We start from the raw sequence: 72,089 nt of genomic DNA on the forward strand, positions 1-72,089 counted from the left end.
TGTCAGCAAGCAGCCATCAGCCTTTGAAATGTCAAGTGGCACACAGAGAACTACAGGCAGCCGAAGAATGCAGAGGGCAGAAATAATCTTCCTTGGGGAAGAGCACATGCACTGTTTATCCAATACCAAATAGTCAGCCCTGAAAACATACATACAAATAACATCATATGGACTGAGTAGGTTCTATTTATGTATTTAAGATTAAACACACACACACACACACACACACACACACACACACACACACGTGCACTTGCACAAAAAATTAATGAAAAAAGAGGCCATAAATTTGAAAGAGAAAGGAGGGGTAGGTGGGAGGTTGTGAAGGTGTGGAAGGGAAGGAGAAAATGATCTAATTATACTATAATCTGAAAAAATAGAAGACAAAATTAAAAAGTTATGGGTGTAGTATTTTCCATTAAGTATTCTGATGGCAAATACTGTTCCTTAAAATGATTTGGTTCAGTCTTCCTTCCTGAAATTTTGTAATTTTGTTTTGAAATTGATTTGTAGTATGCCACTCTTGTGGTGTCACCTGCACCAGTTGCTACATATGTGCTAGAACCTTCTCCCATTATTTCATGTGCATCAAGCAGTTCATTTCCACAGCCTCACGAATGTTTGTTACTGGTGTTTCTAGTTCTGTGCGTGAGGAAACAAAGCTGCAGGCAGATGAGGAAACTTACAGGATCTTACAACAATGAGGCTGGAAATCAATCTTAGGGGCAATCTGGCTCTGGGAATATATTCTCAGCTATCATATGCTACTTTCTTATATGAAGGGACAGGATTATATTTTCCAAAAATAGTTTAATGGACTATGGGGGTTGGAGGTATTTACAGTGGGGGTTGTAAACTATTTTAGTTTATCTATGATTTTGATTTGCTTCGTTACTATGAAAAGTAAGAACTAATTAAACCCACATAGAGGTGTCCTATGTAATTACAAGATTACTCAGATAATGTGTAATGTTTAGAGAGATGAGTGCAAGAAAAAAATGCATTTAAAATTTAGCCTTTGTTTGTAAATAGATGCAATACTGTTATTCGTGTGTGTTTTTAAAGTACTGAAAGTGGCAAAATTTTCTTGCTCTACAATTGGCTTTGTAAAAAGCTGTATGTGTGGGTTCAATCTTGTTAAAAACAAATATAAACAGCACAATGTAAACAGTTCTAAACACTTTACATTTCAAAAGCTTCAGGTTCCTTTCCTGGTTGATAAGGCATCTGTTGAAAGAAGAAGAAAGTTTATCTTCATGGTCAGATGGATGACTAATCTCAGACTTATTTTCAGTCAGTATTCTCTATTTTTGGTACATGCTTTTAAAAATATTTAAAGAATATTTCCAATAGGAGAGATTCAAATTAGTTTATCCCTACTTGCACCTTTAAAACACTGTTTTGAATAGCAAATGGTTAGATTCAGACAACATAGGGCTTAATTCATTCTTTTGTCATTATTGATAGCTTAAGATTTAGAAATCCTCACTGTAGCAAGCTTTGCTGTTGGCCATCAGCTCACAAATAATGACATGGAGACTTCTTATTAATTATGAAAGGTCAGCCTTAGCTTAGGCTTGTCCCACTAGCTCTTATAACTTAAATTAACCTATTTATATTAATCTATATTTTGCCTCATGGCTTTTCACCTTTCTTTGATTCAATATGTCTGACTTTTTCCATGTCTCACTGGCATCTCCCACATGCTTAGACTCATCTCCCACTTCCTTTCTCTTTGCCCGGAAGTCCCGCCTATAGTTCCTACCTACCTATTAGTCATTCTGCTCTTAAACCAATCATAGTAATATATCTTCATACAGTGTACAAATATCACACAACCCCTCACCTCAGGAAAGGAAGGAAGATCACTAGTTTATAACACACTGTATTTCATAGTTGCCTCTGTGAGTAGGAGTAGTGATGTCTTTAGCCTGAAATGTATATTTCATCCATCCAAGAAAATTCTGGCTCTTGGCCTCCACCCTTTCATACTGCTCTCACTTCAAAGAAACTCATTAAGCTCTAATTTTTTAAAATGGAAATGAGATAATGCTTTAATATATTTACAAATTCTTCTGCCTCTCAGGCAATTATTTTTTCTAAAACCACATTGTACAATATTCTTGGTGTCCCAAGAATGTTGAAGAGTGAAAATTATACAGTGTTATTTTCATTAATACTATGATGCACCATCCTGAAATGGGGTCTTATTTGCAGGAGCTATTTCTGGAGTGGATTGAAAAGACAGAGTGAATGTCAATTTTTAATGACACGGGTAAAACATCAGTTCTCTGAATCCTTTCTCCAGCTAAACAGAAATGACATGTTCATTCTAGACCTACTACTTTTCACATGTGGAAACAAAATAAAACAAAGTGTAGGAGTCCAAGTCTTTGTAAGATTTTATTTCAGGTTTTGATTTTGGTAGGTACATACTGATACTTACTTTGTCTTTAAAAATATTACAAGTGTCTACAATGAGCAGCCACACAGCTTCCCCCAATTCCTAGTATGATATATATTTTTAATCTATCATAAATGCCATTTTAAAGTGTTAAATTGAGTGATAAATTTTAAAGTGATAAATTTAAGACAATATTTACTTTAAATAACCCAGGAATTTAAATTTTTCACATAGTCATCACCAGTAGTAAACATTATTTGTGAAGGTCTTTCTTTTTTCTTCTCAAAAAAGTTTTGAATCTACATTAAAAATAAACAACCAGAAAACAGACTAATGATAAGAACTGAAATAGACACCATGCAATAGTGAATAGCAGCTGTCATGCAATCAAACTTCCAGTAGGTCATGAGTACCGGGGACTTCATGCATGATGTAAAGCAGGCAGATTTGAATTGATGGGTGATTATTAGGGAAACCCACAATAATGCTATATGGAATATTTTTCTATGTTAGTCTGAGAGAATTCCAAGCATCAATAAATTCCATAGAGTCAATAGAATAAAGACAAAAGAAAAATTGGGCCTCAAATGACTAGAGTAATTAAGAACTGCTAGTCTTTCTTGTGTTTTCTCTCCTTTCTTCCTTCATTCCACATATCATGCATGGAGCTTTAAGACTTAGTTATGTAATATGTTAACTCTGAAGTGTTTTCAGGACATTAAGTAGAATTCTCTAGATATTCTTTGTCAAATACCATTTTGTCTAGGTTTTCCTATCTTATCATCCACCAGATCTAGAAATTATCCATGACTCATTTTATTACAGTCTATATATGATGTTTTTATAGTTCAAACTTCAAAATTTATCTGTGAGTCTCAACCACATGAGGGTAAACCAGTGTACTAGCCTCCTTACTAGGAGTCCAGTTTTAACATGAATTTTCTAGAAAATAGGACTACATTTTAAAAATGGAAATTAGGGTGCTAGAGGGGTGGCTTAGTGGTTAAGACCCATTACTTTTCTTGTAGAGGATCCAGGTTTGATTTTTAGCACATGCATGGTATCTCACAACCTGTAAATCCAGTTTTAGGGGGTCTAATGGCCTCTTCTGGCTTTTGAGGGCTCCTGAACACACACAGTGCACAAAACCACACATAGGTACACACACATACTCATAATAAGAAAACAAAGTGTGCATCAGATCCCTCTACTCCATAACTCAGGTAATGATCTATTACTCCTAGAATAACAGGAAAGGTAGGATGGGATAAATAGTAAAGGTAGAAAGTATATTCATCAAAGGTAAAGTACAAAATTAAAAGAAAGTCAAAAAGAATATGTGAAGGCCTTTCTTTTAGAATGAGGGATTTGTAATTATTCCATTTGGGCTGCAGTCACATGAAGTCAATCCATAACAACTCATGGTGCTGATGACTCAAAAATTTGAGGTGCCAACATATTACTTAAACACACGAAGAAAAGGACATAGGAGAAGTGACAGCTAACAAAATGAGCAAGTGACTGGGGTGTTAGCATACGATGTACAGATGAATTTATAGAATAAGAACCATAAATGATAGAATCTACGTGGAATAGTCTGTTTTCAAAGTTCATTTGTGTTATTTGGGATTGTAATTTCAGTCTGTAAAGATTAAGAACTACACATTTTAAAGAAGTTATCGTTGGAAACTAAAACTTAAGGGAAGTTTAAGGGAGCTATTATTTATATTCCCCTACATGTTTTTTCCCTATCACATCATAGTCTATAAGACTGACACTTAACTGTAAGGAAAGAGGTTTCTCCCCAAAATTAACCCCCAACTAATTTTTGAGACCTTTAAAGTTTTCTCTTATTACAGGTTTTTCTCAATTATCTTTCTCAGACCAAGAATATTCTTTGAAGGAGATTTCAATCAATATATTGTGTTTTATGTCAGGATCATCTGAGTTTGTGATTACATATATGCTAACGAAGATTAAGTAGATTTGGATATTTATTCCTGTACAAATATTTTCACTAATAGAAGTCTTTGAAAGGATTTATAAATTAAAAGTCATTGTAAAAAGCATTTTCAAAAGAGGTTATCATGAAAAGTAAAAGTAAATAACTGCTATAGTCATATTCAAACTCAAGTAAGCATCAAAGAGTTGGAGGGCTTGTTAAAGTATGCATTACCTTCCAAGTCTCTGCTCATCATCACACAAGGTATGGCATCTTGCATTTTTACAAGTTTTTACATGATGCTGACGATGCTGGCCCAGAAATCTAGAGAATGAATGTAAATTATCATCATCATAAAAATCATTGTTCCAGAATTCTGTGAGTCCTTTTTGTTTTACAGACATACTGACCCATTTAATGACCATATATGAAGATATAGAATAATCATTACAACTCAAAATTTCTAAGCTTTGTTTTCATTCATTTCCACTGTGATACACTGACAGAAAAAACATGTATTTGGGCCGGGTGGTGGTGGCGCACGCCTTTAATCCCAGCACTCGGGAGGCAGAACCAGGCGGATCTCTGTGAGTTCAAGGCCAGCCTGGACTACCAAGTGAGTTCCAGGAAAGGCGCAAAGCTACACAGAGAAACCCTGTCTCGAAAAACCAAAAAAAAAAAAAAAAAAAAAACAAACAAACATGTATTTGTTGTTTGAATGTTTAATGTTCTTATAATAAAAAACTCAGAGCCAGATATTGGGGTAAAAGCTGAAAGATCAGAGAAGCATAGCAAGCCACAGCCAACCTCTCTTGGCCAACTCCTCAGCCGATCCTGTTTCCACGAATCTCAGACTGAAAGCCTCTGAGTCCTCACATGAATGGGTCTCAGCTGAACTGCTTTAGTTCCTGTTTCCTCATGCTTTATATACCTGTCTCTTCCCTGCCATCACTTCTGGGATTAAAGGTGTATGCCACAACTGCCTGCCTCTGTTTCCAGGGTGGCCTTGAACTCACAGAGATCCAGATGGATCTCTGCTCCCCGAGTGATAAGATTAAGGCTGTGTTCTACAACTATCTGGCCTCTATGTCTAATCTAGTGGCAGGCTCCATCCTCTGATCCTCAAGGCAAGCTTTATGGGGGTACACAATATATCACCACATTCATTTGCTGTCATCATACACTAGTTTTCTTTCTGAAATTTCTTCCAGCATCTTGTGCCTATGATTCTTTCATTGTTTTCATCTGTATAGAAGTTTTAGGTCTTATTGCTGAGTCATTTTATGATATATAGATGCAACTGGCTCTAGTCCTTTCATGGTCCCTCCACTTCCAAGAGAGCAACCCTGCCTGCAGTCAACATAGTCCTTTCCAAATCAATGACCACAATAAAGTTAATCCTTCACAGGCTTGCCTGGTGTCCTATCACCAAAATGAGTCTAGATTCTTTCAAGTTGACAGTTAACAATAACCATCACACTGACTATGTGGGGGAGTTATATACATAAACACAAGGCAATAATTTTATGCTACTCATATAATAATGAATTCATACATAGACATATATTGCAAAGTGATGATTGGTTCTCCAATGTAGTACATGCATAAGAGTGGCCCCCAAATTTAAAAGAGACCTGAGTGAAAACTGTGTATTGACTAGTGACACTGTAGCTGTCAAATGATCACAGTGCAAAGCATTATTGTGTGTGGTAATTCTGGAATAAACAAACTGCACCATTAGTTATTTAAAAGTACAAACATATACTTCATGGCACATAATACGTGAGGATGATAAGAAATGATAACTTACGGTGCTGTTTTATGTGTGTGTTATACTATGTTATCTATCATTGCTATTTTAGAATACACTGCTCCTAGTTATAAAGGAGGTCTTGATGTAATACAACACATTGAATTTTGATGGTAACAGCTCCAGACACTCTATGTTAACCTCATTTTTTGATCACATCAAGATGTTAGACAGAAGGACTGATTTTTACTATTTTGGTGCTTACAGCTTCAATTTATGAAATATGTACAATAGTGAAATCATTTGGCATGTATTGTGCAAAAGGCAGCCTAATTTTTGAGTGATGTACAGCTATATCTTAGTGAGTGACTATACAGGAGAATGCCAGGATCAAACATTGGTAAAATTCTGTCAAAATATATACAGATTTTAAGATTGAGGAGAAATATGTATGTGTAGGTGGGTGGGGGGGTGTTTGTTCTCATGTGATTTTATGCTTTCTAAACTTTTTGAATAAATAGTTTGTGATAAATTGTATTTCTTTCTTAAGGTAAAGAAAACAATTTTTGAAGTGGAAATCTTGATTTATTTTCAAAACTAAATAGAATCAATGTCTAAAACTAAAAGCAAGGAAAGTTATAAGTTCTTTTCAGCAATGAGATATAGAAGGACACTGGGAAATGCTGTAGGGAGGCTGTGGTGAAGAACTTACTCCAAGATGGGAAACAATATCCTAGCACGTTTGGAAAGCACATCCCAGCAGTCTCTGCAGATCATGTGTCATACCTGAGTGAAAAGTCTCCAAAAAATTCACTGCTGAGGAGAGGAGATGTGGAAACTTATTTCCAGAGTGGTTTAAACTGCACAAATTTTGAAAATAGGCACATCTTAGGGATTTGAAATAAAGGCAAGAAAACTCTTTTTAGGAAAGTAAATTTACAGTCAATTGAGATGGTTTAGCAAGTAAAGGTGCTTGCTGCCTTTCAGCAGAGCCCAATCCCAGGACCTACATGGTGAAAAAAAAAAAAAAAAGAACCAGCTCTGAAGTTGTCCTCTGACCCCACTCAATTAATTTAAGAAAATGCATACATTTACTTTTAAAGTGGCATATTAAAACAAAATGTATATGTATTAATAGGGTTTTAATTTCTAATCTTGAAAACTCCATAAAAGAGAAGTTATTTGCAGATCTTTATTCAAAATTGAAAGGGTACATGATACAATAAAAGATAGGCAAGAAATTGAATAATAATGAAGTATTTGCAGTGTCCCCCACCCCCACCCATCATAGGCCCACTAGCCGGCCCGCAGGAAAGATTCCTGCAGGCTGTTCCAGTCCCCCCCCCCATCAGATCTTGTTACCTGCAAGTCCTACTTTGCTCCCCAAACCCACCCAACACTGCAACCTCAGTGGCTCCCTGAAACACAGGTATCTCCTACACCAATTGCAGAAGGAGTGCCCCACCCTGCCCCAGTAGCACTGACACTACCTGCACCAATTGGACAAAGAGAAGCCCCAGGAGGCACAGGTACTTCCTGCACCAATAAGAGGAAGTGATGGGTAGACACCAGTGCAAGTATACATTCAACACCGTAAAGAGCAATATCAATTCTTCAACAGCAAGACCTGAACACGCCAAGATAGAAGCAGAGAAAAATGAACTTAAAAATAACTTTATGAAGATGTTAGAGGTCTTTAAAGAGGAACTAAAAAATTCCCCTAAAGAAAGTGAGTAAAAGACCAACAAAAAATTGGAATCAATAAAACCCTTAAAAAAGGCCCAGAAACCCCAGAAAAAGCAAGCAAACAGGTGAAGGAAACAGTTCAAGACTTGAAAATTGAAATAGAAGCAATAAAGAAAACACAAATTGAGGGAATGCTGGAAATGCAAAATCTGGGTAAATGAACAAGAACTACAGATGAAAGCATAACAGAATGCAAGAGGTGGGAGAGAAATCTCTGGTGATGATGATATGATAGAGGAAATAGATTCATCGGTCAAAGAAAATATTAAAGCCAACAAAGTCATAACACAAAACATCCAGGAAATCTAGGACACCATAAAAAGGCCAAACCTACAAATAATAGTGTAGCTAGAGTTTTTTTGGTCCTGTCTGGGCCACAGTCAGGACAAATCTCTCTCACCTGCCAGTCCCGCAGCTGTTCAAACCCAACCAAGTAAACACACAGAGACTTATATTATTTATAAACTGTATGGCTGTGGCAGGCTTCTTGATAACTGTTTTTATATCTTAAATTAACCCATTTTTATTAATCTATAAGTTGCCACCTGGCTCGTGACTTACCAGTATCTTAACATCTTTTCATGGTGGCAGCTGGCAGCGTCTCTCTGTCTCAGCCTTTTACTTTTTAGAATTTTCCTTTCTCTTGGTCCCGCCTATACTTCCTACCTGGCGACTGGCCAATTAGTGTTTTATTTATTAACCAATCAGAGCAACACATTTAACATACAGAACATCCCACAGCACTTCTCCTTTTCTTACTTTTTTTAAAAGGAAAGTTTTAACTTCTACAAAAAAAAAAAAAAAAAAAAAAAAAAGGCCACTTATGTCTCCTTGGACCCCAGTCTTTTATGGAAATTATCTAACTTCTGCCAGCAAATGGGCAAATGGAAAAAGTTGCCTTATATCCAAGCTTTTTTTTTTTTCAACCTCAGCTCCAAACCCTCCCTTCTTGATTCTTTCTCTCCTGCCCACATGCTCCTAGCTATGCTGAACCTGAGGAATCTCTGACTATGCTCTGGAACCTGTCAATGAACCTCAGTTGTCTGCTCCTTTGGCTCCTCCTCTAGTCCCCTCCTCTTCTCCAATATTGGGATGCTCCAACAGGCTGACTCTGGCTCCAAACTTTACCCCTCTTATCACTCATTCTTGGACTGCTAAGGGATCTGACTCCAGCCATGCTGACCCATCAACCACTCTCCCTTTTCAAAAGGTGGCCAGGGTGGATGGACTGGCTAAGGTTCATGTCCCTTTCTCCCTCACAGAACTTTTTCAGGTAGAAAAAAAAAATGGGTTCCTGTACTTCTAATTCTGCTTCCTTTATTAAACCATTCCATTATATATATATATATGATACTTGCTAATAACCTACTTCTTGGGGAGGACAGATAAGTTTGGGAACATGCAGATGAGGTTCATCAAACTAATGCTGCCCATCCACCCGGGGCCAAGGCGGTTCCCAATGAGGACCCACATTGGGATTACAGTACCCCGGGTGGCTTGCTAGCTAGAGATTTGTTTATAACCTGCCTCCTAGCAGGTCTTCAAAAGGCTTCCTTCAAACCAGTAAACTATGAAAAGCTAAAAAAAAAAAAAAAAAAAAAAAAAACCATAATTCAAGATAAGGAAGAAAATCGGTCTTATTTTTTAGAATGGCTTACAAAGGCTCTCTTACAATATACTAGCCTAGATCCAGAGAGTCCAGAGGGCACACAGCTCCTTATGACCAACTTTGTCTCACAAGGCTTCCCTGACATCAGGGGTAAACTTAAGCATCTGAAGAGAGGGCCTCTAACCACACAGGCAGAAGTCTTAGTGGTAGCATTTATGGTATACCATGGGAGAGATGAGAAAGCCCATAAACAGAACTGCCAAATGCTGACACATGCTATCCAACCAGCTGCCTGAAGGCCTCTAGATCCCTGTTTTAAGTGTAGTAGACAAGACCACTGGGCTCATGCTTGCCCTGCTTCACATGGGCCTCCACCTGATCTCTTAGGCTTGGCAATGGATGACTGAAGGTACCCTGTTCCTGGCCCGACCACAGCCATCTCTCACAGGGAACCTAGGGGAGTCATTACAGTATCAGGGCAATTAATTTTCTTCCTTTTGGACACTGGAGCCACTTACTCAATCCTGAAGGAGCTTTGGGGTCCCACCTCTCCTTCTCATTTCCCTATTGTCAAGGTAGGGGGATAGCCTTACCTACCTCACCAGACTCCAGCACTTAATTGTATTTTCAGGGGTATCCCTCTCATCCATACATTTTCAGTTGTGCCAGCTTGCCCTGTGCCCCTAATGGAAAGAGATTTTCTAGCTGAGGTAGGAGTTTTTCATTTGCTCCCCCATTTGCCTTACTCCAGAGTCATCAACAGCTCCTCTCCTCCTCCTCCTCCTAGCTACCCCCAGACTCAAAAGGGTCTGGACTCTGCAGAAAAGACTTTAATATAACAATCTATTACTGCTAAATGACTTCAGCACCAATCACCTGTGTCTCCTGGATGCTCAACTAATAGAGAAAACAGGCGCCTGGAGGTTTATCTCAGGTGAAAATTAAAACCATGTTCCAGGTTTCTCATTCTCTCTTGCTAACACTAACCAGTAAAATTCTGACAGCAGAGTGCTAAATATTATAATATCATGGCTACCAGCTCAAGATTTTAAATTCCCTGTGGTTGCTTCTTAATATGTTTAAAAATTCTTTTGAGCTCCAGAGCCAGTTTGAATTCACCTGGACAGGTCATATCCACTTCAGATAAGTAGAATTCAAACTTTCCTGGTCCTGGAACCCACCTCCCTCACCCTGGGACCCCTTGCGGGGACCCCCCCCCCTTTAGGTAAACTTTTTTTCTAAAGTCCCTCTTCTGCCTCATTGGCATCTTGTCAGACCCAAACAGTCACAGAGCACAAAGCAGCAGAAGGTGATGGATGCTTCCCAAAGCAGTGGAGGACAATCCAGGACCTCAGGATGTCCAGCTACCCCAAAAGCCCCCTTCCTTACCCCCAAAAGTTAACTGACATCCACTGAGTCAGCTGGAAGCAGTTTCGGGAGACACGACACCCCCATTCCCATTCACCCACCATTTTTTTTTTTTTAAATAAAAAACAGAGTCTGGAATGTTAGAATTCCTAGCCACTCCCCCAGCTACATGACCTCACATGCACTGGCATGCTTAGTCATCTCAGGGCCTTATATCCTGTGTAATCTGTGAGCTGTGTGATCACATAATTTGTGTACAGCATGATCACACAATCTGTGTGCATGCATGGCATAGCTATGCAAGCCCGTATGTGCATGTGTGGGGGGAAACCTATAAAAGCAGGTCCCACTTATCCCTCCTCTCTCTTCCTGTATGGTCGTTCCCCATAGGCACATCCCTTCTGTTCCCTTCCCTTAATAAACTCTTATAGTGGGTTTTGTTGTACCTCTTGGCTTTTCTCTAGCAGTAAACAGTGCTGCTTAATGAATAACATTGTGCCACTTAATAAATAACATTAACACCATTTATCCCTTCCAGAGGAAGCAACAATGGACCATTGTAACAGCAAAGAACAGCCTTCCATTTCCATGCAATCAGCAGTAGCTTCAGAACTCTTAAAAGTAATTTTCTCTTCTATTATAAATTATCCAGTTTAAATTACTATATTATAAAAGTACAAGAGGACTGAAGTACTGTCTACAATATCAGCTGTATATTGAATGTTATGAAAGATATTTAAATTTCAGATCTCGCCTCTTTAACATACTTTTGGCTTTCATTATTCCATGATTTTAATTGCTGTGGGTTAATAGAATTTATAATACAGATCATTGCCTACACTTTAACACTGTATCTGGATTTGAGTCATTAAAAAACAACCTTAGCACTCACAGGGAAACTTCTGGAACATGCTGTGTATGTGTACTATCGGGTCTATCATTTTCCCTCATCTACACTTGTCATCCATCTTTTGAAAGCAGGAAGTGAAAATGGAAGCCGTCATCCAGACCGCAGGGTTTTCTGAGGAGCCTTTAGGCAGCACATTTCTGTTCAGTTGTCTTACACATCCAGCTTCATCCCATCTTTTCTTGATAACCAGAACTTGACTTTATCTGCACCTGTCACTCTAGCTAGAGATTTGTTCATTATTATTGTCTTCCAAATCATTTTAAAGTCTTAGATATGATTATGACTTCTTTCAAGTGGTTCCTTCAGGTCATAGCTCTACGTCTTTCCATGCATAAAATATCTAGGTTATGTAGACCTTATGGAGAAAAAGGAGGGAGCCCATAACACACAGAGATGTGGGCTGGTGTTAATGTACAAATATAAAGTGTTGAAGCAGAGGTAGAGTTTCAGAATGCCATTATTCTGTTTCACATAGAAACTGAGAGCAAGCATCCTGTTAAGTAATGCAAGTGAAGCACTCATTTGTAGAGAGATAATTAAAATGTGCCCTGCATGTTTTTTCTTCTAATGATAAATGTGATCCAATCAAATCATTAAAATGACTTAAATGTAGCTGAATGTCATTTGTTTCTTGCCATAGTGTTCCAAGGAAAAAATAATCATTATGATCTCTTGAAAAGGTCTTAATTGTTCTATAACCTATGACAGCTGGGGGTGACTGGTAACAGCCATTTACCATTTGTGGAAATTATGAACTATCAGGGTTGAAAGGTCATGCCTGCCTAACAGTGGAGAAAAGTGCTTCTTCCATTTTCTTGTTATATTGTTATGATTACATAGAAAAATTAAAAGAAGTCAGAATTTTAAACAGCCTTGTAAGCTTGCTTCAATCAATTTGGTGTCTTGTAAGATTTAATTTAGGACATCTTAGCCTAGTTATTATTGACCACAAAAAGGAAATGTGAATTCTGGGTCAAACAGTTTTTAATAAAAAGTACTCAGTGTACAAATTTGCTATGTGTATTAAAAAAACTATTTAAATTCAAATTGTAGAATATCATAGGTTAGGGAGTAGCAATATCACAATGGAGGTAAAATATTGTATAGAATATATAGATTATAACAGTATCATTAAATATATATAATATAATAAGAATATACAATTAGTGATGATTTTATATAATATAATAAATAATACAATAAAGATATACAATTAGTGACTGATTTTCTTTGTCATTTATTGGTTTATGTATTCAAAACATATTTACTAAGCTGTTCCAGAAAGTATAATAGGTGTTTGTGGTAATAATAATCTACTTTAATAAAAACTAGGTTGGCACTTGTAAAATTATACATGCCGCTTGGTGTTTTCCTGAGAAGTTTCCCTAGGTGGGGAAGAGGGGGTTAAGGCGTGTTCTGAAGCAGGCTGGCCTAGTGAGCAGCGAGCACCGGGCGCCTGACAGAAGGAGGACATCTTTCTGCAGAGGTGCTCAGCAAGGGCAGGTACAGAGGACAAATGTGATTTTTCAACTCTGATAAGAACGGAAGACCCACAGCAGGTTTTCAAATCGGGCTGGGTGAAAAGACAGTAACAGACACGGCAATGCGCATAGGGGCCGGAAGCCTGAAATGTTGTATGCCCTGCAGTCAGCTCCCTTCTTAGGTGAACACAATACCAGTCCTTTTGCCAAGGAAACAGAATATTGGTCACCACGAAGGTGCAAAGGAGACTACTTGGGGATAGAAGGGTCTGAGGGAGAGGACGACAGACAGGGAAGAAGATATACGGATCTCTGTTTTTAAAAATTCATAATGAAACTTAATTGTAAGCCAATAAAAAATAGTTAAGAAAATACAGGGGCAACTATTGTGCCTGGGATTCTGCTGATACAAACTTGGTACACTCAAAAGTAATTCCAAAACAAGGGTACCTGGAGTGGGATAGAACTCGTAACTGACTCTTTACGAGATGTGACACACACTATAATGTACAACTTGGTAGAGAATCTATTTTTCCACCAACACAGAGAGTGAGTTGTCCAAACTCATTCAGCTGATGAATTTTCATCCCCACAGCTGAAACACTGACAGACGCCCTCTGTTTGAGGTTGTTATCCCCAAGACTCCAGAGTGCAGGCGGTCTTAGGACCCAGGGCAGAACAAAGGCTAGGGTATCTGAAGGCTATGAGTAGGTAGGAGCAAAAAACTAGAAGTCTGCATCTGGGGAACCTTGTTTATTGGGGTAATAGGCTAGTTTATATATAGCTCGAAGACAAAGGAACAAGCAAAGTACAGCTAATTTGCATACACTGGTCAGACTGAGGACAGGCAGGCCTTATCAGTTCAAATACCAAAGAGTGCGGGGAAGTGCTGGGAGGGAGCGGGAAGGTCGCAGCAGCAGAGGTGGCGCATCCCTTACTTTATCCGCTGACAGGTTGTCAGCAAAATAATGTATGTTGGCGCCAGCTTTCTGGCGGGGAGGAAAGGATTTGCTGGCGTTTAAAATGATGTGACCTTTGGTCCCTATGAAGTGGATCCCGGTTTTTCAACCCAAGCAAGGAATGAACGCTGACTCCTACTGTAAATCTCTGGGAGATGGCGCACTCCACCGACTTGTTTGATTCTGGAATTCTAAAACTCATAACAATCTCCATCTCTTCCTTTCCTCTTATACCTGTTTCCCTGTGAAGGTATATTTCAATTATTTGGAATGGACACCATAATGATACTGGAAGTGTTGTCAGACATTTTAGAAACACTCATATATTTCTAATTCAAGGAAAAGGGAGTGTCTTCTTGAAGACTCCCAAGGGCTTTCCTAAAACCTCAGGCCTTTGTTCTTCATCTGTCTCAGAAATATTTATTCTTTTCTGACTTTGGAATTCCTTAAAGAAGTGAGAGGTGACATGCTATCAATATCCCAAGGATATGCTGAGTTAATTTAGGTCCCAGGATAAGTACAAATGAATATGCATATATATGTATACATATACATATGCACACACACACATATATATATAGTTTATTTATGTTGTTTATATGTATTATCTTATATGATAATAAATTATCTCATGTTTAGGAAAGCTAGCATTTTGTTTTTGTTATTGAAGCATAAGTGAATGAAAATAGCTGAATTTGGTTTGGTATCATGAATGAAAAACAAAATTTTTTAATTCAACCATGAGTTACAGATATTTTCTTTTCTCATGAATACTAAATTAATATTAGCACAAAACATTAAAGTAATATATATTTAGTTATGCTATTCAGCTATGTATGATTGTTAATCTTGCTTGTCATTTGACTGGCTAACTCAAGTGGGAGGACCCGATCTAAATATGGCCGCCCATTGTGGGGGGGCAGCACACATGATATGCATCAGGGGAAAGCTTCCTGACTCTTGCCTCTTTGTCCACCTGCCTTGGTTCTTGCTAGAAGTTTGTCTACTTTGTTTGGCACTGCAGCTGCTGTTATTCCTTGGCAGATATCCGTGGCCAGTTTCATTGAGCTTTCAATGTAGACAGAAGGCCCGAAGCCTGTGTGTGTATGTGTGGTTATATGTCAGTGCCCATGATGGCTAGAGGCATTAAATTACCCTGAAGTTGGAGTTATAATTGTTAGCCTCCCACCATGGGTGCTGGGAACTGAACGCAGGTCCTCTGCAAGAGCAGCAAGCACTCTTAGCCCTGAGCCATGTTTTTACCCATCTGTCTTTGTCACTCTAGGATTCCTTCCCAGGCTGGAAGTACAGCCATGTGCACCCAGCCTTTATGGGAGTTCTTTACTTTGGTCTCTGCACTTGCAGTGTGAGTGCTTTGGCCGCTGAGCCCCTACCTGGGACCATTTCCTGAATCGATTGATGGCAGCATGCTTGTGTCTTCTCTTGTGGTTTATTTGGGAGGAATGGCTGCAAGCTATAGAGAGCTGTGCACAGGGCTGGAGCAGGGGCATCCCAGAAGCCTCACCAGGCTGGGGTGTCACCTGACCTCCTCTCCACTTAACTCCCAACCCCCTATCTCAAACACTGTGCACCCTGGCTCTGGCCTCACCCATGTCCCCAACTGCCTGCAGAGAGGTCCAGCTGATGGATGAGGTACTGTGTGCACCAGGCAGGGCTTACGATGAGGCTCACTGCACTGCCTCAAAGCTGCGCTGCCAGACTGGACCTGCTACAGCAGGCATTCTGGTTTATAGACTGAGCAGCTTCTAGGTTTTCAGCCTGTGTAAAGATACCCATGGTTGGACTACTGAGATGGTATTTTTAAAAATCAATCTAATAAATCCCTTTTAAAAATACATTTTTTTCTATTGGTTCCATTCTTCTAGACAGCAATGCTCAATGTGTGGGTCGTGACCACTTTGGGGTTTGAAATGACCCTTTCACAGGGGTCACCTAAAATCATCAGAAAACACAGGTATTTATATTACTTTTCAAAACAGTAGCAAAATTATAATTATAAAGTAGCAACAAAAATAATTTTATGGTTGGGAGTCACCACATGAGGAACTATATTAAAGGGTCATAGCATCAGGAAGGTTGAGAACCACTGCTCTAGAGAACCCCGAATAATCACGAGGTACATATTATCAGAAGTAGTATTGGTAAAGCAAGTCTTTACTCATGCACATACATGCTACTATAATAATAAGGTTATTTGTTTATATCTGTTCTGCCAAAGAAGTAAAAAAAATATGCAAAACAAACAAAAATCCAAACAAATAAACAAAAAAAAGTTAATAAGAAAATTTCCCTACAGTCAGGATTTTAAGCAGACTATCACAATAATTACCATAACTTTCTGGATTTTGCAAAATGTGAATGGTAAAAGATAATAGAATCTCAAAAAGCATTTTGCAAGCTTCTTTAGGCAAAGCATGGTATTGTATATTTTATTAAGTAATGCAAAGAGTATGTAACAATTCAGTTAAAAATATGAAACATGATAGGATCTGTTTACCACTCTAGTTGTGGGTGTGAACCTCAGAGAGCAGGACCTAAAATGAGGTGGACTAAAGTCTCATGCAATAGCTAACTTTATTGAGAGCATCAGACAATTTATACTCTCAGGGTTAAGAAGAATCACTTGAATAACTTTGCAATCACAAGGACAAACAACATGTGGTGAAAAGGTGCTTTTTCCATAGAGGCATATAAGTAACAACAGCTGAAGTAAACTCACTCCTATCCACTACACCTTGGATAAGCATGAAAATATATTTCAATAACAATTCTTAAAGAAACTGAGGTTACAAGACTCTTGTTTCCTTGGAGTTTTCTTACAAGTGCTCAGAATTCTCACACAATTCCATTCTTAGACTGTGTTCTAACATCTCCCTCAACCCTTTTATTAATGGTAGGATATCCAGAGTGGTTTTGATTTGAGATGTGATAGGTAGTCTGGATTCAAATAGCTCTAGTTCTTTTCTTGCATCAATAAAATATGTGAGGACTGTCTGTATTTGGAGTTTTCCTGTGTCCCAGCCTGCTAGCAGTCAGGGCAAATCTTTCCCATTAGCATCCCTCAAGTAAACACAGAGACTTATATTACTTATAAACTGTACGGCTGTGGCAGGCTTCTTGCTATCTGTTCTTATATCTTAAATTAACCCATTTCCATAAATCTATACCTTGCCACATGGCTCATGGCTTACGGGTGTCTTACATCATGCTTCTTCTCATGGTGGCTGGCCTTGTCTCTCTGACTCAGCCTTCTTCTCCCCAGCATTCTCATCTCTCTTGTCCCACCTACACTATACTTCCTGCCTGGCTACTGGCCAATCAGCATTTTATTTATCGATCAATCATAGCAACATATATTCACAGCATACAGGACATCCCATAGCACTTCCCCTTTTCTGTTTTTTCAAAAAGGAAGATTTTAACTTTAGCATAGTAAAATTACAATTATCAAGCAAGAATTACACTTACAACTGTCCAATGCTGTCTCTCCTTCTAGAATTTTAAATAGATTGAATAGTGAATAATTAGGTAAACATTTTGATTCTGCTGAAATTGGACTGAAAATATCAAGTGCAATTCCCGAGGCTAAAGAAGAATTGGTAAACACATTCTTTTTCCCTTTTCTAAGGTGTGTCTTAGCTTGTCTATGTTGTAAAGTTAGAATTTTCATAGGCTCTCCTAAATCCTCATCAAAAATCAGAGAAAATTCAAGATTAGATTATCAGATTCCTCACCCAATGTTTCAGGGTCATTTTTAGGCAATAGAGGATCCATATCTGAAAGAGGCTTCAGTAAGGGAGCTGAGAGATCTCAACAGCAGCATAGGCTGCAATGTTTTTACTTTTGATTCTACCTGCACAGCACAAACCTCCTTCTTTGGCTCTTTTGTCAAGGAATTAGCCATCTCTTTGTCATGATTGATATCCTTATCTTCCTTAAGTATTTAAATAACAGTTTGAATCAACGTTCAAGTGACACAAAATTGAATAGGGATCTAACTCTTGTTTGTATGCTTTTTCAATGTTCTTTCAAACTTTGTCCTATATGTCTTCATCTTAAGTTCTTTCTGGAAACCAGGAATTACAATCATAAACATTTTGCAAACAATGTAAACAAAATACAAATACAAAAAAAATACAAATGTTTCCTGGCATTTTGGAGCCAAGGAACACCACAAAATCACTGCAAGCATAGCAGCTTACAGCTAACCAGCTCTGCTCCAGGGAAAAGTTTCCCCAATGCAAGTGTGAAAACTGCTCCAGCAGGGGAGGGCTTCCCTACCAAAGCTGTTACAGCTCTGCTCCACAGGGGGAAATTCCCCAGTGAAGTGTTAGGTCCCCAGGAGTGTAACAAGTCTGTTCCTCTAGGGGAAAACTTCCCCAGCAAAAGTGTTACAGTTCTACTTGGCTCTGGCTCCTCCAGTAGAAGTTGTTACAGCTGGACTCTGCTCTGGTGAAAGCGGCACACCACACAACAAACCTCATTCAAGAAATTTATTGGGAAGGAAAAGTCTAGGAGGGTGGCTGCCTCTGGGGTGAAAAGCAGCAGCAGCAGCAGCCCAGCTGCAGCAAACTGAACAGTGTACAGAGTAAATACAGAGCATATATAGAGTTTCTTGGGGGGAAGGGGTGGTGCGGAGCTTTCCAAGGTGGTTTGGGATTGGTGTTCTTTTTTTTGTGGTCTGATTCTAGGGCAAGCTCAGGGATTAGTGGGATTTCGTGCTCAGAAATTGGTGGAGTTTTGTGCTCAGACACTTCAGGGATTTATGAGAGTCTATGCTCAGGGACTGGTGGGATTCAGCAGCCTGACTCTGGGAAAAGCTCAGGGATTGGTGGGATTTCAAGCTGGTCCTGGGGTCAAGTCAAGGTCAGGGTGTTTTTCCTTGGCCCTGGTCCAGAGTCTAGCCAGGGCAGGGTGTTTTTTCCCTTTCCCCTACAAGCAATCTAATGGTTGTGATTTTGATACTTGTACTCCTCCTTTCTTTCAGAAATGATGTACATGCTCAACGTACAGCACAGCCTTCCCTGATATCTGGCCCATTATGCTTACTCATCTCCTATGAGGGTCTCTAACTCTCTTATCTCATTGCCACCTTCAGGTCTCTGATTAGTGGTGCCATTTGTTTACCAATCTAGTTGGCAGAGTAAAACTGGGAGAGCAGGGCCTAAAAATGAGGTGTACTAAAGTATCATGCAATGGACAACTTTATTCTGAGCATCAGATAATTTATACTCTGAATTTTTTTTTGTTTTGTTTTTTCGTTTTTGTTTTTTTCGAGACAGAGTTTCTCTGTGTAGCTTTGGAGCCTATCCTGGAACTCAATCTGTAGACCAGGCTGGCCTTGAACTCAAAGAGAGTTCAAACCTGCCTCTGCCTCCCAAGTGCTGGGATTAAAGGTGTGCACCACTACTGCCCGGCTTATACTCTGAGTTTTAAGAAGAGAGACGTGAGTAAAGTGTACAATCAAAAGGACAAGCTGAATGTGGCAAAACATGTTTTTTCAGAGTCATATGAATAAAAACAGTGGAAGTAAATGCACTCCTGTCTGCTACACCTGGGAGGAGCACAAACACATCCCAAGACAATTCTCTGTTCTGAATAAAGAGAAGTCACAAGACTCATGTCTTGTTTTCTCACAAACATTCAGAATTCTCACAAAACTCCATTCTTGGACTGTGGTCCAACAAGGATCCAAGGATTCTTCATGGGGAATATGTAATAATGTGGCCCATATAGTAGAAAATATTGTATATGAAGAAAATAGTGACTATGTGTGATGGGAAGGGACTCATAGATTCCTGTCTCTTCTGTTTTCCACATTAGCATCTGCCATTGGTAAGAGAAAGGCAACTGTTCCAGAGTATGAACTGCACAGCTGTCCACATCTCCATCAATTAGAGATTCATTTGTTTAATGAGTATAATACCTTTAGGAATTACATGGGAGATTTACTCTTTCCAGTTTATAAAGCAAAAGCACCTGTTTCAAACATGCAGAATCCAGACATAATATAACTAAAGTTTTAAGATAAAGGAAGGAAGCCACGGAGGAGGAGATCCTGAGGACCTTGGCCCTAAAAAGTGAAATCAAAAAACAAAAACAAAAATAAGAAACCAAAACCAAACAAACAAAACAAAACAAAATGTCTCTTTATTTTGGCCATTAACCAAACATTCACAATTAAATATTCAAATAAATAGGTAGAATATAATTATGTGGATTCTCAAATTATAATATATTTCCTTTTAATGGAACAGTTGGGCTGTTTTAAAATAACCATTTTATTAATTCTTTGAGTATTTCATACAATTTGTTTGAGTATATACTTTTCCCGCCTCCAACTCCTTCCAGATAATCCCCCAAGATAAGCATTTTTAATCCTCTTAAATTATTTTTTGGTTCTTTTGTTTGTTTTTTGTTTTTTCTTTTGTTTTTTTAGACAAAGTTTCCTTGTGTAACAGCTCTGGCTGTCTTTGAACTCATTTTGTACACCAGGTTGGCCTGGAACTCACAGAGATTTGCCTGCCTCTGCCTCCTGAGTGCTAGGATTAAAGGCGTGCGCCACTGCTCCTGGTTTATTGTATCTATTAATAATTGGACATTATGCTACTCTTGTGTTTAATCTAAGCCTGAATTTATAGGCCAATGTTCCATTTAAGACTTGGATGCTTGTGGCAGGTCTGTATGCCTCTGTACTATGATGGGTGAGGCAGCCGTGATTCCTGCTCTCAGAACTTACATTCTAATATGGACATTACACAGTGAATGTAGCATTATGTAAGTAAACACTATGGTGAAATAACAGCTATGCCACACAGTTACAGTATGTAACTGAGTAGTTATTTAATCAACATGGTTTACAGTTACTTTTCTTATTTACAGAAGAGTGAAGAAGTACTTTTATCAAAGTTCACATATACTTGTTAGGAGTTTCAATGTCCTCGCCTTTAAAAATATTTCTGTACTCTTGGGACAGTCAGGAAAGTGTTGTCAATATCCACCAAACTCTTGTGAAAGAAAATGAAGAAAAAATGACTGAAAATATGGCTTTTGTTCTTCTTCAAATAGTCTCAGGATGAAACCAGTGCTTCTCATGCAGACTGAAACCTATTGTCCCTTTCTCTTTGGATTTTGTACTAGCTGCACTTTGACATAGCCATATTATGGCATGCCGAAGGGCCTTGCATGGAGCACTCCAATTATATATATATATATATATATATATATATATATATATGTAGCTGTGCACACTATAAGGCTGTTGTCTACAGTTGAAATTTGTTCTCTAAGAGAACTTATGGAGGAACCCCGAAGGGAGTCACAAACAAGTATTTATTTGCATTTCTTCCTAGAAACAAGTTTTATACTACAGGCTATGCTAGTTAAGTAACTAATGCTTCTGTCTGTACTTGGCTGGATCCTAAAAAGTTGAAATTTATGGCCCTTGTCCAGCGAGTAGATTGCATTTTAAAACATGTATTAAAAAAAATTAACCTCCCCTGTTTTAGTATTCATTTTTCCTCTTACTTTTCTATTTAAAATATTATGTACTTTGCTGTTTTATACATACTGCCACCCTAAAACATTTCTAAAGTAAGGAGAGGTATAAGAAATGAATCTGATGAAGAGCTAAACAATTGGCTCTGAAGAACTATCCAAAAAAAATATTCTGTACTAGTCCTAAGCTCTTTTTCTGGGGAAGTTTATTTTTATGTATTTTCAATACTACATTGACTAAAAGCCTCTATGGATTTTCTCCTCTGCCAGCTCACATTTCCACCTGGCATTAGGGCTCTTTAGGGTATAGGGAGTCCTGTATTTTCTGTTTTCTTAAGCTGAATTCCTCAATACTGATTGTCTGTACTCCAAATTTTCCCAGTCTTAGAGTGTTCACTCTTGGTCTTGGGTCCCATAGAAAGTCTCATGTAAGTTAGCCCTGGGGATTTTCTAAGTTGCCACATATTGACACCAGCATCAGCTCAAAGAACTGTGGAAGCCAGAGGAGCTCAGACCCGTGATTGACTTGGACCTGTCAGCAGAGTAGAATTTTGTCTCTTGCCTTTACTTGCTTACATCTATTTATATGTCACTGTTATTGCATTTTGCATACTTGTTCTTCACATGGAAGATTTTTTTTTAAGAGTTGAGAGGTATAGTGGCTCTGATTCAAGCAGACACACTAGTGCCATTTGCCCAATAGCATGACCTCACTTTTCGTGTTTATGTCACAGTTTTGAATTTCTCTCAATATTTCAAACTTCATTATTTTGCATGATGATCTGTGACCCATAATCTTTCATATTACTATTGTAATCATTGTAAGGTGCCATTTAATGGTGCCATTATAAAATGGTGAGCCTAATTGATTAATGTTGTATGTGTTTTGACTACTTCACTGACCAGCCACCTGCTCATCTGTCTCCCCTTTTCAACCTCCCTATTCCCTGAGATACAACACTTTTGAAAGTATGTTAATTTTTTGTAGCTAGAGTTTTCCTGCCTGGCCCACAGTCAGGACTGACACCCGCCAGTCCCACAGCCACTCAGACCCAACCAAGTAAACACAGAGAGTTATATTGGTTAAAAACTATGTGGCCGTGGCAGGCTTCTTGCTAACTGTTCTTACAGCTTAAGAACATTTCCATAAATCTATACCTTGCCACATGGCTTGTGGCTTACCGGGATCTTCACATGCAGCTTGTCATGGTGGCGGCTGGCAGTGTCTCTCTGACTCAGCCTTCCACTTCCCAGCTTTATTCTCCTCCTTGTCCCGCCTACACTTCCTGCCTAGCCAATGGCCAATCAGTGTTTTATTTATTGACTAATTAGCAACACATTTGCCATACAGAACATCCCACAGCACTTCCCCCTTTTTTTTTTCCCAAAAAGGAAGGTTTTAACCTTAACAAAGTAAAATTACATATAATTTGGGAATTTGAGCGTAGCTTCTCTTACTACTTCCTGCTGGAGGGGGGCGCTGTATCTTATGGGGACACAAAGAAAATTTTAGGATTATGGAGTAGTCCATGAGGCTGTATTGTCTGAGCCAGTTGCCTTCAAAGCATTCTGGATGTTGGATCATCTGGGCCATGGTGTCATCGGAGACCTTTCAGGGGGTCTTGGCTGGTCAAACCTGATGTATCTTAATCTTGAACAAATCCATAGCCTCTGGCTTTCTGTGGGAACAAAAGCAGAGTCTCCTTTCCAAAGTAACATATCCTTATATCCAAATTTTGAAATCAAGATATCTTTAAAATATGCATATTGGTTTAACTCAGCTTCCTTTACAAACAAATATCTCTCTGCAGTTAAGAATCCCAAAGATGCCGGGCGGTGGTGGCGCACGCCTTTAATCCCAGCACTCGGGAGGCAGAGCCAGGCGGATCTCTGTGAGTTCGAGGCCAGCCTGGACTACCAAGTGAGTCCCAGGAAAGGCGCAAAGCTACACAGAGAAACCCTGTCTTGAAAAACCAAAAAACCAAAAAAAAAAAAAAAAAAAAAAGAATCCCAAAGACAACACAATCCAGATTCTCTGTGTAATATTCATCTTTACGTGGCTTATTTTTTATATTAATTTTACTGTCTCTTTAAAGACTTTATTTTTAAAACTATGTATTTGTTTATATAACTGTATATATCACCTTTTTTGTCTCTTTCAAGCCTACGTATATTTTACACACATTTTAAACTATTACATCTGAATCTGTCTTATTGTGAATCTATTGCTTTAAACTGAAGCAGCTGTAGCTGCTGGCTCCGCCCACCTCAGCTTCCCAACATGGCTACGTTTACCACCAGCTCTGGGAGCTATCGTGGGTCTATGCTTTTATCCAAGCAGCGTGTAGCCCAGAAACCTCTTTGCTTTGTACCAGCAAAGGCTAAATCCACCATGCAGCTTAATGTGCCACTTGCAGAGGCCTCATTCCTGCCATACTGCAGGTCGAGCGCGCATGCTAGGAACCCGCCAGCAGCTCAAACCGGCAGCTGCCGCTCATTTGAGAGAGACAATTAGGAAGCTGTTTTTAGCTCCATTTTAGAATCTTTTTTTCTCAGTTTTTAGGTGGAAACTCTTGCCACCACGTTGGATGCCATTGGCTGCTAGAGTTTTCCTGCCTGGCCCACAGTCAGGACAAATCTCTAACACCCACCTGTCCCACAGCCACTCAGACCCAACCAAGTAAACACAGAGAGTTATATTGGTTAAAAACTGTGTGGCCGTGGCAGGCTTCTTGCTAACTGTTCTTACAGCTTAAGAACATTTCCATAAATCTATACCTTGCCACATGGCTCGTGGCTTACCGGGATCTTCACATGCGGCTTGTCATGGTGGCGGCTGGCAGTGTCTCTCTGACTCAGCCTTCCACTTCCCAGCTTTATTCTCCTCCTTGTCCCGCCTACACTTCCTGCCTAGCCAATGGCCAATCAGTGTTTTATTTATTGACTAATTAGCAACACATTTGCCATACAGAACATCCCACAGCAATTAGTAACCCTGCAGTGGCCCTGAACTATTCAAGTGAAAGAGTCACATGCCCTTCACTTTAAATAAAAACTAAATAATTAAGCGTAGTGAGGAAGACATGTTGAAAGCTGAGATAGGCAGTTACTTTGCAATAAACTGCTCCATATTTGTGAATTCAAAGGACATGTTTTAACGGAAATTAAAAGTGCTACTGCATTGAGCACATATATAAGAAAGTGAAGCAGCCTGCTGCTGATGTGGGAAGGGTCTTAGTAGTCTGGACAGAAACAGCTACACCCTTTAAACCAAAGTCAAATTTGAAGCAAAGCCTTGACTCTATTCAATTTTATGAAGGTGAAAGAGACAAGGACAGTACAGCTGAAAAGCTTGAAGCTAATCCAGGTTAATTTGTGAGGTTAAATGACAAGTCACCTGCCCAAATCCAAGGTGAAACATGTGTTCTGTGGTAGAACCTGCAGCAAGTCATGCAGGCAATCTAGATAAGACAGTTGGTGATGGTGCTGCCTATGTAGATTTTAAATGTAGAAATAGAATCCAAAGCTGTATCGAGATTGATATAATCTCATGGAAATGCTGTAACAAATGAGGAGTTATTTCTAATGAGCAAAGCACAGCTATTCCACAGTAAAGATTACAGTCAAAATTGTTGAAACCGCTAATAGGGGTGTGATAATTTCACATAAACTTAGTTGACAAAGCAGTGGCAAGGTTGGGGAGGATTGACTCTGCTTCTGAAAGAAGTGATAGTATGCATAAAATGCATCTTGTAAAGAAATTGTTCACCTCAGAAGGGTCCATTGGCATGACATCTTCCATTGTTGTTTTGTGAAATTATCGACTTTTAGCCTTTAGCAATCACCCCTTTATTAATTATACCAAGGAAGGACCATTTCTGTGGGTGGCTGGAGCACAGATGTTTACTAGCGTTTTAGGGATGAAGTCTTTTTGAATAAGGGTACATAGCTGCTTTCAGCATTTCTATGGCAAAAAATACCCCACAGGAAAAATTACAGGGGAAAAGGGCTTCCTTGGGCTCAGAGTTGCAGAAGTTTTGGTCTGATTATAGTGGAGAAGACAGCACAGAACTCATGGCAGCAGAATCCTGTGATGGAGACACTTGTTACAACACTTAGGCCAGCACTTGGAAGCAGAGAAAGCGGGTAAGAAATACAGGCTCACCTGAGTGATTTCTCTCTGCCAAACATCTCCTGCTTCCTAAGGTCTCATGGCCCATGAGAAAAGGACCACCTTCTGGGAATAGACATTTGATACATGGCCTTGTAGGTCACATTACATATTGAAACCACAACAGGGACTGTACATAACACACCCAACCGACTATAGTATACTAGAAACATGAAATTTATATACATTAAACAAAAATGAGCACATGACCTATTTTAGTACAATACTTCGGTATATTCCTGTGGTCTGGAATGAAAGTTGCAAGTATGCAACAATGCTTAAGTCATGAGAAAAACTGAATTAGAAGGGGATAAAATCTCTAGAAAAAGTCAAAGAACCAAAATAATTCTATAATTATATTAGGCCAGGAAATAATCATTAGAATAAAAGTGCACCTAAATATGACCTACTAGCCTCTCCCTGGGAAGGCTAAGTATTTAAAGATAATTTATCAGCATGGCTATGATTTTTTCACGTATGTGAAAGTCCTCTTTTATGAGAAGCAAGCTATCTACCACTAAATATGGCCCCAGCCCTCTTTTATACTTTCTGAGACAGGGTCTCAAAAGGTTTCCTATGCTGTCCTTGAACTTGGCATCATTCTGTCTCAGCCTCAGAGGCTTGAATTCAAGCCTATACCACCAGCTTCTATGGGTTTTTGTGTAAGTATATACTCTGGTTCCTATAATAATAATATTATCAAGAACATCCACTAAAATGAAAGCAGAAATAAAAACAGAAGGGTGCCTTCCTTCTGAGCATCTCCTTGGAGAATTACTATGTGACACTTTCTAGGCTGATGGTAATTATTAAACTGTGCTCTCATTTGTCCCCTAGACGTGAACTGATAATTGTTATGGAAGCTGGAATAAAAGATAATTAGTATAGTTAACAAGAGTAACTGAACAGATACTGCTCCTTAGATTATGTTAAATAAATTGGTACACACAACTGAAAATGTTTTTTGGCGGGGCCCGAAATGTGTGTATATTAAGAATGTGTTGGATTTTTTTGATATTACAATTCTGTGGTATTAAGAAAAGACACTCACTTTAGTTTGAAGTGTCCTGACTGAAGTTGACTATGTAAATTATATATGTATGTGTGTGTAAACTAATATACGTATATGTACATGGATAGTCTATACCAATTTTGATTGCACTGTTATATAATGTTAATATATAACATCTTAATGTTCCAAATGTGCACAGCAATAAGTATCTTACTATTAACACATGCAATAAAACTTAAATTTTAACTTCCTTTAACTGTCATGCTCCACCTTGTGCAGCATAATTTTTTTACGTGTGTGTTTTTGTTTTAAATGTAGAATAGCTACAAAAGTTTCAAGAATGCAGAGGTTAAAGGTTGGCAGGAGACACACAGGCATATCATGGTCCTGTTAGACCTAGAGTGAACAGTGTGGGGTGCTATGGGATAATGCCCTCATATACTGGTTTAATAAAATGCTGATTGGCCAGTAGCCAGGCAGGAAGTATAGGTGGGGTAAGCAGACAGGAGAATTCTGGGAAGAGGAAGGTTGAGTCAGGAGTCACCAGCCAGACTCAGAGGAATCAAGATGACAAGGCAGAACTGATAAAAGGTATCAAGCCACATGGCTAAACATAAATCACAATTATGGGTTAATTTAAGTGTAAGAGTTAGTCAGTAATAAGCTTGAGCTAATGGCCATACAGTTCATAAGTAATATGAGCGTCTGTACGTTTACTTGGGTCTGAGTGGCTGCGGGACTGGCAGATGAGAGAGATTTGTCCTGACCACAGGCCAGGCGAGACATAGGAAAACTTCAGCTACAGTGAGGCTTCTGCTCAGCATTTTCCAGTTTGTAAAAACAAAACTGAATTGATGTTGTTAAAGGTAATCTATTTTGGTTTGTTGCTTATTAAGATATCAATTTGTGGCTAAAATATGACTAGACTACCTATTCTTTGAAACTTTATCATTTAACATATTTTCAAGGGTAAATTGGTATGTTCACAGGTATAAAGTCTCTTTTCCATATTCATCCTTGAACTACATGGAGATAGGTGCTACATCTGTTTCCTCCTGAATTTATAACATTTTCTATAAACGTGTGAATAAACACTGACTTTTGAATGACTCTTACTAGTAACTGCTTCCAGCTACTGAATTTCATTCCTCTACTTGTTCTTCCTGCTTTGATTGCAGAAAATTGAATGGGAAATATCAGAGATTGGTGGCCTCCAAGCTTCCTCTCAGTTTCTTCTAGTAGCTTTTTACTAAAGGATGTGACATTTTTACTGCTTACCTAGAAGTAAGGAAATGAAAAAATATCAGTAGGATAGAAAATTAGAATTTGTTTCAATAAAATATTCCATTTTATTTATTGTATTCAAAAGATTTCATTCCAAGTAGGAAAATGGATTTCTATTTTTAGTCTGTCTAGGAGGGCTTGAATAACGGTAACAAGAAAGCAATCATAATCTGAAAATTATCAAAATGTGTCTGCTATAGTGAAACTATAACTTTTAATAACAATTATTATTTTAATGATTCCCAAGCTATGATGTGCCATCAAGCTTTGATAATCACTAATGAAAATAAATTTACTTAAAAGTCAGATTTATCATTAAAAAATGAAAGTAATGACCTTAAACATTTTAAGTGATTTTTGTTGGTGTGAAGATAAGATGAAGCCTTATTAATTCAGATTGTACTTAATTTGGAATTTGTGATTGTTTGCTGGCTGACATTTCTTTTTGCATTATCTTGAAAGTTTTTGCTGAATTGATGAATAGCTTAAAGAAGATGGAGGAGGCCATTTAACCTTTATAAAAGAGACAAAATAATTTTAGAACTCTTTATAACATTGTTTATATGCAAATAGATGCTATTATATATGAATTGATTTTTGTCTAGTAAGGCAAGCATAGACTAATTTGTTTTTATAAATATAGTTTTAGTTACTCTTGCATACATAAAATAATTCCAACTAATTAAAGACAGTGAATTGTCTATGCTTATTAGTCATTCAACTGCTAAATAAGTATTTGTTTAAGAATGTGAAAAGACCCATAAAGGGTTTAGAGACAGACATGATATTTTTTATTGTGCAGGGATTTTTTTCAATCTATTGCAGTGCTTTAAATCTTTATTTGGTTAATTCTGCTATCAAATATACTTGAAAATATATACGTTAATATCTGTATACTTTCTAGGTTTTTTGAGACAGGGTCTTGTGTAGCCAAGGCTTGCTTCAGATCTGCTGTGTAGCTGGGGCTGACCTTAAACTCCTGATCCTCTGGCCTCGACATTCTAATGCTAACATCACAGGTGTGTGCTAGAATGTCCTGCTGATATGTGTGCACTTATTTATAAGTCACACACATGTAGTATTCCACTATTATATAAGGTATACTAGAAATCAATTTAAGGACAAAAAGGAACAGGATAAGGTAAAAAGAAACACAAGGCAAAGTTGTTTTTTAATATTTTTATTTTATAATTAACTTAATTTCACATATCAGCCACAGATTCCCCCGTCCTCCCACCCCCACCCCCGTCCTCCCCCCCAACCCACCCCCCTTTCCCACCTCCTCCAAGGCAAGGTCTCCCCTGGGGAGTCAGCCCAGCCTGGTAGACTCAGCCAAGGCAGGTCCAGTCCCCTCCTCCCCACACCAAGGCTGAGCAGAGTTTCCCAGCATAGTCTCCAGGCTCCAAAAAGCCAGCCCATGCACCAAAGACAGGTCCTAGCTTCACTGCCTGAGGGCCTCCCAAACATTTCAAGCTAATCAACTGTCTCACTTATCCAGAGGGTCTGGTCCAGTTCCATGGGGGCTCCTCAGTCATTGGTTCACAGATCATGTGTTTCCACTAGTTTGGCTATTTGTCCTTGTGCTTTTTCCAATCTTGGTCTCAATATCTTTCGCTCATATAATCCCTCCTCTCTCTTTCTCTCTCTCGCTGATTAGACTCCTGGAGCTCCACCTGGGGCTCAGCCATGGATCTCTGCATCCGCTTCCATCAGACACTGGATGAAAGTTCTATCATGACAGCCAGGGTGTTCAGCCATCCGATCACCAGTGCAGGTCAGCTCAGGTACTCTCTTGACCATTGCCAGTAGTCTACAATGGAGGTATCTTTGTGGATTTCTGGGGGCCTCTCTAGCACTCTGCTTCTTCCTATTCCCCTGGGGTCTTCATTCATTATGGTATCTCCCTCTCCATTATCCCACTCTGCTCCTGATCCAGCTGAGACTTCCTGCTCCCCTAAGCTCTCTTTCCCCCAACCCTTGCCCTCCATTACCCCACCCCACCCCCAGTTTGCTCGTGTAGATCTAATCCATTTCTCTGTCATTGGTCATCCCTGTGTCTTTCTTAAGGTCCTCTTTATTAGATAGCCTCTCTGGAGTTGTGAGTTGCAGTCTGGTTATCCTTTGCTTTACATCTAGTATCCACTTATGAGTAAGTACATACCATGTTTGTCTTTCTGAGTCTGGGTTACCTCACTCAGGATGATTTTTTTCTAATTCCATCCATTTGCCTGCAAACCTCGTGATGTCATTGTTTTTCTCTACTGAGTAGTACTACATTGTATATATGTACCACATTTTATTTATCCATTCTTCAGTCAAAAGTCTCTGAAGAAAAAAATTGAAAAAGATGTCAGAAAATGGATAGATCTCCCATGCTCATGAACAGGTACAATTAACATAGTAAAAATGGCAATTTTACCAAAAGCAATCTACAGATTCAATGCAATCCCCATCAAAATCCCAACACAATTCTTCACAGACATGGAAAGAACAATACTCAATTTCATATGGAAAAACAACAACAACAAAAAAAAAACCAGGATAGTCACAAGAATCCTGTACAATAAAACAACCTCTGGAGGTATCATGATCCCTGACTCTTCAAGTTCTACTATAGAGCTGCAGTAATAAAAACAGCTTGGTACTGACATAAAAACCAACATGTGGACCAATGGAACTGAACTGAAGACCCTGACATTAATCTGGACACCTGTGAACATATGATTTTTCGACAAAAAAGCCAAAACTATACAATGGAAAAAAGAAAGCATCCTCAACAAATGGTGCTGGCATAACTTGATGTCAACATGTAGAAGATTGCAAATAGATCCATGTCTATCACTGTGCACAAAACTTAAGTCCAAGTGGATCAAAGACCTCAACATAAATCTAGTTACTCTGAACCTGATAGAAGAGAAAGTAGGAAGTAGTCTTGAACACATTGGCACTGAAGATTACTTCCTAAATATAACACCAGTAGCACAGACACTGAGAGAAACAATTAATCAGTGGGACCTCTTGAAACTGAGAAGCTTTTGTAGTGCAAAAGACATGGTCAGCAAGACAAAATGACAGCCTACAGAATGGGAAAGGATCTTCACCAGTCCCACATCTAACAGAGGGCTGATCTCCAGAACTTATAAAGAACTCAAGAAATTAGACATCAAAATACCCAACAGTCCAATTAAAAAAATGGCCTATAGAGCTAAACAGAGAATTCTCAACTGAAGAAGCTCAAATTCCTAAAAGACATTTAAGGAATTATTCAACATTCTTAGTCATCAGGGAAATGCAAATCAAAACGACTCTGAGATACCACCTTACACCTGTCAGAATGGCTAAGATCAAAAACACTGAAGACAGCTTATGTTGGAGAGGATGTGGAGCAAGGGGAACATTCCTCCACTGTTGGTGGGAATGCAAACTTGTACAGCTACTTTGGAAATCAATATGGCGCTTTCTTAGAAATTGGGAATCAACCTCCCTCAAGACCCAGCTATACCACTCTTGGACATATACCAAAAAAATTCTGTAGCTAGAGTTTTCCTGCCTTGCCCACAGTCAGGACAAATCTCTGTCACCCGCCAGTCCCACAGCCTCTCAGACCCAACCAAGTAAACACAGAGACTTATATTGCTTATAAACTGTATGGCTGTGGCAGGCTTCTTGCTAACTGTTCTTATATCTTAAATTAATCCATTTTTATAAATCTGTACCTTGCCACGTAACTCATGGCTTACCGGCATCTTCACATGCTGCTTGTCATGGTGGCGGCTGGCAGTGTCTCCTCCCACCTTCCTGTTCTCTCAATTCTCCTCTCTGTTAGTCCTATACTTCCTGCCTATACTTCCTGCCTGGCCACTGGCCAATCAGTGTTTTATTTATTGACCAATCAGAGCATTTGACATACACACATTCCAAAGCACTTCCCCTTTTCTTTTCTTTCTTTTTTTTTTTTTTAAAGGAAGGTTTTAACTTTTACACATCTCCAAAGCCAGCTTGGTATATTTGGGAATTTGGTCATAGCTTCTCTTACTACTTCCTGCTGGAGGGGGGCCCTGTATTTTATGGGGACACAAAGAAAATTTTAGGATTATGGAGTAGTCTGTAAGGGTATATAGTCTGAGCCAGTTGCCTTGAAACCATTCTGGATGTTGGATCATCTGGGCCATGGCGTCATTGGAAACCTTTCAGGGGTTCTTGGCTGGTCAAACCTGATGTATCTTAATCTGGAACAAATCCATAGCCTCTGGCTTTCTGTGAAAACAAAAGCAGAGCCTCCTTTCCAAAGCAACATATCCTTACATCCAAATTTTGAAGTCAAGGTACCTTTAAAATATACATTTTGGTATAGCTCAACAGCTTTTGTAATCAAATGTTTTTCTTCAGTTACGAATATCAAAGAGAACATAATCCAGATTCTCTGTGTGGTAGCCATCTTTACGTGGCTTATTTTTTATATTACCTTGAGCCTATTGCTTTAAACTGAAGCATTCTAAGACTGAAATGGCACTGTGGCTGCTGGCTCTGCCCACTTCAGCTTCCCAACATGGCAGTGGGACGTTTACCACCAGCTCTGGGAGCCATCTTGGGTCTATGCTTTTATCCAAGCAGTGTGTAGCTCAGAAACCTCTTTTTGTTTTGTACTAGCAAAGGCTAAATCCACCACGCAGCTTAATGTGCCACTTGCAGAGGCCTCATTCCCGCCATACTCCAGGTAGAGCACACATGCCAAGAACCTGCCATAGTAGCTCAAACACACAGGCTGCCACTAACTTGAGAGAAACAACTAGGAACTGTTTTTAGCTCCGTTTTAGAATCTTTTTTCTCAGGTTTTAGGTGGAAACTCTTGCCAACACGTTGGGCGCCATTTGTACCTAGAGTTTTCCTACCTGGCTCACAGTCAGGACAGATCTCTGTCACCTGCCAGTCCCACAGTTTCTCAGACCCAACCAAGTAAACACAGAGACTTATATTACTTATAAACTGTATGGCTGTGGCAGGCTTCTTGCTAACTGTTCTTATATCTTAAATTAATCCATTTCTATAAATCTATACCTTGCCATGTGGCTCGTGGCTTACCGGCATCTTCACATGCTACTTGTCATGGTGGCGGCTGGCAGTGTCTCCTCCCACCTTCCTGTTCTCTCAATTCTCCTCTCTGTTAGTCCTATACTTCCTGCCTATACTTCCTGCCTGGCCACTGGCCAATCAGTGTTTTATTTATTGACCAATCAGAGCATTTGACATACACACCATCCCACAGCAGAATGCTCAAACGTACCACAAAGATATATGCTCAACTATGTTCATAGCAGCGTAATTTGTAATAGCCGGAACCTGGAAACAAGTCAAAGATTTAATAATGAACCTTGGTGTCTCCTGCTACTGGTGTGGGAAGATGCTTAGTAGATTCTTAGGCATTAAGCTAGAGGAGGGGAAATACATATGTATTGATAAATATAGTAAGCACTATAGAACTAGGATATAGCTCAATGACAGAGTGTCTGCACATAAACATACAAGACTCTAGGTCAATCCTCATCACTATGAACAAGGAGAGAAACAAAGTAGAAGATGGTAGGAGAGAGTCATGAAATATGAGTGTAATTACCTCACTGTATGCATGTGAAAACTGACAAAATAAAACCCATCATAGAGGAAAAAGATAGGTAGATGATAGATAGATAGATAGATAGATAGATAGATAGATAGATAGATAATAGATGAGAGACACACACACACACACACACACACACACACACAGAGAGAGAGAGAGAGAGAGAGAGAGAGAGAGAGAGAGAGAGAGAGAGAGAGAGAGAGAGAGAGGCCTGAGTTATACCATGAGGTTGGAAATAACCATACTGAAAAAGTATTTGAGCTGAGTTCTGAATTAACCAGATCAAAAAAGTGGGAACTCTGAGTTTACAGTGGGAAGGAGTTTGGTGTCTATGAGCTGAAATGCAGCCAGGACAGCTGGGCTGTAAGGACTAGGAAAGTCTGTGGCAACAATAGTGTTTCATAGTTTCAGAGTAGGATAGTAGTAAGAAATTTAGAATTTTGTCTCAGTTCATTGACAAACGGATGGAGGGCTTTAGGCAAGAATTCCTCATTAGTTGCTTTGAACTTTAGAAATGCAAGTTGCCATTGGTAACATCCAAGTTTTGACTTTAAAATGCAGTGGTTGATGCTTTATGTGCTGAGATGAGTAAGACTGGAGAAATGGATTGTATTAGGAACATGCTATATTTGAGACTGTATTTGTGAAACTAGTGTCAGCTGTAGAACAAATAATTTTACATTGCAGTGACATGACAGAATAACACATTGCTTCTGTATATATATATATATATATATATATATATATATATATATATATATATATATATATATTCAGTGGTTAAAGAACTTTGCATACTTGGTATGTGTACTGAGACAACAGGTCCTCTGGAACTAGCTACTGGAAAAGAAAAGAGTCCAAAGAATGAACACTCACTTCTTGTCCATGTAGCAGAAAGACAGCTCTCTATTGTCTATTGTGTTCATATTTGTTTGAAAAGGAACTAGTTACAAGGTCTTTTCAAAATGTTAAGTACATTCTTGGCTTTGATGAGCTTAGCTTTCTGAGATTCCGCATACAAATGAGATTATGAGGTGTTTATCTGTGTCTAGCTCTGTTTGCCTTGCAGAGTATCCTCCAAAGTTCCAAAGTGGTTGAAAATACGAGTAGAAAAGAACAAACTACATTAACCTAGACACTCCCCAAAGTGCCATATACTCTGAAACACTGCTTTCTAAGTATTTCCTCTGGACTATGAATAAAAGTAAAGACATCTCTGGTAGTAGAAGAAAGGAATCCACAAGTGAAAAAATTAAGAACAGAAACATATTGTACATGTAATCTCTCTTTCTCTGAGTGTGTGTGTGTGTGTGTGTGTGTGTATCTAGTGAGATACATTAGGTCAGTTTCTTTTAAAATAACATTTTTTTGAGTGTGAAGACAAGAATATGGAATAGCATTTTCTAATGGTGAAGAAAAAGAAATATCTTTATGGGTAGAGCATGAGGGTATGACAGAGGAACAGACCTTTAATCATGTCCAAGGTTCTCCATGAGAACAAAAAAGAACATTAATCTTGAATGCTGGTATGTCATACGTTCTGTTTGTCAAGGCTTAAGCCTTGTGACAGGCGTTTGTTGTCACTAATGACTTTTTCCTTTTTCATCATTGCCCTTTGTAAAGGACATGAAGGAACTCACCACATATTTTTTCCTAGTGTGACTTTGCCCATTATTTTTCTTATTGCTTTGAGGTTTGAGGTATGTCCAGCTAGACTCTTCAGATGCATCTACAGTTTTGTGCTCTGGAAGAGATAATATACTAGACATTTCTTGGTTAGAGTTGAATAGCTAAACATCCTTAGGTATATAAAATTAGATTTTATGCTGTTTTGGTATAAAAATTGCTACTAAAATTTGCTTAAAACAATATGTGTATATGCATATTTAGTTGAAATGATTATAATTAACCATAATGATAAAAAAGACAACAGAAAGACAAATAGGGAAAATTTATGAAACTGGAAACTCTCTACACTAGAGAAAAGAAAAAAATCACTTCTTTCAAAGATGTAAGTAACTAAAAACCAATCTGACAAGGGCCAGGGACACTCTTATTCTTCTGAGAGAGAACTCTGCAAGATTACATCACTCATTCATGCTGCTGTTTGGACTAATGAGCTAGACCTGTGCTGTCCCTCTTAGAGCATCAGAGCCCCCAGTTGTTCTCTCCCTGCAGCTGAATGTCCTTTTTGCTCCTACACTGTCAGTGGAGCCTCGTGTTCCTACCAAACATTTTCCTAGTAGGCCTTTTCTTTCTAATTCACTGGCCCTTGGAGCACACACTGTGACCTCCCACTAAGGCTGTACCATCATTTTCTTTCCATGATGTCAAACAACATTCACACAACCTAATAAAAACTGTGTTTTGATCAGAAACAGATATGTATTTACTGAAAATAAAATAATTAAAGCTGATTTTCACTGGAAGAAAATACAAGTGAGACATGAAAATTAATTCCAAGTTTTAAAAATGGTGTTTTAAGTATAAGGACTGCTTTCAGCCATCTTAGAAATTAAAGGTACTGTTAACTAATCATGATTACGAACCAAGTCATTTTAATGTATTAGATAAGAATATCAATCAAACATGCAGAGTAATGACCATCCTCTGCTGTTGCTAAACTTTTCATTTATGTTATATTTCAAATTAATTTTATCTAGTTTTTTAAAATGTTTTGAATAGGAATAATATTTTGTAAATTTATTAAACACATTTTCTGTTTTTCATTTATAGATAATTTAAGGTTAGCTAATTTTAATTTCTTAGGTCTAAATTTACATATTGACCAGGGGTAGCTAAGCAAAATAGAAAATGAAATAAAAGGTTTTGAGATGGATTTTCCTTTCTAGAATTTGGGATGATATTCTTTAGCTTCTATCACAAAACATTATAGCCATAAAAATATCAATAACATACAAATTGTTTCTGATGCATTATTATTGGGTCCAATTAATACATGAGGAAAATTAGATTCATGCTCTGCAGTAGATACTGCCAATGCCCACATGTGCCTTTTTGACACTTATGATTGATATACTAGCTTACTTTCAGACTGCCAGTAAATGTGAATGTGTACCTTCCTGATTACAATCATAGCCCATGGAGTGCCTGACTTACCCTAATGAATTTTACATGGTGATGTTTGGTCCAAGGGAGTCGCTTGTAGGAATGGAAGTCCCATGACAGAAACATGGCCTTAGGACCTGTTAATTCTACTATTGTGTGCATACCTGAAGTACCTGGCATTGTGAAATACTGTGTCATTCTGTTCTTTTTTTTTTTTTTTTGTCTTAACTATATAGCAATAGCTTGGGAACTGAGTTTTGAAAAGGGAGAGCCATTATATGATGCTGTAGATAGAAAGAGAATAGAGACATTCAAATAAGAATTATATAAATTAGTATCTGTCTGGTTATATTTGTGGTTCCTGTGCCCACAACTTTAAACTTTCTGAATCAGAGGTCACATTCCTGTATTAGCCACCATATTCTAAAACATATAAGATAAACAACATGTAAAGAGAAAAGAATTATTTTGACTCAAGATTTCAGAGGTTTTCAAACATAGTCATTGGTCCTGTTGGCTTGAGTTTGTTGCAACAAATCAAATAATAGAAGAAGAGCATGAAAGAGCAAATAGCTTACTTTGTGACCAGTAAGAAGAAAGAGGAAGTGACCAGGGTCCGACAGTACCTTTGAAAGCAAGATCCTCATCACTTGCCTTCCCAACACATTAGGTCTTAAGGTTTTCACTACCTATACTGTCAAACTGTGGGTCACCCCTTTTACATTCGAGTCTTTGGAGGACATGTCAAATACAAGTTACAGCTGCATGCTGCAAGCACTGAGCCTACTCAGAATGTTTTTTCACTTTTCTTGGGCTCTACTGTGGATTTGCATGCCATGCACTGGGGCCCATGTGTAGCTAGCTTTTCAGTTAGCCACCAGCTCATGAATAATGATAGGAAACTTATTAGTTATGAAACCTTGGCCTTAGTTAGGCTTTTTCCCAACTAGCTCGTATAACTTAATTAACCTGTATTTTTAAATCTATGTTCTGCCCCATGGCTCACCTACCTTTTCTTAGTTTGGCACATTCAACTTGCTCTGAATCTGCTGGTGAAATCTGTGTGCCTATATTCTTCCTCCCAGTTTATCTCTCTCTGCCCAGAAATCCCACCTAACCTCTTTGTGCCTATCTATTGGACATTCTGCTCTTTTTTTTTTCTGCTCTTTATTAAACCAATTAGAAGGTGCCTTGGAAAAGATACATCTTCACAGTGTAAACAAATATTCTACAACACTGCCTATTATTCAGTCTAGGATCCATAGCCTGTAGGATGATGTACCCTTACTCAGAGTTGTCTTCTTCCTCAGTTAAAACTTTTTATAAACACCATTATAAGCACAACCAGAGACATATTTCCTGGTGATTCTGTTTGCAATGAAGCTAATAATGGAGATCAATCATCACATACTCTGATACCCTTCTAAAACCAGGTGGGAATTCTTGGTCAGTTACTGGGTGGGAATACTTTGTCTATTACTGGGTTTTCCTTTGTTGTTCAGAGTCTAGGGGATGTGATGATGATAGAGAAGTGAATTATCCTCTACTTTTCTTCTGTATGAAGAATTGTTCAAGACTGGAGAGTTTGGGTTTCTGGTGAAAGCCAGGTATGGATGATGTCAGGACATGAACATGAAGGATGGGAAACTAGAAAGTAGTGTGTGCATAAGGTTTGCTTCACTGATGAGCTGATAGTAATACCAAAATAGATAGTAATTTAGATAGTAATACCAAAAATAAAATACAAGAGAAAAACAAACAAACCAATGAGTTGAGTTTTCATGAGGATCTTCATCTTACATGAAGAATTTATAATCACTGAGTAGAGTCTTAACTGTATTTCACTATTTCTTTCATGTTTTCTTTTTTTTGTTTGTTTGTTTGGGTTTTTATTTTCGTTGTTGTTGTTGTTGTTTCGAGACAGGGTTTCTCTGTGTAGTTTTGGTGCCTGTTCTGGATCTGGCTCTGTAGACCAGGCTGGCCTCAAACTCATAGAGATCTGCCTGGCTCTGCCTCCCATGTGCTGGGATTAAAGGCGTGTGCCACCACTGCCCAGCTGTTTCATGTTTTCTTAAGAGTTAAGTGAAGATTATAAACGATTTTTATTTAATTTTGTTTGTCAGTTTCTATGATTGTGATATCATAAAGGAGTAGATCACAACAGACTCCTATGATTTTCAGGTTAGAAATAGTTATGTCCTAGGACCCAGGCCCTGGAACACAGCCAGGCCCTGGAAACTCCCACCCAACTCTGCCCCAGTTGTCAGCCAGCGGAGTAAAGCCTTGGGGGAAGGCCCTCCCTACCAAACCCCCCCATCGGACCCTGCAATCTACAAGTTCCATACCCTATCCCAATACCCATCCACTTGTGACCCCAGTAACTTCCTGAGGCACAGAAACCAAACCACCAGCTCTCATTGGACCAAGAGGTGAGTGACCCTTCTCCCACCCAGAGAGTCCTGCCCCTAGGACCCAGGCCCTGGGACACAGCTATTCCCTGGGAACCCCCACCCAACTCTGCATCAGTTGCCAGCCAGCAGGGAAAATTCCTACAGGAAGCCCCTCTCCCAAATCCCCCATTGGACCCTGCAGTCTACAAGTTCTACACCCTGCCCCAACACCCATTTACCTGTGACCCCAGTAACTTCCTTAGACACAGAAACCAAACCTCCAGCTCTCATTGGACCAAGAGTAACTTCCTGAGACAGGGAATCCACCAGCCCTCATTGGACCAAGAGTGCCTTTTTGAGACATAGAATCTGCCAGCTCCCATTGGACCAAGAGAAGCTTCCCAAGACACAGAATCGGTCAGCTCTGACTGGACCAAGATTGGATCTGTGAGTCACAGAATCAACTAGCTTAGGTTGGGCCAAGAGCAGCTCCCTGAGATACAGAATCTTCCAGCTCCAATTAGACCAAGAGCTAAGATTGAACCCAGAGGGGCCCCCTGAGACACAGACACAACAAGCACAGAGTGGACCAATAGCAACTCACTCAGACACAGGCACCTCTTATACCTATTAGAGGAGGAGATGGGCAGACGTCAATGCAAAAATACATACAACAACATAAAAAGCAATATGGCATCACCAGAACCTAGCCCTCCTCCAACAGCAAGACCTGAACATCACAATGTAGAAGAAGCAGAAGAAAGCAACCTTAAAAATAGCTTTATGGAGATGCTGGAAGCCTTTCAAGAAAAAATTTTAAAATTCCATTAAAGAAATTGAGGAAAAGATTAAAAAAAAAAGTGGAAGAAATCAATAAATCCTTTAAAGAAAGCCAAGAAAACCATGAAAAAGCAATTAAACATGTGAGGAAAACAGTTCAAGACTTGAAAAGTGAACTAGAAGCAATAAAGAAGACACAAACAGAGGGAATGCTGGAAATAGAAAATCTGAGTAAATGAACAGGAAACACAGATGCAAGCATAACCAACAGAATACAAGAGATGGAAGAGAGAATCTCTGGTGTAGAAGATACAATAGAGGAAATAGATTCATCAGTCAAAGAAAATACCAAAGCCAAAATAATCATAATACAAAATGTCCAGGAAATCTGGGACACCAAGAAAAGGCCAAATCTAAGAATAATAGAGATAGAAGAAGGAGAAGAATATCAACTCAAAGGCACAGAAAATATATTCAACAAGATCATCAAAGAAATAATTACATATTCTATAGCCAATATATCTTGAATAAAGTTCCTACTAAATTTAGTTTCTGGATCTTCTTTAACCTGTGTAGGAGGCTTGTAGTTCCAATGAGACATCATGACTACCCTTGAATGTGAGGCAAAGAAAGAGCAAAGATATGAAGAAGCAGAGCAGGCTTAATACAGAAATGGTATCAAGAGAAAAGATTCTAGACCCCTTAGCACAGTTGTGTTTCTTCGATGTCAGGCAGAAGGCTCAGGTAGTTCAGCTATTGGAGGGGTCAAGGGAAGGAAGGACATAGTATACGCTCAGGCTTCTTCTTGAGATGGGAAGACTGCCCATAGAAGAGCGCAGAAGAGCTGGTCACTGGGAATTTCCCTGAAAATGACAGCTCAGTGATGCCTTTGCCTCTCAGTAAGCTCATTGCCAGTATCCAGGCCAGGTGAAAATGTGAAGCAGCACAAACAAATTGAGGTAGTGTTGAGAAGAGAAACAAAGGATGGTATGGGACAGGAAAGTAAACTAGTTCATTGATTTAGTTGCTGTGTTTCTCTATCTAGACTAGCTGAGGAAGGAACTTCCCAGGAAATGTGAAAGGGCTTGTTTAGTCTACATGGACTGGGGCTGCTGAGGATGTCTTCAAGGGAAATGGACACAGGAAGTTCAGAAAAGTAATTCAACCAGGAAACACTGATTAGAAACTCAGTTAATCAACAGTAAGAACAGCAAGAACCATATTTGAGATAATTAAAATCCTTTTTAATAATGAATTTTTTTAATAAGTTTCTGATTGGGTGTGGGTGGGAAGGTGAATTCAACTTTAGGGAATACATATGAGGGAAAAAGGCCAGGAATTCTATTTGTGTTTTTAATTATCTGAATGAGGCAAGATTAAAGAATTTCAGAAGGCAAAATAAAGGTGAGGGACAAAAAAGAGTTAAAGGTGGCTGTGGTACCAATACAGCAACTGCATCAGAAGTCAAAATAGAATAGAGTAAAAACTTCAGGTGGAAATATGCTGAGCCTGGATGATAGCAGAATAAGAGGGAGTTCAAAGAAATTCTTGAGAGAGAATTTGTTCTTATTTCAGTGTTGTTAAACACATTAAAAATGTGCTTGACAACACTGAAGTAAGGACAGGCCATGAGCTAGGCACATTGGCACACACCTTCAATCCCAGCACTTGGGAGGCAGAGGCAGGCAGAACTCTATGAGTTTCATGCCAGCCAGGACTACATAATGAGCTCCTGTCTAAACAAAGAAACAAACAAACAAAACAGGCCATGAAGTAGGGTTGCAATGAAATCCTGATTGGCAGAGATATTTGAAGGAGAAACTAAACTAAAGTCCTCTTGAAGGTGGGAGGAAGAAGAAACAGGTAATGATCTGCAGCAATTAGGAAAAGGGAAGTGATAAGGAGAAAAAACAAGAAAAATTTGATTTTTAAAGCATTGGCAGGACTGATGGCAAAAGCTTCCTGAACAGTCCTGAGAGAGGAGATGTCCAGCTGCACCATTTATGTCCATGGGTGGAAGGAAAGGCACCTTAGGGAAAGGATCTGAGGAAAACATAGAGACAGATCAGAAGCCTCTTGCACAGAGTGAAATGACCATAGGAAAAAACAGAATATTAACAAAAGAGGAAAAAGAGATACTTGCTAATCCATATGATAAAGGAGAGCTAAAACAGAACAAAGCGTGTACTTATGCATCAGCTGCTTGTTACTTTAGTCCATGCAAGGATTACAAAGCAAGGTCTCAAATACTGTTTGCTAGACTACATGAGAGTAGGGAGGGGAGTGAAAGGAAGATGTGAGGTAATGAGATTTCAATTCCAACTTCACACACAATGTCCTTTCTGTCACAGGGTACTTTAACTCTCATTGCCACGGCATATTGGAAAGGTAAAGATGTTGATCTTCCTAAAAGCCTTCAAAACTAACGTTTTCAAGTTAGGGAGAGCTGGTGAATTTTAGAGTCATTTTTAAACTAATGTGTTTAGATGATAGGATTATTTCTAATTTATAAACTTTTATATTATCATTACCTCCCAGGCAACTCTTAAAATCCTACAAGAAGGTGTCTATTTCGCCACTTGTTTGTACAGTTGTAAGCTCATGTCCTCCCCACTGTAGTGTCTCTTAAATAGTGTGGGTCAGAAAGTTTCATACTTGTTCTAACCACTGAACTTCTTCTTGAAAAGCTGAAGAACAGGAAACTGCTTGCTACAAAAACATCTAGACATTATGATTTAATCTCTTTTCCATCCATGTTCCTTAGCCATAAAAAAGGAGAGAGAGAGAGAGAGAGAGAGAGAGAGAGAGAGAGAGGCAGACACACACACACACACACACACACACACACACACACACAGAGGACTCACAAAGACAGAGTATTGTGGATATTTTGAAATAAATTACACTTTTAAAAGTAACAGCAAGACTTACCTAAGTAAAGTTTTTTTTTGGGGGGTGGGGGTGGGCAGGGAAAAGATGATGGTGCCATTTAGTGAAAAGAGGAAGACTGCAAAAGTGATAACCATGTATTAAAAGACTCATTTAGAACATGCCAAGCGTTAAATACCTACTGGAAGTTTAGTAGGTCAAGTAGATGCAGGATATGCAAGAGTGGAACTTGGTGCCAGAGATAAGATTTTGGAAGTAATTCCAAACCAGTAATTATGTTTGTGGGGCTAAAGGGATTACACACAGAGAATATGCATATAGAAAGATTAGAAATGAACTTCTCATGACTCAGCTCCCCAAATTATCAACTGTATGTTTGTGTCTCTCTCTGACCTCAAGTTCATCTGTTGAAAGATGTTATTAGGAGGGCCACTCAGAGGTAATTTGGTCCTAATGGTGGAGCCATAGTGAATAGGATTAATGTCTTTATAAAAAGAACCAAGAACTCCTTTCAAACACGTGCAGCTACAGCAGATTGACTGTCTGATACTTAAAGAGTAACCTCACTGGTGTCTGATCATGTTCACAACCTGATCCTACTTCTGTATCCAGGACTGTGAGAATTAAATTTCTTTGCATATAAGTCACCCTGTTTAAGATGGCTTGCTATAGCAGCCCAAACTGACTAAGACATATGTTAGGACATCAGAGAGATGGAGGGCAGAGGAAATGGAGAATTATAAATATGTGCTGGCATAGAAGTAAAGGTAAAACCATGTTAAGTAAAAAGTGCTCAGTTAGTAAGAGTCAAGGCAGGTAAGTCCAATGTGGGAATGGGATTAAAAAGGCACAATGATCTATTGGTGAATAGTTTGACTCTAAAGTGGAAAAATCCTGATTGTAGAATGAAGGGACAGTGAGAAGGGAAGACCAGAGGGCAGGTGTTCAAGAAAATTTCCTGTCAAAATTGGAATCCGAGATGTCATATAAAGTACAAGGAGGTTTACAGTTGAGGGGGAAGATTTATATTTTAAAGACAGTGGAACCTCGAATATGTTAGTGGAAGGTTGAATAGCATTATAGGAAAGAGAGAATCAGCAATGCAGGATTGACTGGGATGGCCATGAGCAAGAGTCCCAAAGAAGGCATCTTAGGGTTTCTCTTGATATGATGAAACACCACGACAAAAAAGTAACTTGGGGATGAAAGGATTTATTTGGCTTTTGCTTCCACATCACTGCTCATCATAGAAGTAAGTCAGGACAGTAACTCAAGCACTGCAGGAATCTGGAGGCAGGAGCTGATACAGAGGCCATGGAGGAGTACTGCTTACTGGCTTGCTTCTCATGACTTGCTCAGCCTGATTTCTTATAGAACCCAGGACCACCAGCCCAGCAGTGGCCGAACTCACAATATTCTGGGCCCTCCCCATCAATCACTAATCAAGAAAATGCCATACAGCCAGATATTATGGAGGCATTTTTCTCATTTGAAATTCCCTTCTCTAGCTTGTGTCAAGTTGTCAAAAAACAAACAAACAAACAAACAAAAAAACTAGCCAGAACACAAAGGTAGTAATGTTGTTCATTGTATTTTATTTACTCTTTGGCTCTTTGTTCTTTGGGGGCTAGCTCCCAAGTAAATCACATGGAGGCTTATTCTTATGATACCCATCCTTAGCTTGACTTATTTCTATCCAGCTTTTCTTAAATTATTCCATCTATCTTTCACCTGTGGGCTTTTACCTTTTCCTATTTCTGTATATCTTACTTTCACTCTTAGTCTGTCCCTGACTGGGTGTCTGGCCCCTAGCATCCTCCTTTCCTTGTTCTCTTGCTCCTTGATCCTTCATCTTTTCCCCAGATTTCTCCTTCCATTTAATCTCCCTGCCTGCCAGCCCCACCTATTCTTTCTCCTGCCTTGCTATTGGCTGCTCAGCTCTTTATTAGACCAATCAGGTGTTTTAAACAGGTAAAGTAACACAGCTACAGAGAGTTAAACAAATGCAACATAAAAGAATGCAACACATCTTTATATCATTAAACAAATGTTCACAGCATAAACAAATGTAACACACCTTAAAATAATATTCTACAACAGAATCAGCAGTCATAGGAGGTGGAATCTCAAAGAAGGGGTTGAGCAGCTACAGGACTGACAACCAGGGTTATCAGGTCAGGCTTGTCTTCTAGTACAGCAGAAGGAGGGTGGAAAGTGGACTTTCGAAAGTACAGAAGCCACTGACTGGATTTGTGTAGACAAGGGTAATCCTACATGAACAAAGAAGTGTGAATCTGCATGAAACAAAACCTGGAGGTGTTCCTGCGGGACCAAAACAAATACAGTGAGAGCCTTAATTATGCCAGGTCTGAGATAAAGCACTTCCCCACTAGAAATGTGGACCCTAGCTGACATTCACATCATACAATAAACTTTCTGCGTTTTTCCTTATAGAGTGTATATTCAGGTATTGACAACAAATCCCTGTATCATCTCCAGAAACTCTTCAAATAAGAACTCTTCTAGAGGTTATTAAAAGTAGATCTAGGGATTTGTGGAACTCTACCCTTCTGCCAGATTGCAATTGCACCCTGCTGGAGGAGCAAGACTGCAGATTCATTTTAAGGAACTCTGTTACATTTGGAATAATATTAATGATGAGAAAGAAGAGCTTGACAGTTACTGAAGAGTTGCTATATTCCAGCATTGTATTGAACATCATGCATTGCTTGTTCTTGTGATCATGAAAACAGCTCTGAGGTGTTTTAGTCAATGTTCTATTGCTGTGAAGAAACACCAAGAGCAACTCTTATAAAGGAAAGCATTTAATTGGAGCCTGCTTACAGTTTCAGAGTCCATTATCAGCGTGACGGGAAGCATGCCAGCATACAGGCAGACATGGTGCTAGAGAAGGAACTGAGATCCACATGCGGAAGGAAAAGTGAGTCATTGAGCCTGGCTTGTGCTTTTGCAACCTCAAAATACACCTACAGTCAACCACTTCCTCCAACGATGCCACACCTTCTAATCCTTTCAAACAGTGCCACTCCCTAAGCATGTAAATATATGAACCCGTGGGAGCTATTCTCATTCAAACTGCCATGCGAGACAAATAAGGCTGGCCAAGCCAGGGACTTATTCATAAGCATACATAGATAGGATGAAATTCCGTGAGTGTTATTCAAAGACAGCAAAATGTATGTGCATCTGTATTTGTGATCTGTATCTATATGTGTGTATATTTGTCTTTGTATGTGCGTCTATATGTATGTGTGTCTATATGTGTGTATATTTGTATGTGTTTCTATATTTGTGTGTATCTGAGCACATGCTCATGAATGGGGTAGTATAACAAGTGCAAGTTTTGAAACTGACAGAGCAGGTTATGTACAAGCTATACTTTCCATTTTCTCTGAAGCACACATAGAAATCTGAACAATTGACTAAAATAAAAGTTAAAGTAAATTAGCACAATGAGTGCTGTAATATTGAAGAGTTTATCACTGGCAATTAGGAGAGGTAAAAATTGAGTTTATTTTAGTCTTGAAAACCAACTGAAGGCAAAAGAGTGACAGATGACAGGTAGGCAGGTAGATAAGTAGATTCACGATAGACAGGAGTAAGTTAGAGTTCCTAGATTGTGGAATTACATAATTTCCTGCACTAGAAACAACTTCAGACAGCACGCAAGGAGCCTCTCACTGATAGATAAAGAAAGTGAGACCACAGTGGGTCAATGATTTACCTGAGTTTGAAGTGGGGGTTCATACCCTAGGAATCACCCTATATTTCTTGCCTTTTTGATATTCTTTACTGTACAATGAGATTCTCACAAGCATACACAGAAAAGGTCAGAATATATATTAAAACATAAACAATTAAAAGATAAGATAACAACACATATTTGTGACAGGGAGAAAAGGGACAAACAAGAAGCAGGTGCTACTTAACATCCTAAAACATCCAGAAAACCATTATCTGTAACATCAGGGAACATGGTCAGGTTTAGATGAGTGTGGGGATGAATGGAAGGACTATTAGAGGCTGTTTTAAAATGAGTTCAGGAGTCACTAAAGAAGTAAAACTAGCAACTGGCAAGAGAGCCCTGTCTGTAAAAATATTTGCTGTGCAAGTTTGTCAACCTGATTTTATCTTTAGAACCCATGGTAGGAGAGAACCAAGTCCTGAAAGTTGTCTATATATGTGAATGCATGCACGCATGCACGCGCATACACACACACACACACACACACACACACACAAACCCCCCTCATATACACAACAAACACATATATACACTATATATGTGTGTGTGTGTGTGTGTGTGTATATATATATATATATATACATATATGTGTATATATATGTATATGTGTATATAAAGAAAACCAGCAAGAGCATGCCAAATATTAGATTGAATTTGAAGGGAAGAAGACCTAAAAGTTTGGATAGTAAAGTTACAGTTATCTTGGGTGTGAGAGTTAGAATGCTGAATTCTAGGAAATATTTAAAGATAATCTTAACCCTTTGCAACTCTTCTGTGATGCATAAAATGCATCAGATAGTGGCATTATTGAAATAAGGAACTGATTACGTTATCAAAAGCAGAATGGGAAGAAAGACTGTCCTTTTCAGGTTGCCTTTCCCTGTAGTCTCATTGTAAATATTCTCAAGAACTGTTACTGATGGATACCTTGCAGCACATGAACGAGAACATGAACAGTGCCATGAACCAGAAAGGAATTTCCAGTGAACTGAAAATGACAAAATGTGCTATGAAAAAGGTAGGAGTTCCTCACCGGGCTTTCCTGAGGTTCATGAGGACAATATATCTGAATGAACCCAGTCTGCCTACATACCATGGAGGCGGGAAAAGACAAGATGACAGGTAGAAAGAAATTACGTGTCTTTCTCATGTAGGTGGTCCCTATTGCTCCTCATAAGAAAATGTGTTAGTTTTATAGCTAGCTAAGACTACAATTGGGCACTTCCAAATGAGAAGGAGATAGGTGGGCCCTGTTTGGCACATGATATGGCTTAGGCTGAATCAGGAGGGTGAGGGAGGATTCCTGACATACAACAGCAATAAGGAGAGTTATTGAAGAACCTTAAGAGAAGTAGGCATTTTAATATGTCTATCATATGCTGTACAACACTTATTCTCTGTAATAGAATCTATTTGTGGTTGCAATACAATGTGATAAAACTTGTGATAGGAATAATTAGAAATATTTTAATTTGCAAAAACCCTGAAAAGTAAACCATTGATGCCAATGCATTTTATAATACAAAATATTTTTCCTCTGACCTAAAATGAGCCAGCTTGAAAAAAATGATAAAACTCGATTGAAAAATCTTGAAATTAAACAGGGTAGCATTTTTTTTTGTTTCTCAGCAAAGATAATAAAACAAGGGAGATTTTAAATGTTAGTATGGTACGTGTCTTTATACTTTGGATTAAGGTAAGAAAGTTGTATGCATTTTTACTTCTTTATAGTCTATCATTTAAATAAATTTTTTGATACAAATCAAAGCTTGCGTTTTGTTCTAATTAAAGTATAAGATTGATGTTCTTCTATCGTTAAGAATATTTAAATTTTAATAGTGTAATTTTAGTAGTCTAAGCAACTAACCATGTATGATGTTTTCCTATTATTACATTTAGTTAAAACACATACCACAAACTATCTTCAGTTTCAATGATAGGTATTTTTTAGGTATTTCAAAAATATTTTAAACTGTTCAAAAGAATTTTAATGTTAAAATAATATTGTGTTCTAAAGTATTCTTTATTTTCTGTGTCCCTGGAACTCTCTGACACTCAGCCTTGGCTCCTACTCTTTCATATATATTTATTAATTGCACTGGAAATGGAATTTCCTAGAATCTTTGCTACAGTGGTTTTAGCTTCCACTAATGAGAGAAAACTGATGAGACTTGGAAGTTGTGAGGACAGCAAGGAATATTGTTTTCCCACAAGTAAGGGTAGCTACTTGTGTGACCTTAGGAAGCATTAATTTAAAGTCCTTGATATTGAGATATGGCATTTTTCTTCTAAAGTGCATTAAGTCTAGAGCTTGCAAATGTTTACATGTGCATACGTTTGTGTAACTGATACCCTAAAAGGGTGCAGAATATTTTTAGTACATGAGGAGATTTCTCCATGTTACTTGTCAGTCATATCCACCATCCGACATCAGATGTATCCATATTCCAACTTCCATCACCATAGATTAGCTTTGCTTAAATTTGATATTCATTTCCATTAATGAACACAACTACATATTCACTACCCAGGAAGCCTCTAGGACCCTCCTGTCCCTACACCGTAGTGCTAGGGACAAATCCATGCCACTGCACCTGGTTTTCACATAGGTGCTAGAGATCCAGACTCTGGTCCTCATGATGCATTTCCCACTGAAATCTCCCTGGCACTTGTTTTACTGTTTAAATGAAGTACCTTGAAGTTAGTTTGTACATGATTAAAGCCTACCCACAGCAATTGTTTAATCATTGTGGCCTCGAGAATACTATCTCCTTCATGGAACAGCTTCCTCTCTCTCAACTTCAGAACTAGGATGTACTCAACAGCACATTTAAGAGGCAAGTAAAACTGCCACCTGAGAGATCATAATGATATCTTTGTGAGAAGGGCAAGTGGGTGCATAAGAGAAAATGAAAACAAACCATTTTTTTGTAAGCTCATTGTAAGAATGTGGGAAGAAAATAAAGGAAACTCACTTTAGTCATGAGATAAATTGTAAGTCATTTTAGTTTGTTGCATGTCTGTTCATTTGTCTTGCTCTTGAGCCATTTAATAATCATGGCTTCATAATACCTCAGCCTAGCTAAATTAATTCCACTATTATAAATGCTCTTTTTCCAAGACCATAAATGAAATACCCTTCCATTTATAAAATCTTGGTACAGAAAAATTATATGGAAAATACTCCAGGGAGCTTCAGGTTTACCTTTGTCCAGTGCCTCATGTTAGCAACATCTTCAAAACTGTTTAATTTCTCAATGTGTTTATTTTCAGTTCTGTAAGATAAATATATCTGTAGCTTATTTTATGTTAGTGATTAGGAATGTATAAACCCATTGTGGTGTAAGTACCCATTTCCCCTTTACATACACTTCCAAATGATTCGGTGACTTCTCTGAAGTAAACTAGCAACATCTGCATAGAGTATATACATATCCCCTCAAAGACCACGTCTACATTTTCTTTAAAAGTAGAATCACCATTAAAATAAAACTGAAGCATGTTATTTAATATACCGTTTTTACGAGTAACTGGTAATCATGCAGCTAATATTAGAATTCTTTCCCCCTTCCAGCTCCAGCTGCTTGATGTGGCATGAAATTATTTTTCACCTTAAAGAAGTACTAGACTAAGTGTTCCTTCCGTCAAAATTACATGGTATAAAGGTTTTTTAATTTTTGTTTTGTTTTCCTAGTTTGTTAGTTTTCCTAGTTTACAGAACAATGAAATGCCTACCAGGAAGTACTTGCTGGAGGTCACCACACTGGAGGCTTTTAATTTGAACCTGGCTTACTTCTGACAAGGTACCCATAATTGTAAATGGTTATAATTATTTGAATATGAATGAATGGCTGCTTTTGCATATGTCAGAGTATTTGTTTAAGGTATGCTGGGCTTTTCTATTCATCTGCTATTATTTTCCTGGGAGAGTGGTTGCTTAGAGGAAATGATACAGCAGCTCTTCAAGCTAAATTCAATAATCCTTTCCATCCCAAGAATTACATCAATGAAAGCTGCATGGTGTTACCATCTTCTTCATCCTGACTGGAAAGTGTTCACTTATCTCTACTTATATTTCAGTCACCTAAAACTCCTTTCAATACTCTAGGAAAGTTCTTAACTTTTCTACTCTCTGCCTAAATATCCTAAAACAATGAGTCAGAAAGGTGCTTGACCAAATAATCAGCTTTTGTTGTTTTTTATTCATTTCCTTCATGTAGATTCAAAATATGATTTTATTTTTCAAGATAATTTTTAAAACATTCCTTATTCATTTAATATCACCACAGAATTGATGGAGTTGAGTGGCTACTACTTTGAAAGTTTTATGTAGCCTCTAAAAATAATATAGTGATTTATGTCACAAATTACATTTATTTACAAAACACACCAGCTAGTGTGTTTAATGGCAGATTATTAAATTGTTGGGAATTTATCATTAAATAAAATACACTTAAAATTAAACATTATGTTTCAGAGATGACCTCAGAGATCCCAGACCTCTTCAATAGTTTAAATCTTATATTTTGTTTGAATTTAGTTACATATTTGACCAGAAATGCTATCTCTCAGGCAAGTGAAAAACAAGACACCAGATTGATATTGTTACTTGAAACATTCTAAAACCAGGTAACAAGCTAAATATCTAAATACGGGCAGGATACAAGTTAATTCCTGAATGTCAGGAAACAAGAGATAAGCCTGACTGCAGGCTCAGGACTTGACTTTACAAAAGCTTCCAGGCTACAGCATCGGCTGAGTCACATGGGCAGAGTTTGGAGGAGTCTGAAGTTGAAGAGGTCAAATAGAGGAGACCAAGGCAGCAAGGATTCCCAGGCGGAGAACCAGAAATGCAAAGGCTATGAGGAAAAAGAAACCCTGATTTCTGAGCAGGGTCTTTTCAGGTATTTAGCAATCTAATCAGTACATATACTCTAGGATCCTGCTGGAGTCTAGGAAAAGAATCACCTTGAAAGAGCAAAAGAAATGGTACATTGAACACAACCGGAAATAGTGAGTGTCCTATGAAGCAGATAGGAAAACTTCATAATCTCTGGGCATTGAGTAGAGTTCATGGAAGGGTATTGCTCAATTGATACAAGCTTAGTAATTCTAACTAAAAAGATTTGTGGCCTCACATACCAAACTTTATAGGCAAAATGAAAGGGACCAATAAAAGAGAGGCAGGGGAGTGGACAAGGGACAAAAGGGGAGAAAGTAGAATGAGAAAAACACATAATTATGTATATGTATTAAAATGTTATAATGAACTGTATCACTTTGTATGCTGATACACACACACACACATACACACACACACACACATACACACACACACACACACACACACACACAAACCAAAAGTTTAATAAAAAGTGACCATGAATGTGAAAGACTGCAAGGAGTGGGATATATTGGAAAGCCTGAAGGGAGGAAACAGAAAGGGGGAAATGATGTAATTATATAATAATCTCAAAAAATAAAGTATTAAATAAAATTTAAAAATTAATAAAAATTGATAATACACATTTCAGGAAAATAAAATCCAAAGAAAAAGGAAAGGGAAAACTCCTGCTTTGCCAGAGACCACACTGGCACCCAGAACCCCAGATAAATCCCCCACCTGCAGACCACCAATACTCCCTCAGTGCTCACCAGTCTACCTCAGCTGACCCTCCTCCCCCATCACCATATCCCAACCCACAACTCTGGTCAAAGCCCCCACCACACCAGAGGTCACACTAGCCACCAGAACCCCAGGTAGGCTGGTTGCTCATGGACTGCCCGTACATTTTCAGGGCTTTCCAAGCCTCACCCATCTGATCTTCTCATCCTTGTTACTGTGTCCCAAGTACCCCAATCCAGTGGAGGATCCCCTGCTTGACCAGGGGCTGTATCTGCTGCCAGACATCCAGTCCTCAACTCAGGTAGAGACCCTTTACTTAATTACAGGCATTCCTGCCAGAAGATCACAGAGGAATAAAACCAAGGAGAAAAAATACCCATCCAACAAAGACAAACTCAGAAATCAGGACCTAGATCTATTAATATCCCAAAGCCAGATGCCTAGACACCAGTTTAAGAACACAATCAACAATAGTCAATACAATATGTCACCACTAGAGCCCAACTATCTTACTATAGCAAGCTGACTATCCCAACACAGTTGAAGTACAAGAAAACCATCTTAAAACCAGCTTTATGAAGATGATAGAAGTCCTCAAACAGGAAATGAATAAAGCCCTTAAAGAAATCAAGGAAAAGACAAGCTGAAAATTGGGGGAAATCAATAAACTCTTAAAGAAAGGCAAGAAAGCTGAGCATAAATGTAAAAATAGTTGGAGGAGTGAATAAAACTATTCTATACCAAGGAATACCATCAATCACCTTAGATGGAAAAAACAAAATTTTATGATAAATTCAGATTGAAACAATATTTATCCACAAATCTTGCCCTACAGAAGATACTAGAAGGAAAACTCCAACCCAAAGAGATTAACTGAAGCCATGAAAACACAGGAAATAATCTTACACTAGCAAAACTAAAGAAGAGAAGCACACAGATGCACACACACAAACATATAGACATACACACACATAAACACTCAGACACACACACACACCGCCATCATCACCATCACCATCACCATCACCACCACAACCAACAAAATAATAGGAATTAGCAATCACTGGTCATTGATATCTTTTGATATCAATGGCATAAATTCCTCAATACAAAGGCAAAGGCTAACAGGATGGATATAAAAATAAGATCCATCCTTCTGCTGCATACATGAAAAATATCTCAACACTAAAGATGGCATTACCTCAGAGTAAATGGTTGAAAAAAGTTCTTGCAAACAAAAAGACTTAAGAAACAAGCTGGTGTAGCCATTCTTATATCTAACAAAATAGACTTCAAAACAAAATTAAACAGCAGAGACTGGAAGGACACTTCATATTCATCAAAGGAAAGAGCCACCAAGCTGAACTTTCAGTTCTTAACATTTATGCCCAAATCCAAGGGCAACCACATTTGTAAAGAAAACACTACTAAAGCTTAAATCACACATCGACCCTCATACATTCATAGTGGGAGACTTCAATACCTCACTCTCACCAATAGACAGGTCATCCAAACAAAACTTAAACAGAAATACTGGAGCTAACAGATGTTATGTACCAAATGTACCTAACTTACCTACAGAACATTTCACCCAAACACAGCAGAATATACCTTTTTGTCAGCACATCACAGAACATCCTGGAAAATTGACCACATACTTTGTCACAAAGTAAATCTCACCAGATACAAGAAAATTGATGTAAAACCCTGCATCTCATCAGACCATCAATGATTAAAGCTAGATTTCAACAACAACAGAAACAAAAAAAAAAAAACCCTACAAACTCATTAAAATGGAAAACTCCACTGAATGACTGCTGGGTCAAGGGAAAAATAGAAAAAAGAAATGAAAAGCTTCGTATATGTCAATGAAAATGCATGCACAACATACCCAAACTTATGGGACACAATGAAAGCACTGCTAGGAAGAAATTTCATAGCACTAAGTAACTACATATAAAAAAATTGAAAAAAAATGTCATACTAGCAACTTAACAGCACACCTGAAGGCTATAGAGCAAAAACAAGCAAGCTCATCCAGAAAATAACGAAGTGCAGCTGAGATCAATAAAATAGAAACAAAGAGAAAAATACAAATAATCAATGAAACAGTTGGTTCTTGGGAAAAAATCAACAAGATACATAAACCCTATCCAAAGTAACTAAAATACACAGAAAGAATATCCAAATTAACACAATTAGAAAGGAAAAGTGGTACATAACAACAGACATCAAGGAAATCCAAAGAACCGATAGGTCATACTTCAAAAACCTGTACTCCAGGAAGTCGGTAAATCTTAAAGAAATGGATTTTTCTCAACATATGCCATTTACTAAAAGTAAATCAAGATTAGATAACAATTTAAAGAGATCTATAACCCATAAGGAAACAGAAACAGTCATTAAAAGTCTCCCAACCAAAAAACAGCCTAGGGACAGACAGTTTTAGTACATAATTCTACGAGACATTGAAGGAAGATCTATTGCCAATACTTCTCAAAATATTCCACACAATATAAATAAAAGGAATATTGCTCAATTCATTTTATGAGGCCACAGTCACGCTGATACCAAAACCACACAAAGACCCAGCAAAGAAAGAGAATTACAGACCAATTTACCACAAGATAATAGAAGCAAAAATACTAAATAAAATACACACAAACTGTATCCAAGAACACATCAAGAAGATCCTCCACTCTGATCAAGTAGGCTTCGTTGTAGAGATGCAGGGATGGTTCAACATACACGACAAAATAAAACAACACATTATCATCTCATCAGATGCAGGAAAAAGCATTTGACAAAATCTAACACCCCTTATTGGTAAAAGTCTTGGAGAGATTAAGGATACAAGGGACATATCTAAACATAATAAAAGCAATATACAACAAACCAATTGCCAACATCAAATTAAATAGAGAGAAACTCAATGCAATTCCACTAAAATCAGGATCAAGGCAAGTCTATCCACTCTTTCCATACCTATTCGACATAGGAACTGAGGTTCTAGCTGGAGCAAATAAGACAATTGAAGGGGATCAAGAAGACATAAATTGGAAAGGAAGAAGTTAAAGTATTGTTATTTGCAGATGATATGATAGTATACACAAGTGATCCCCAAAGTTATACCTAGGAAGTCCTAGAGATAATAAACACTTTTAGTAAAGTGATTGGATACAAAACTAATAGACAAAAATCAGTAGCCTTTCTATACACAAATGACAAATGGGCTGTGAAAGAAACCTGGTAAAGAAACACCCTTCACAAAAGCCACAAATAATATAAAATATCCCGGGGTAATTCTAGGCAAGCAAATGAAAGGCCAGTATGGCAAGAACTTCATGTCTCTGATGAAAGAAATTGAAGAAGATATCAGAAGATGGAAAGATCTCATACAATCATAGTTTGATAGGATTAACATAATAAAAATGGCCATCCTACCAAAAGCAATCTACAGAGTCAACACAATCCTCATCAAAATTCCAACACAATTCTTTATAGATGTTGAAAGGACAATACTCAACTTCACATGGAAAAAAATAAAATCATCATAGCTAAAACAATCCTGTAGAATAAAAAACATCCAGAGATATCACGTTCCCTAATTTCAAGCTGTTCTACAGAACTCTAATAGTAAAAATGACATGGTATTGGCATTAAAAATAGACATGTTGATCAATGGAATAAAATTGAAGACCCAGGCACAACCCCACATCTGACAGAAGGCCAATATCCAAAATATAAATATCTCAAGAAACTACCCTTCAACAAATCAAATAATTCAGTTAAAAATGGGTTGCAGATCTAAACAGAGAATTCTCAACAGAGGAATCTCAAATGGCTGAGAAACAAAGAAATGTTTAACACTCTTAGTCATCAGAGGAATGCAAATCAAAACTACGTTCTTACACGTGTCAGAATGACTAAGATAAAAAACACAAGTGACAGCTCGTGCTGGAGAGGATGTGGTGCAAGAATACTCCTTTATTTCTGGTGGGAGTGCAAACTTGTACAATCACTATGGAAATCAGTATGGCAGTTTTTCAGAAAATTTGGACTTGATCTTCCTTAAGACCCAGCTACACCTCTCTTGGCCATATACCCAAAGGATGCTCCATCTGACCAGAAGGACACTTGTTCAACCATGTTAACTGAAGCTTTATTCATAATAGCCAGAAATGGAAACAACTTAGATGTCCCTCAACTGAAGAATGGATAAAGAAAATGTGGCACATTTACACAATGCAATATTATTCAACTGTTAAAAAGCAATGACATCATGAAATTTGTAGGCAAGTGGGTGGAACTACAGAAGATCATCCTGAGTGAGATAACCTAGACTAAGAGAAACATGATATGTACTCACTAATAAGTGGTCATTAACTGTTAAGTATAGGATAATCATGCTACAACCCAGAGAGGCTAAGTAAGAAGTAGGGCTCAAGGAAGGACACATGAATCTCCCTGGGAAGGTGAAATAGAATAAAATTTTCCAGTAGACTGGCACATAGGAATGGGAACAGGAGTGATCAGGTGGGTGGTGGGAGGAACAAAGTGTTGGAGTACTGGGAGAGACAACTGGAATTGAGAGGCATTTGGGAGACAATGTAGAAACCTAATTCAATGGAAACTTCCTGGGACTTATGAGAATGACTCTATTGAAGTCTCCTAGTGTTGGGAGATACAGAGCATGGATTGGCCATCTTCTATGAGCAGGCAAGTCTCCTAGCAGTGGGACTGGGACATTAATCAAGCCACAAAACCTTTGAGCCACAGTCTATCCTGCCTGTAAGATGGGCTGGGTTAATGGTGGCACAGCACTTGTGGGAATAGCCAACCAATGACTGGTCCAACTTGAGGCCCATGGTACTAGAGGACGCTGATGACTGGCACTGCCTGTATGACCAGGGGCCAGAGTTAAGACAGTCTAACAGCATAGAACCAAACACAACTGGCAAAAAAAAAATCATTGAAATGATTCCTAATGGTATTCTGCTATACCCATAGATCATTGTATAGCCCAACTGTCATCTGAGGGCCATCATCAAGCAACTGATAGGAGCAGATACAGAGACCTACAGCCAAACACTAGGCACAAACAGGAACCCCACAGAAAAAGGGGAGGGAGGATTTTAGAAGCCAGAGGCATGGAGGACACAGGAGAATATGGCTCACAGAATCAACGAAGCAGGGCTCATAGGGGCTTACAGAGACTGAATCAACAAACACAGACCCTGGATGGGTCTGAGCTAGGTTGTCTGTATAGATCTTATGGTTGTATAGCTTGATGTTCTTGTGGAACTCCCAACAGCGAAGTGGGGGAATGGGAGACTCCCTTTCCTGTGTGAGACCCTTTTCATCCTACTGAATTGCTTCAGCCAGAATTGCTTAGAAGATTTGTACCCAGTCTTAGTGTATCTTATTAGGCCGTGTTCAGTGGATATCCCTGGGATGCCTGTTTGGTTTTTTTTGGTTTTTTTGAAGGGAAACAGAGGAGAAGTAGATTTGCGGGAGAAGGGAGAGGGATGTAGAGACTGGGGGGAGTGGAGAGAGGGAAAACTGTGTTCAAGATATAATGTATAAGAGAATAACAAATGAAAAAGGAAAAAGAATACAGAATCATGAAAAAAAGTATCAAAATCTCAAACTATTTTCAGATAGCTTAACTGAATTTTTGAAGACATGAAGACATTGTTATATATATAAATACAGAGTGTCAGATCAAGTAAAACTCACAATGTCTGGCCCAAAATCTGAAGCTACAAGACATGAAAAGAAATATGAAAATTATTCTCATGATGAAAAAAAAATTCATAAATCAAAATCAGATCAGAACTGACAATGATGATAAAATTAGCAGGTGATAACTTTAACAAGTTTATTAACGCTATTCTATATAATCAAGAAATTATGGTGTTATCATTTTAAGTATATACCTGCAAGATGCAAAAACTACAGTTCAGACCCTAGAGGTAAAATCTACAATGTATGAAAATTTGAAATGTACAAGGAAAGCAACAGTAGGTTATACTTTGATAGGAAAAAAAAAGTCAAAGAATGTGCAAAATAAAGGAATGTGGTAAATATTCAGAATGGAATACTGTGGTGATATTTTATTTGTACACCCCAATAAAGCTTATCTGGGGATCAGAGGAAAAAGCCAGCCACTATATTAAACATAGAGATCAGGCAGTGATAGCACATGCCTTTAATCCTAGCATTCGGGAGGCAGAGATTCATCAAGATCTCTGTAAATTCAAGGCCACACTGGCAACAGAGCCAGGAGTGGTGGCACATGCCTTTAATCCCAGCAATAATTAACCATAGAGGTCTGGAGGTCTGTACAGACAGACAAGAAGTGATGGAGCTGGGCAGAAAAAGGAAATGATGTAGCTGGGTGGAGAAAGGAAGTAAGATGGCAGGACACAGAAAATTACATAGGCATGAGTATACAGGAAGTAGTTCTCTCTAGAGGCTGAGGAGTTGGTAAGGTGAGGTTGGCTGTGGCTTGTCCTATTCCTCTGATCTTTCAGTTTTCATCCCAATACCTGGCTCCAGGTTCTTTATTAATAAGACCATTTAGCAATTCATCCTACAGAATACTATTTATATAAGAAGAAACACTGACCTTTGTGGTGAGCATATGATTCTGGATACTGTGCTAAGTAAAATGATATACTAAGCACACAAAAGACTAATGTTTCATAATCTGAATAATAGCTATGGAGTCTGAAAACATTGATTTCATAAAAGCAGAGAGTTGGAAATATTGGGAGGTTAATATGCTGGAAAACTTCTTAAAAATAACATAAAATTAGAGTTATGAGAAATAAATTCACGTAATCTATTATTCATCATGGTAATTATAGCTAAAGAAGATATACTCTAGTCCTGAAAAATTCTGTGTATGAAGAGCATGATTTAATCATAAAAATGATGAGTTAGTGCACATGTTAACTAGGTTAAATCTTTCTACTATACATGTATAATTCAAAGTATCACTTTTATATGATAAGCACATACAGTTTTACTTGTTAGTTAATAAAAAAGTGAAGAATGAATGTGTGAATTTCATGATGCTAAATAAATGTAAGAAATAAAAAAGATATTATGGTAATAGGTACTATAAAATGTGGGTAGTAATAATACCATTAGAGAATTTCAGAGCAAATCAGATTACTTAAAATAATCCCATTCATAATTATGAAATTTTGAATTTTAAAATACTGGGCATCAAACAATAATTAACCCTTAAATTTGGAAGAAAAACAATATTATAATAGTTTTGACAGACTTTCCAGGCTAGGCTGAGGAAAAGGGGGACAAAAGTGGAGTGTAGCCTACCACAAAAGATTGAGTTTGTAGGGGAGACTGTTTTATTGTTTGGATCATAAACTGTAGGGTAAAGGGGCTAGCCAAAAAAACCCACAGTGACCCTGAAACCCGTGAAAGAAACCCACCCTGGCCCTGGAACCAGAATCAAAGAAACATACTCTGACCCTGAAACCAGAGCCAAAGAAACATACTGTGGCCCTGGAACCACAGCCAGTGAAAGAAACACACCCTGACCCAGAAATTTGCACCAAAAGGCTAAAAAGGACCAGTGAAAGAAATACTCTTTGGCTTTGAAACCAGAGCCAAATCTGCCCCTGATCAACTGAACATGAAACCAACCAATTCCTGAGCAAGAAAACCAACCAATCCCTGAGCATAAAATCTAGCCAATCTGAGCTTGTCCAAGCTCAAAGGGGATCAAAATCTGAACAATTTCCTCCCTGATAATCTTCTCCCTGGAAAAACTCTGCCCCTAAGAAGCCCTATATAAGCCCCCCCACACCTGTTCAGTTAGTGGCTGTCCTCCTCCACCTTGGCAAAGACAGCCATGCTCCTGAGCTCCTCCTTCCCAAATAAATCTCTTGAAAGAGTTTTGGATGAAGATCTTCTTTCACCAGCTGATCTTCTTTCACCACCAGAATCTCTGCTGGGAAGCTCCCTTAAGAGAGTGGACCATAAGAAGTACTGACCCCTCTGCTAGGAAACTCCCTTGGAAGCAGAGCAGAAGTAACAACTTTTTGCCAGAGCCAGAGCAGACTGCTACATTTCTGCAGGGGTTTCTCCTTTAGCAGAGTGAAGCAGAAGTAACATCTTGGGCCAGAGCTGAGAAGAACGAAATAACTCTACTGGGAAACTCCCTTATGTGAGTGGAGCAGAGCTCAGCTATAATGGCTCTCTCTCAGAGAAGAGCAGGACTACCACATCCTGTGGGGTGACCATTTCCCTCCAGACCCCAGCTTCAGGTATAGCCTGAATTACCAACAAGTCAGGATACCTCTCTTCAAAGCTGTAGGTGTAGCCTGACTTCCCAACAAGTCAGGATACCTTTCTCTCCAGAGCTGTAACATTGCAGGTATAGCCTGACTTCCCAACAAGTCAGAACTGACATGTGATCCTAATTAGTCTTATTAAATAAAAGCCCAGTGTCATATATTAGAGTGCAAGCTGAAAGATGAGAGAAGCAGGGCAGCAGCCACCAGAGATTTCTTACCTCTACAAAATCCCAGACCGAATGGGGCCCTGTCTCTATGAATCCTCAGACTAAATGGGGGCTGAGGTCCTGTCTCCACCCACCTTATATTCCTGTCGCCACCTGCCATGTGCTAGGATCAAAGGCATCATTCTCCCAAGTGCTGGGATTGAATGCACATGGCATCACCACCCATTGTGTTTCTCTTTTAAACTGGATCATTCTCTTGTAGTTCAGGGTGGCTTTGAACTCCTGATTTTCCTGATTCCTTCTCCCAAATGCTGAGATTAAAGGTATGTGCCACAACTGCCTGGCCTCTATGGTTAACTAGTGGCTAACTCTACCCTCTGATCACCAGGCAAGCTTTATTTGTCAGAACACAAAGACTATCATACAACATTTTCCCCTTTTTGTCTAAACAAAAAGGATTTAACTAAAATAGAAAAACTATATACAATAAGTACAATAACTATATACAAATATATACAGGTAATAATTACATTAAAATGTATAGTCCATTAGCATTTGATGAATTCAAAGAAATTACTCCACTATCTATCCTATCTTGGTGAGTCCAAAGTGTTGTACCTAATTCACCTTCTATCCTAACTTTCATTACCAACCCAAAACTTTTTTTTGTCTTTCAAACTTATATACTTTTCAACTCTTCTGAATTTGTTAAAAAGGAAAACTATAACTATAAAGTCTTCAACTCCATCAGAGAACTGAGAACGATATAATATTGCATGAGTGAGCAAGAACTGCAAGCAAGCAATTTCCAAAAGATGTGAGAAATGACAGAAACAGTTGCCTGCCTGGACAGTCACCCAAGTTTCCTTTGCAATGTTGGGACATCCATCTTTGGCCTATAGGCCTAGAATATCTGACAGACTTATTTGTGAAGCAGGATTTTTGAAGGACTATCCCACATTGTTTTGGCAAAGATCTACAAACACTTTCTTTTTTGGCCTGCTTGCCTAATTTAGATACCATATTGTCAGCAGTCAAGGCAAGGGCACCTTCTTTCCCAGTGGCTCACTTTTGACACAAAGGAAGTAAACTCCATCTGAAGTTTCTTTTATGCCCATCATCTTCTTTGAAGTACATTGGTGCTGCCAGGAGCAGACATGTCTTATTGTCATTAAAAAAAAGTAACCTTATGTTATTAAAACATCTTAAATGCCATATTCTGTAGATCTCTGAAGTGTTTGAGGGCCACTTGCCTATCTAAAATATATTTCTGTTTGACCTGGAAAATATACCTAAAATTATTACAAGTTTGATTGTAATATGTGACCAACCTGTATTTCTTTATTATCCTAAATAGTTTGTAAAAATAACTTTCAAGAACTAGAAATTTATATTACATTGTTAGATGAGCTGTATATGTACAATACTTTGAACAAGAATAGAAATGTATGTACTTATGTTCTAACCAAATTTTCAGTAACCTTAAATTTGTATCAATATACAAAAATCTTTGTCAATGTAAAATGTTTAAAACTAGTAGTTGCTTTTTTTGATTTAAAAGTGGATTCAATAATTTATCTTTTTATCCTATCATATCTATAGCACACACACACACACACACATATGTGTATATATATATATATATATATATATACACAGTATAACAAAAATAACCTCAAGTTTGTATCAATATACAAAAATCCAAACCAATATAAATATTTAAAACTAGTAGCTGCATTCTTGACTTAAAAGCAGATTCAATAATCTACCCTTTTATCCTCTTTCTATATCCCCCTTTTTCTTTTTAGAACAAGATCCCTGAATATAATCTCCTTTGGTTAGTTTTTTCCTTACCATTACAAATAACAACTTGTAACCAATCCCACTAAACAATGAGAAATGTCCATAACCCACTAAACTAAAAACCACCCACCCCACCTATTGGGAATATGTGTCATGCTCTTAAAAGTACTTCCCACTGTCTGGGGGTGATGGCATTTCTAGAAGACCCTGAAAAAATTTCAGGATAATTGTCAAGCCCTTGGAGAGCTAGCTGTATCATTCGTTGTCCAGTCTCTGTGTAATGGGAAAGTACAGGGCTTATCTGAAGTTCTGGCTAGAGTAGTCTGTGAGGCTGGATCATCTCAGTCACCTTGAAATTGTCCTGAGCAGTTTGTAGTTCAAAACTGATCTTTAGGTGGTATTTTCAGCTTAGTGGTGTTACCATAGTCCAGGTGGAATCATCATTGTGGGGCCCCATCATCTTTTTGGACACTTCAGAAATTGCTGTTATGAAAGTTTATCATTTACTGTCAAAAACTTAAATGTCATTAATATTAAAATAGAAAGTTTAAACTTTAAGATAGTATTATACCTAAATAAACATTTTAAAGAGTCAAAAAAATTTTGAAGGGTAAAAGATTTGTGACAATAATCCTCACTGGATTTTGGTTTTCTTTTGTCCTATACCAGGTGGCTCTTCTGATATGAATCAGAGACTCTGAATTTTATTTTAACAAATGCTTGGGTTTGGAGGAGAGAGCCATGCTTCAATTCCAAAGCCAGCTTTAATTTTTAATTGAGCTGGGACTACAAAAAGACCATTTGCATTATGTGTCTATAGAGAACAGCAGAAACAAACATTTGGGAAGATTTATGAAATTTTATCCTGTTGGAAATATGATATATCAATAGGCCAATTTAATCTTTTTCTTAGGACATTTTTCTCTGGATGATTTGTCCTTTTTTTTCCCCAGATGTCTCATTCGTCCAGTAGTCTTCAGATTTCTAAGCTAGATGCCTTCAATCTCCTGGAAAATAAAAAACAAGAGCCTGCCTCAACCCTAACTTTGGGGAGTTTACATTTTGGCAAGTTATATCTGATCAAATCAAAAGCATTTGTTAGTCTTATAAGTTAGTTTAGATTGAAAGGTTATACTGGTTGATGAACTATCATCTCTTCTAATCAAGAGGTCTTTCTTGTTCAAATATGATCTTTTAGTTGTTCTGGGGAGGAGTTTCCCCCATAGTGATAGGAAATAACTGAGCCAAATTTGACATGAGAGCCTTGAGAAGCCCTATAAGGTGTTTCCTGATGACAAAGGGTTACCCTGTCTGTTCCTTGTTGATCTACATTCATTGGTCCAATATAGGCTTTTGCCACACCTTCTGCATACTCTAGAAGGAAGGGGCCATCTATTTGGACTATTCTTAGAAAAAAAACCTTGTTTCTAGGAACACCCTGTCTATAACACCTTTTTAGTTGTAATTGTTTGCTATGATTAAAATACATTTTGATTTTTTTCAAGCCTCTGGAAATCACCTCTCCTATCCAAGCATCATCATAGTTATGAGATCCAATATTGATTATATCTCAGATCCATTCCTTTATGGGTGCTGATCTTGCCTTTAAAGACCTACTTACCCCTTTGCATTGTGAATTAAAATTTTTGAAAGCCAAAGATACAATTATTTGTCTAGCTTCTGAATTCAGTATCATTCTATTTATAGCTGAAGTCAATCTTTGTAAAAAAAAAAATCAGTGAAGATTTCTTTTTGGCGCTGTATAACTTTGGTAAATCAATCAGTTTTCTTTCCTACTTCTTCAATTCTGTTCCAAGCATTCAAAGCTGCTGCATGGCATAGAGCCAGCATGTGGTCATTGTATAAAGACTGTCTTTATACATCAGCATAATTACCTTCTCCAAGAAGTTGATCTTGGAAGATTTCAATACCTCTATCCTTACTTTATTGTTCAATGGTTCTGGCCTCATCTTTCTACTAGATCCTCCACTGTAATTGAGGACCAGGTTCCAATACTGCTGTATCCAAGTCTCCAGTCTTGTGGGACAATTCTGTTACTAATTGACCCTGAGTTTAACATCTGTTTCAAAAAGGTGAATGCATACCATATGAGACTATCGCTTCCTTAAATCTCCTTAAATCTAACATTTCCACAGGAATCCACTCAGCTTTTAGACAGCCTTGAAGTAATCTGTTATACAGCAGTTGTTCCTGTAATGTGACTGGATAAATTAAGGATGGTTGTTTGAAAATCTTGGGCTATTCCTCTCTAATTTTATAATGTAATGCTGAGATTGGTTCTTCTTTAAATTACTCTGTCTGGGTTGGATATCTCTATGATCTATTTTAATAAGTTGTTCTAAGGCTTGGCACTCATGTTAACCAAGTTTTTAGAGATAAACCAAGAATTACCAAACCTAATGAGAATTACCAAAATGATAATTAACATTATATCAATCCCATTTAAGTTGATTTTCCCTTCATTTAATTGCTCCATTTTTAAACCATGCAGTGCATAATTAAACAGAGGCCTAATTCCCTCCATCATAATAGTGTTTCCCATTTTTTTCATGTGGGAAAAAATCTCTCTTTTTAAAACTAATTCCCCCCTTTAAAAATTCCCAACTGTCTCACCAAATTTGCTGACAATGATAGTGAAGATGATGGTGAAGTATGAGGGTGACTGCTACTGCATAGAACAGTAGAAGCCTGAGTGGGTGTCAAGGTGGCTACCTACTATGCCAGCAGCCTATGGAGGAGGCCAAGGGAAAACTGACAACCCACCAGGGGAGAAGAAGCCAAAGAGTCAATGGTCTGTATGGGGGAATGTGTGAAAGTGGCTAACTCTGGTGGTGTTTGGGACCCTAGCACCTGTGGAATTTGCTGCAGAGAGGCTGCTAAAGAAAAATCCCAAACTTGATCAGAGGCTTGAGGAAAAAAGAAAGGAAATCCTAGCTGATGAGTCATTGACTCTGATGGGACCCCTATGTGTAGCTCTCCTGTGTGCTGGTGGCTAAAAAGCCACAGGCCAGTGGCTTTTTGAAAATTCATGCCCCAAAAGTTGGACAGATGAAGCCTGATCCTAATTAGCCTTACAAAATAAAAATCCAGAGTCTGATATTAGGCTGAAAGCTGAAAGATCAGAGAAGCAGAGTAGCAGTCACCACAGACTTCTTACCTCTAAGAAATCTCTGACTGAATGGGGTCCCTGTCTCTACAAATCCTCAGGCTTAATGGAGACCAAGATCCTTTTCCCCCCTGCTTTATATTCCTGTGTCCACCTCCACAGTGCTGGGATTAAAGGTATGTGCCACTACTGCCCGGCTTCTGTGGTTAGCTCGTAGGTAACAATGCCTTCTGACCTCTAGGCAAGCTTTATTTGTCAGAACACAAACAATATCACACAACACAGGGTACCTTTCCCTCCAGGGCTGTTACACATTCTGGTATAACCTGACTTCCCAACAAGTTGGGATACCTTTTCCTCCAGAGCTGTAACACTTGCATAAATACCTTCCATATATATATATATGATAAAGGATATATATATATATGACATATATATATATATGATAAAGGATTATGAGTGTGGATCTTTAACAAATGGGGTCTTTGAGTCATTGCAAGGCTCACTCTCAACAGTGGCCTCAGGACTCCTTCTGGTTATGTCTTGAACTCTTCCACATGTTTCTGCCTTGCTGTAAGCCTAATAGGAGAAAATCTAGATGAGTTTGGGGTTTTCCCCTTTGTTGATTTTCAGAGATGTTAGTTATAGTGATAGAAAGTTGATCAACAGAGGCCCAGAAACAGAAGTTTCATGCAGACAACACCAGACACATTTAGACAATGTCTTAGTTAAGGTTTCTATTGCTGTGAAGAGACACCATGACCTTAGCAACTTTTATAAGGAAAAATTTAATTGGGTAGCTTACTGTTTCAAAGGTTTAGTCCATTATCATCATGGTAGGACATGGTAGCATGTAGGCAGATGTAGGGCTGGAGAAGGAGCTGAGAGTTAATATATCATTATCTGCAGGCAACATTAAGTGAACTGAACTAGGTGTAGCTTGTACATAGGAGACCTCAAAGCCCATCCCCACAGTAACACATTTCTTCCAATGTCATCAGAAAATACAATACAAAGGAAGGGAAAATAGAAATAAACATGTGTTAGAATGAACATAAAAGGACATCAGACAGTTATGAAGTAAATACCCTCTCTTCAAACTTTTTTTTTCATTGAAAAGTTGAAGATATAGGAAAATAAAATAATTTGAACTTCTGGAAAAGAAAAACCACATATTCAATGAGACATTTTACATAACTAGGGCACTGAGAGATTAGTATGTAGATTGACAGTGAAGAACACAGGATGGATAAAGTTAAATAACACAAAGAAGAAATTATTTTAAATGTACCAAGAAAAATGACGATAAACAGCAAGAAGAAAGAGAAAAGTTTAGTGAAAAAAATAAGGCTACGGAATAACTGATATTCAATCACTAGTTATATTTCTAGACACTAGTAATGAATAATCAAGACTGAAACTGGAAAGAAATATAATATCAAGGAAACTGAATTAACATAATAAAAAAGCATTCTGTTTTACACACAGAAGATTATATCACATAGTGGAGAAAAATTAACTTCCTTAATTAATATAGCAAACTATGTGTTGGTGATTCAGACAATTCCAAAGTTTGAAGATATTATTGTTCCATAGGTTGACTAAATTCAATGGAACCCAAATTAAAATCCAAGAAGTCTGTCTCTGTGTCAGCTGACAAATTGATTCTAAAACTCGGATTTAAATATGAAGAACTTTCAATAAACAAAACAACTCTGATAAAGAAAGGGGAAGTTAAAAGTTATCTCTTGGGGTTAGTTTTTGTGCAAGATAATAGATATAGTTCTAATTTTATTCTTCTGCATGTGTACAACTAATTTTCCCAGCATCATTTGTTAAAGATGCTTTCTTTCCTCCAATGTATATTTTGGACATTTGTCAAATATTAAGTGACTGAAGTTATGTGTGCTAATGTTTGGATCTTTAATTTTTTTTGTTTTTGTTTTTTGTTTTTGTTTTTTGTTTTTTGAGACAGGGTTTCTCTGTGTAGCTTTGCGCCTTTCCTGGAACTTGCTTTGGAGACCAGGCTGGCCTGGAACTCACAGAGATCCGCCTGCCTCTGCCTCCTGAGTGCTGAGATTAAAGGTATGTGCCACCACCGCCCAGCCTTGGATCTTTAATTTTATTCCATTGGTCTATATGTCTGTTTTTGTGGCAGTATCATATAGTCTTTATCACTATGACTCTGTAATATATCTTAAGATCTGGAATTGTAACCATTTCAGCATTATTTTTTGTTTCTTAGCACTGTTTGGGGTATTCAGGGACTTTTGTGATTCCATATGAATTTTAGGGTAGGTTTTTCTACTTCTCTAAAGAATGAGCTAAGGATTTTGATTAGGATGGTATTGAATCTATAAATAGCTTTTGGTAGGATGATAATTTTCACAATGTTAATTCTACCACTCCATGAGTATAGGATACCTTTGTACTCAAGTGTAGTCTTCACCCCTTATCAAGGAAATTCCTCTTTGCAACAGATGGAGATCATGTCAGACAACACAATGAAAATACAGAGTTGTGGTGCATTTGTGCTTTCTTTGGACCACTAGGTCCAAAATAATGACACAGAGACTTATTAAGTATGAAAGTTTGGCCTTAGTGTAGGCTTGTTCTAAAATAGCTCTTAAAACTCAAGATAACCCATTTACATTAATCTGTGTTCTGCCATGTGACTTGCTACCTCTCCTCTGTACTTCATGTCCAACTTACTCTGTCTCACTGGCAAATCCCTCATATCACATTCTAACCCTGAGTTCCTATCTCTGCCCAGAAGTCCCACCTAGCCTCTTCTTGCCTAGCTATTGGCCATTCAGCTCTTTATTAATCCAATCAGAAGGTGCCTAGGCAAGTTAGGTAAAACAGCAACATATCTTCACCATGTGAGCAAATATCCCACAACATTTCCCTCTTTTTGTCTAAATAAAAAGTAAAGGGTTTTAACTCTAATTCAGTAAAACTATATACAATAAGACAGCTATCAGGTAAGAATTATATTCACAATGTCCAATCCATTAGTATTTTGCAAATTCAGAGAAAACACTCTATTATCTACCATATTTTGGTGAGTCCAAAGTTCTATACACAAACCACTATCAAAACTTGTATTACTATCCTAAAAATACCCTTTAAACATTAAAACAGTTTATTAGATAAACAACTTAAGCTTTTATGTCTTTCAACCTTTATAAATTACATCTCTTTTGTGTTTTGTTTGTTTGTTTTTTGGTATATTTTTGTTTTTAGTTTTGAATTTGGCAGCGAAGAAAATAGTAAAACTGTAATTATCTAGTCTTCAACTCCTATCAGAAACTTGACAAGGATGAAATATTACCTGAGTAAACAGGAAGTACAGAGCAAACTACTTATAAAACTATAAAAATAACAGAGACAGCTGACTGGACAGTCAGCCAAGGTTCCTCTGCAAAATTGGGGCATCCATCTTTGGCCTACAGGCTTAGAGTATCTTTTCTGTGAAGCAGGAATTTGGAAGGACTCTCCTACCTTGTTTTAGCAAAGTTTGTAAGTTGCCTTATTTGTGTCCTGTTTGCCCAATTTGGACAGCATACTGTCAGAAGTCAAAGCAAGTGCAATTTCTTGCCCAATGGCTATCTTTTTCACATTGAAATAAAACTCCATAGGAAGGTTCTTTAATACCTCATATCTTCTCTGAAGTAGATTGGTGCTGCCAAGAGCAAGTCGCACTGTCATGAACAGAGTTATGCTATTAAGATATCTTAAATGCCATATTCTGTAGATCTCTGAAGTGTTTGAAGACCTCCCATCTATCTAAAATACATGAGGATAGATAAAGCTTATTTCTTCCTACATCTAAGCCACTACTACAAGTTTGATTATTATCTTAATTATCCTAAACAGTTTGTAATAATAGCTTTTAAGGATTAGAACTTTATATTACAATTTTAAAATGAGTTACATGGGTACAATACTTTACAATATGTTGTAACAAAAATAACCTTAAATTTGTATCAATATACAAAAATCCATACTAATGTAAAATATTTGAGATAGTAGTTGCTTTTTAAAGTAAATTTAGTGATCTGCTCTTTTATCCTATCATTCCTATCTCCCCCTTTTTTTCTTTTCAAAAACAGATCCCTGAATCTAACCTCCTTTGTTTAATTTCCTCCATGACCATGGCCAATCACAACTTGCAACTAATCCCATTTAACAATGACAAATATCCGTAGCCTACCTAACAACCAAAAACAACCTATCTCACTTCTTGAGAATGTGGGCATTGTGTTCATAAAATTACTTCTTTTTTTTTCTGGGAGTGACAGCATCTTTAGGGGACCCTGAGAAAATTGAGATTTTGATCAAGTCATTAGAAAGCTAGCTATATTATTTCTTTTCCAGTCTTTGTGTGATGGGAAAGTATAGGGCTTACCTGAAGTCCTGGCAAAAGTAGTCTGTGAAGCTGAATTGTCTCAACAAGCAGCTGTGAAGTTGTTCTGGATGCAGATTTAATCATGATCCTAATTAGTCTTAACAGTAAAAACCAGGAGTCAGTTATCAGGGTGAAAACTAAAAGGTCAGAGAAGCAGAGCAGCAGCCACAGTCACTTCTTAACTCTTTTAATTTCAGAACAAATGAGGGGGGGGGGAACCTGTCTGTACAAATCCCCACACTGAATGGGACCAAGATTCTGTCTTCACGCACCTTATATTTGTGTCTCCACACCCTAGTGCTGGGATTAAAAGGCATGGGCCTCCCATGTTCTGGGATCTAAGGTATGATCCTCTCTAGTGCTGATATTGAAGGCTTGAGCCTACCAGGTGCTGGGTCAAAGGCATGAGCCTCCTAGGTGCTGGGATTAAAAGGTGTGAGCCACCACTGCCTGGCACTTTTTCTCTTTTAAACTGCTTCAATCTAGTGTATCGAAAGATGGCCTTGAACTCCTGATCTTCCTGTTTCTCCCTCCTAAGTGCTCTGATTAAAGATGTTTGCCACCACTGCCCTAGTTAACTAGTGGCTAATTCTGCCCTCTGATCTGCAGGCAAGCTTTACTAGTTAGAACACAAACAATATTATAGACAAACAAAATATGTAACTGCCGATTTTTGAGGAAACTGCAACAGAGGCATTCTGAGAGCCTGGATCATCTGGGCTACTTGTCTTCATTGTTGTCTGGTACTTTTTTTTCTGAAAACACAACCATTTAAAGGTAATATATATATCCGCATTAACACAAGTATGGAATGTATGGTGTGTACAAAACAACTCAAGATGATTTTCTGTTCTATGTTTGAGGGTAAAAGATATCTGTCAACTTTATAAATCCATTTGCCCTGAGTAACCAAACTGTAAAATAAATCATCATCTATGCCATATGAAAGGATGGCAAGTAATAATAAGTCATAAGTCTCTGCAGACAACAAGATTTATCATGTCTCATCCAATCTCAGAGCGGTTCCCATGCAGAGAGATCTGCATATACATCACCTGTCTGGTAGTTTTTCTTAGTTTCTTCCTAATTGTCTGTAGCCATGATTTTTAGGAGGTCTCCCTCAGTCAAATCTGATCTTTCTTAATATTTAAAAAAAATTTCCTGATGATTTTTTTAATTCATCTATTTAATTTTACATCCTGGCCACAGAGTCCCTCCTTTCATCCATCCGAGTCTGCTCACCCATTCCCATCTCCCACCCACCTATCCCCTCCTCTTCTGTCTCCATTAGGAAAGGGCATGTCTCTTATGAGTATCAGTAAGCATGGCACATCATGTTGCAGTAAGACTAAGCATCTCCCCATGTATTAATGCTGGGCAAGGCAACCCAATATGTGGAGTAGAGTCCTAGAAGCCAATAAAAGATTCAGAGATGGCCCCTGTTCCTGCTGTTAGTAGTCCCAGAACAAGACCAAGCTACACAACTTGAATATATATGAATAGCATATATTCAGAGTGCTTAGTCAGTCTCATGCAGGCTCCCCAATTGTCAGCTTAGTTTCTGCAAGCCCTTCTGAGCCCAGGTTAGTTGATTGTGTGAGCCTTCCTATGGTGTCCTTGGCCCCTCTGGCTCATACACTCTTTTCTCCTCCTCCACAGGATTCACAAACTTCCCCTAATGTTTGGCTGTGGGTCTCTGCATCTGCCTCCATCAGTTGCTGAATGATGCCTTTCTGATGATAATTGGGCCAGACACCAGTGTGGTCACAGGAGATGGCAAGTTCAGACTACTTATCTATTATTGCGAGGAGTCTAAGCTGGGTTCCTTCCCATAGACTCCTGAGAGATTATCCTGCACCAGGCTTCCCCTTGACCCCCAGCAGTTCCCCTCAGCACTCTACCACTCTGTGCCCCCCCCCCTCAATCTGATCACTCATGTTCCCATCTCCATTTGCCA

Source organism: Peromyscus eremicus, chromosome 8b (genome assembly GCF_949786415.1).
Source record: "Peromyscus eremicus chromosome 8b, PerEre_H2_v1, whole genome shotgun sequence".
Taxonomy (NCBI): Eukaryota; Metazoa; Chordata; class Mammalia; order Rodentia; family Cricetidae; genus Peromyscus; species Peromyscus eremicus.